General features: G+C 43.3%; 2 protein-coding genes across 26 annotated transcripts; one reads left to right on the plus strand and one right to left on the minus strand.

The window, feature by feature from the left end:
- Nucleotides 1–11,785: 11,785 nt before the first annotated feature.
- On the plus strand, nt 11,786–12,530 carry LOC115207133 (cholecystokinin-like). Of its 2 annotated transcripts, none has more exons than XM_029774120.1 (2): nt 11,786–12,182; nt 12,329–12,530. In XM_029774120.1, exons 1-2 carry the CDS (start codon nt 11,909–11,911, stop codon nt 12,397–12,399), a joined length of 345 nt encoding a protein of 114 aa, XP_029629980.1. In that variant the 5' UTR covers nt 11,786–11,908; the 3' UTR covers nt 12,400–12,530. The 2 variants fall into 2 exon arrangements, with proteins under 2 accessions (XP_029629980.1, XP_029629981.1); XM_029774121.1 differs by having other exon boundaries at nt 12,312–12,423.
- Nucleotides 12,531–12,702: 172 nt separating this feature from the next.
- LOC115208691 (trafficking kinesin-binding protein 1) lies at nt 12,703–55,132 on the minus strand. 24 transcript variants are annotated; one of them, XR_003881219.1, is made up of 19 exons: nt 54,945–55,129; nt 53,162–53,313; nt 39,459–39,801; nt 38,906–39,097; nt 22,972–23,048; nt 22,653–22,799; nt 22,242–22,339; nt 22,004–22,112; nt 21,838–21,916; nt 21,474–21,604; nt 20,782–20,856; nt 20,321–20,532; nt 19,732–19,971; nt 17,199–17,554; nt 16,717–16,923; nt 16,054–16,162; nt 15,227–15,956; nt 14,725–14,851; nt 14,241–14,483 (listed from the first exon to the last, which is right to left on the minus strand). XR_003881219.1 is itself a non-coding variant. In XM_029776964.1 (19 exons), exons 3-18 carry the CDS (start codon nt 39,517–39,519, stop codon nt 15,246–15,248), a joined length of 2,295 nt encoding a protein of 764 aa, XP_029632824.1. In that variant the 5' UTR covers nt 39,520–39,801; nt 53,162–53,313; nt 54,945–55,131; the 3' UTR covers nt 14,284–14,483; nt 15,227–15,245. The 24 variants fall into 24 exon arrangements, 21 of the variants coding, with proteins under 21 accessions (XP_029632831.1, XP_029632815.1, XP_029632814.1 ...); XM_029776964.1 differs by lacking the exon at nt 14,725–14,851 and having other exon boundaries at nt 14,284–14,483; nt 15,227–15,285; nt 15,795–15,956; nt 54,945–55,131; XM_029776962.1 differs by having other exon boundaries at nt 14,374–14,483; nt 15,795–15,956; nt 54,945–55,132.
- Between the last annotated feature and the right edge of the window lie 10,980 nt (nt 55,133–66,112).

Here is a 66,112-nt window from a genome sequence, read left to right on the forward strand (position 1 = left end):
AGGTATGCCTCATGAAGCACAGGTGCACGTAATGATGGCTGCCAGGACTGGTGGTTAGTAACCCGGCCACATCGAACGCCGGAGGGGGACTCGTGGCTCCAGGGCGACGCAGGCCAGAGGGACGGCCCTGAGAACGAGGAGCGGGCTGGTCCAGGCAGTGAAGATGGAAATCACGGATGATGTTGGGATCCAACACCGCTCCTCTTGGCCGTACTTCTCCCAGTCCACCAGGTACTGGAGCCGACCCCCACAATGTCGAGAGTCCAGTAGGGATCTGACGGCATAGGCGGAACCTCCTTCAACGTCCAGGGTGGGTGGAGGGGTGTCGGGGGAGACAGCATCAGCCAGGGGACCAGGAACCACCGGCCTGAGAATGGAGACATGAAAAGAAGGTGAGATACGGTAGTCACTGGGAAGCTGTAACCTATACGTCACCTCGTTGACCCTCCGGAGAACCTTGAACGGCCCCACAAACTGGGGGCTCAGCTTCTTGCAGGGCAGGCGGAGTGGGTGGTTCCTGGTAGAGAGCCAGACACAATCCCCAGGATGGAACACAGGAGTCTCACTGTGGTGGAGGTCTGCCTGCTCCTTCTGATGTTGGACGTCGCACTGGAGTCTCACATGAGCCTCACTCCACACTTCTGCATGCCTGAATCACTCATCCACCGCAGGAACTTCGGTCTGGCCCAGGGTCCACGGAGCCAGGGCCGGCTGAAAACCCAGAACACTCCCAGTGGTGGAGCGACGTAAGAAATTCTGGGCGTACACCGCCCATGGAAGGAAACGGGCCCACTTGCCCTGCCGGTCTTGGCAGTGACTTCTCAGGAACCTCCCCAGCTCCTGGTTCATCCTCTCCACCTGCCTGTTAGACTGAGGCCTATATCCGGAAGTGAGGCTCTCCATACCCGTGATGTGAATTGGGGACCATGGTCGGAAACGATATCCTCCGGAAGGCCATAATGCCTCAGTGACCTGGAGAGCAGTAGGGAGACCAGAGAGAGATGAAATGACAAGATTTGTCAAATATATCCACAACCACCAAAATGGTGGTGAAACCATCAGAGGGGAGATCATTGACAAAGTCAATGGATATATGAGACCAGGGACGCTGAGGCACGGTAAGGGGAAGGAGTTCCCCTGCTGGAGCATGCCGGGGGGATTTGGTTTGAGCACATACAGAACAAGAGTTGACGTAGTGATAACGTCCTGCGCCAAGGTAGGTCACCAATACTTCTCGGAGATAGATCGAGTAGTACGAGAACACCTAGATGTTCAGCTGTGTGCGCCCAGGTCAGCAGCCGATCCCTTATCCCAGTGGAAACGTAAATGCGCTCAGGAGGACAGGTAGTGGGTGTGGGCTCCCTCTCCAGAGCCTGGCGAATGTCCACATCTACGTCCCAGACCACAGGAGCTACGACTCGAGAGGAAGGGATTACGGGTGAATTTTGGACAGGACCCTCTCCAGAATTGTAGAGACGGGACAGGGCAGCGTCAGCGTGAAATCAAATCTTGTTCAGCCTCCTCGCTGTCCGTATGTACTCCAGGTTCCGATGGTCGGTGAGGATAATGAATGGGTCCTTGGCGCCCTCCAGCCAGTGTCTCCACTCCTCTAATGCCAACTTCACCGCCAGGAGCTCTCGATTGCCGACGTCGTAATTCCTCTCTGCAAGGGACAGATTTTTTAGAGTAATACGCACACGGATACAGTTTGTGGATTACCTTGTCGTTGAGACAGGACAGCCCCCACGCCCACCTATGAAGCATCCACCTCCACCACAAAGGGTATCGTGGGATCTGGGTGTTTGAGCAATGGGATGAAGTTGAAACGTCCCTTCAGTAGGCGGAATGCCTCATCAGCTGCTGGACTCCACACCAACCTATGGGGACCACCCTTGAGGAGAGAGGTGAGAGGAGCAGCGAAGGAGCTAAAGTTCCTGATGAAACAGCGGTAGAAATGAGCAAACCCCAAAAACCGTTGTACCCCTTTATGGTGGTTGGGACTGACCATGACCTGACCACATCTACCTTTTTGACATCCATCTTCACTCCTTGCGGGCTGATTTGGTTGCCTAGGAAGGAGACAGCCTCCTGAAGAAACACTTCTCAGCCTTGACAAACGGTTGGTTAGCCAAGAGGCGTTCCAGGACTACTCGGGCGTGAGCAATGTGATCCTCCAAGGTAGCCGAGTAGACCAAGATGTTGTCGATATATACAAGACCACCTGGCATCCGAGCATGTCCCGGAACACCTCGTTGACAAATGCCTGGAACACTGATGGAGCAATGGATAAGCCAAAATGGCATCACCAAATTCTCAGACATCTTGCTAAAAGCTGTCTTCCAGTCATCCCCCTCCTGGATGTGGATGAAATTGTATGCGCTCCGCAGGTCCAATTTGGTAAAGAACTGGGCCCCGTGGAGCTGTTCGATGGCTGCCGGTACCAACGGGAGACGGTAACGGGTACTTGGTGGTGAACTCATTGAGTCCTCTGTAATCAATACACAGGCGTAACCCTCCAGCCTTGTTGGACAGGAAGAAGAAGCCTTAAGACGCAGAAGTAGACGTGCGGATGAAACCTTGATGGATCGCCTCAGATGTTCTCCTCCATGGCCTTGTTTCAGCCACCGACAGAGGGTAGATGCGTCGGTGCGGGGGCGCGGAGCCTGCAAGCAGGTCGATGGCACAGTCCCAGGGGAGACATGCGGTGCGGGTTTTAGAAAATACTCCCGCAGGTCCTGGTATACCTCCGGGATGTTGGGCTGAAGGGCAACCACAGGACTCTCAACCGACGAGGAACCACAGGGGACGGGGAAGCAGGTCCTCCGGATTTCGGGTGACCAGTCTGTGATTTTCATCCTCGACCATGAGATGGTGGGTTTATGGCGTTGAAGCAAAGGGAGGCCAAGATGATCTTGTGAGCTGGTGCACTGGTGATGAAGGGAATGTTATCCTGATGGATGGACTCCATGGTGAGGGTGAGTGGTTTGGTGATGTGTGATGATCCCGGAACCTAATGGCCGATTGTCGAGGGCTTGAACCGGGAGGGGGGGAGGGAGGGAGAGAAGTGAGAGTTCTGACGCTCCTGAAGTAAGTCATCCAGACGGATGGCCATCGCGATGAGTTCGTCCAAGGAGAGGTTATTGTTTCAGCAGGCCAGTTCAGTCTGGACCTCCTCGCGCAGTCCTCTTCTGAATAGCGTACAACTGGCCAGCTCATTACATCCGCTGGATGCTGCCACTGTCCAGAAGGTGAGGGCATACTCGGCAGCAGTCTGGTCCTCCTGCCGTAGTTAGAGTAGGCACTCACCCCACTCTCTGCCCTTCGGTGGATGATCGAAGAGACCCCTGAACAGTGCAATGAACCTCTCATATTTCCTCCTCTCCTCTCTCCCAAACGGTCGTGGCCCATTCCAACACCTGCCCAGTCAGCAGAGAAATAACCTTGGCAACCTTGGACCTCTCGGGGGTGGGGGATCCCATCTGGTGCGCAAAGTAAAGGGAGCACTGTAGTAGGAAGCCAAAGCATTTAGATGGGATCCCGTCATATTTATCCGGGAGAGACAAAAGGCCTCACTGACCTGGGCAGGTTGCTGAATGGACTGGTGTGCGGGCTCGCTGGGTCGACTGGTGGCAGAGTATCCTCCACTAGTGGAAGGCAACACCTCTCGGGTATCTTTGAGACGTTGAACACTGCGAAGAACCTCTTCCATAGCTGTCCCCAGTTGAGCCAGCTGGTCATGGTGTTGACAAAATAGGTATGGGAGATGTTCTGATTTCCTGCTGCTTCCATATTGTGAGGCAGTATTCTGTAACGTAGACACTGGGTATCGAGAAGCAGGTGGTAAGTTTAAAATAGCAAAGAACATGAAACAATAGAGCATAGGAATAGAGTCTTGATATGAAACACAGAAACAACACTGCCTGGGGAAAGAACCTAAGGGAGTGCCAGATAAAGGGGAGGTAATGAGTGAGGTAATGGAGTCCAGGTGTGACTCATGATGAAGCGCAGGTGTGCACAATGATTGATGCCAGGTGCGCGTAATGACGGTTGACAGGATGGTTAGTAAACTGGCGACGTCGAACGCCGGAGGAGAGGACACAGTAAAATGGACACAGTCAAATGCAACAAATTAATATATTTTTATAAAGAAATGTCCAGATTATACATTTGTGACATCATTATTTTCAAAAAATTATATTTTTCAAGTACTTGTAAATAATGCCAGCTAGCGCACAAAGTTCTGAGAACCATATGTTTTCTTAGAGCTTGGTCAGAACGTGGTTGTGCTATGGTTATTTTACATGCAACCTGCCCATAAGGCAGGGGTTCCCAACCTTTTTTGGCCTACGACCTCATTTTGATATCAAAAAAATGTTTGCAAACCCACCATATTAAATAAGGTGACGTAATCAACGGTCAATGTTCACTTTGTAATTGGGAGATTGCTCTCTATTACAAATCAGTCTGACAGTACTTGTAAATGTATTTAAAGTTTTATGAAATGTTGTTTTTCTATCAACAAACAAAACAGATTCCACATTCACAGATGTGGCAGACATAAATAATATAATAAAATAGAATATAAAACATACAACACATTTGCAGCAGCACTATCTGTGATTATGTTAGCTATTTCCAGCTTTAGCTGAGACAACAAGCAAATAATTTGTTTTACAGCACCTTACACAACATGGATATACACACATTTCTGTCCAATTATAAATATAGTTGAGTAGTGGAGACCAGAGTCTATAGAATCTGGGCTGTCTCTTGCGTAGGTCATAAGTGGGCTTTTCAATCTGGTTAATCCACATTTTAAACGTAGGAGAAGAATTAGAAGCCCACAGTAAAATAATACATTTTTTAGCAAAGTATGTGATAGTCAAAAACAAATTTTCTCTGCCTGGATGAAGAACGAAGTCCAGCTGGGCAGTAAGAAGATAGAGACATGTGGTCATATCAAATTGTACATCTAATGTTTCCTGTGCAGCAGTATGTACAGATTGCCAAAATCTGGTACTCTCTCTACATATACATGCTTATACAGCAGGTTCCACTTTCAGAGGTACGTGTTTTACAATCAGGAGAAATGTCTGTATTCCTTCCGCCCATAACTCATCACTGATAGTCAAACAAAGGTCCTTTTCCCAGATTATTTTCAAAGGAGCAAAGGAGGAGCCCACATTCTCAGAAAGGACTCTATAGATATAGTAGATTTAGCCTTTAATGGATTGTGCCATGGCAAGAAGGGTCTCAACTTTATTCAGCTCAGCTCTAAACCTCCCATTGGAAGTGACTGAGGAAATGATGTGTCTAGTTTGAAGATAATAAAAACATCTTGGCAGATTCACTGCAGAGCTCTTGAAAGGATTTCAGTGTGGTTGTGTTCTGACGAAACGGGTCTGAAAAGGTCCTGATCCCTAGAGTATGCCAAAGAGGAAAGTTGGCATCACTCAGGGCTTTTGGTAACTCTGAAGTGAAAGCATATCAGGGAGGAAATGCCAAGGTATTTCTTACAGTCCTTCCATGCTAGTAGGGTGTTGTAAATCACAAAGGTTTGGGGTATGTTGCCCACTTCACTAAAGTTATTAATGAATATACACTAATTGAGCTTAGGTGCAAGGTGCTTAGGTGTTGTGTTGGATTTGCCCCAAACATAATGCTTTGCATTCAGAACATAAAGTACATTTCTTTGCCAATTTGTTTTTCAGTTTTACTTTAGTGCCTTGTTGCAAACAGGATGCATGTTTTGGAATATTTGTATAATGTACACACTTCCTTCTTTTCACTCTGTCATTTAGGTTAGTATTGTGGAGTAACTACACAACCATTAAACTGTACATTATTTAAAGTCACTGTTGGGCTCATGTGAAATCCCTGAGCGGTTTCCTTAGGAAGGACGCCGGTATCTTTGTAGTGACTGGGTGTATTGATACACCATCCAAAGTGTAATTAATAACTTCACCATGCTCAAAGGGATATTCAATGTCTGCTTTTTACCCATCTACCAATAGGTGCCCTTCTATGCAAGGAATTGGAAAAGCTCCCTGTGGTGGAGTCTGTTTGAAATTCACTGCTTGACTTAGGGACCTTACAGATAATTGTATGTGTGGAGTACAGAGATTAGGTAGTCATTCCAAAATGATTTTAAACACTATTATTTCACACAGAGTGAGTCCATGCAACTTATTATGTGACTTGTTAAGCACATTTTTACTCCTGAACTTATTAAGGCTTGCCATAACAAAGGGGTTGAATACTTATTGACTCAAGACATTTCAGTTTTTCACGGTTAATTCATTTGTAAAAATGTCTAAAAATATAATTCTACTTTCACATTATGGGGTATTTCTAGTAAGCCAATGACACAAAATCTAAATTGTATCAATTTTAGACTCAGGGTGTAACACAACAAAATGTGGAAAAAAATCAAGGGATGTGAATACTTTTACCTCTAAGCCACACAAGTACAAATCATTCATACACATTGGACCCACAAGGCAACATAATGAATGATTATGATGACTGGAAGTTCCACCAGTAAAATGAGAATAATGTGGTTGTGTTGGATTGGAATGATGTTCCCCCCCTTTCAGTTAGGGTAAGGCTAATTAGTTGGTTGTATAAGGTGTAGCAAGATGGCCAACTGAAGAGAGACACGTCACAGACTGGGCCAGCACCATTTGGAGGGCTGGAGATGGAAGGACCTTAACAAAATGGATGTCTTTCTAATATAGGACATCAACACTATTATGTGTTTTTTTTGTTGCTTTAATGATGATCCTTTTTATTTCCCTATATCAGTTTCTCCTTAACTCTCTCTTCCAGACCTACATCTCAAAACTGAAAGAACAACATCTCACACCGCACCTCAATTACACAGAATTTCATAACTACTTCCAACCCCGTCTTCCTAGGAATGACCCTCCATAAGCATTCTCAATGTCGTTGGTGTGCCAGAAACATTCCCTCCCTGATATGCTCTCACTCGCCTGTAGTATGCAACCCAGACTTACCAAAAGTCCTGAGTGATGCCAACTTTCATCTTTGGCATACTCTAGGGATCAGGACCTACCTGTTTCATCAGAACACAACCACACTGAAATCCTTTCAAGAGCTTTGCAGTGAATTCAATCTGCCAACATGAAACTAAGAGACTACCTTCCAGTTTTATCTATAAATTAGATGATACTTTACATTACTTTACTGTGAAGTGCACAATGAATATAACCATCAGGTCCATGTCAAACAATGAACCATCTTGACCTTTATCTCGTTTCCTATTTCCATAACAGCATATCAAATCAAATCAAATCTTATTTGTCACATACACATGGTTAGCAGATGTTAATGCGAGTGTAGCGAAATGCTTGTGCTTCTAGTTCTAACCATGCAGTAATTTCTAACAAGTAATCTAACCTAACAATTTCACAACAACTACCTTATACACACAAGTGTAAAGGAATGAATAAGACTATGTACATAAAAATATGTGAATGAGCGATGGCCGAACGGCATAGGCAAGATGCAGTAGATGGTATAGAGTACAGTATATACATATGAGATGAGTAATGTAGGGTATGTAAACATTATATAAAGTGGCATTGTTTAAAGTGGTTAGTGATACATTTATTACATACATTTTTTATTATTATTAAAGTGGCTAGAGATGAGTCAGTATGTTGGCAGCAGCCACTCAATGTTAGTGATGGCTGTTTAACAGTCTGATGGCCTTGAGATAGAAGCTGTTTTTCAGTCTCTCGGTCCCCGCTTTGATGCACATGTACTGACCTCGCCTTCTAGATGATAGCGGGGTGAACAGGCAGTGGCTCGGGTGGTTGTTGTCCTTGACAATCTTTTTGGCCTTCCTGTGACATCGGGTGGGGTAGGTGTCCTGGAGGGCAGATAGTTTGCCCCCGGTGATGCGTTGTGCAGACCTCACTACCCTCTGGAGAGCCTTACCATTGTGGGCGGAGCAGTTGCCGTACCAGGCGGTGATACAGCCCGACAGGATGCTCTCGATTGTGCCTTCTCTGTAGCTCAGTTGGTAGAGCATGGTGTTTGCAACGCTAGGGTTGTGGGTTCGATTCCCACGGGGGGCCAGCACAGAAAAAAAATGTATGAAATGTATGCATTCACTACTGTAAGTCGCTCTGGATAAGAGCGTCTGCTAAATGACTAAAATGTAAAATGTGCATCTGTAAAAGTTTGTGAGTTTTTTTGTTGACATGCCGAATTTCTTCAGCATCCTGAGGTTGAAGGAAACTTAAAACTTTCCACCTTCTCCACTACTGTCCCGTCGATGTGGATAGGGGGCTGCTCCCTCAAGTCCACGATCATCTCCTTTGTTTTGTTGACATTGAGTGTGAGGTTATTTTCCTGACACCACACTCCGAGGGCCCTCACCTCCTCCCTGTAGACCGTCTCGTCATTGTTGGTAATCAAGCCTACCACTGTAGTGTCGTCTGCAAACTTGATGACTGAGTTGGAGGCGTGCATGGCCACGCAGTCATGGGTGAACAGGGAGTACAGGAGAGGGCTGAGAACGCACCCTTGTGGGGCCCCAGTGTTGAGGATCAACGGGGTGGAGATGTTGTTACCTACCCTCACCACCTGGGGGGCGGCCCGTCAGGAAGTCCAGGACTCAGTTGCACAGGGCGGGGTCGAGACCCAGGGTCTCAAGCTTAATGACGAGTTTGGAGGGTTCTATGGTGTTAAATGCTGAGCTGTAGTCGATGAACAGCATTCTTACATAGGTATTCCTCTTGTCCAGATGGGTTAGGGCAGTGTGCAGTGTGATTGCGATTGCATCGTCTGTGGACCTATTGGGGCGGTAAGCAAATTGGAGTGGGTCTAAGGTGTCAGGTAGGGTGGAGGTGATATGATCCTTGACTCTCAAAGCACTTCATGATGACGGAAGTGAGTGCTACGGGGCGATAGTCATTTAGCTCAGTTACCTTCGCTTTCTTGGGAACAGGAACAATGGTGGCCCTCTTAAAGCATGTGGGAACAGCAGACTGGGATAGTGATTGATTGAATATGTCTGACACAGCCAGCTGGTCTGCGCATGCTCTGAGGACGCGGCTGGGGATGCCGTCTGGGCCTTGCGAGGGTTAACACGTTTAAATGTTTTACTCACGTTGGCTGCAGTGAAGGAGAGCCCACAGGTTTTGGTAGCTGGCCGTGTCAGTGGCACTGTATTGTCCTCAAAGCGAGCAAAGAAGTTGTTTAGTTTGTCTGGGAGCAAGACATCATGCTCCGTGACGGGGCTGGTTTTCCTTTTGTAGTCTGTGATTGACTGTAGACCCTGCCACATACCTCTCATGTCTGAGCCGTTGAATTTCGACACTACTTTGTCACTATACTGATGCTTAGCTTGTTTGATTGCCTTGGGAGGCAATAGCTACACTGTTTGTATTCGGTCATGTTTCCGATCACCTTGCCCTGATTAAAAGCCGTGGTTCGCGCTTTCAGTTTTGCGCGACTGCTACCATCAATCCACGGTTTCTGGTTGGGGAATGTTTTAATAGACGCTGTGGGTACAACATCACCAATGCACTTGCTAATAAACTCGCTCACCGACTCAGCGTATTCATCAATGTTATTGTCCGACGCTATGCGGAACATATCCCAGTCCACGTGATCGAAGCAATCTTGAAGCGTGGAATCCAATTGGTCGGACCAGCGTTGAACAGACCTGAGCATGGGCGCATCCTGTTTAAGTTTCTGTCTATAGGCTGGGAGCAACAAAATGGAGTCGTGGTCAGATTTTCCGAAAGGAGGGCGGGGGAGGTTTATATGCGTTGCGGAAGTTAGAATAACAATGATCCAGGGTTTTGCCAGCCCGGGTTGCACATTCGATATGCTGATAAAATTTGGGGAGCCTTGTTTTCAGATTAGCCTTGTTAAAATCCCCAGCTACAATAAATGCAGCCTCAGGATATGTGGTTTCCAGTTTACACAGAGTCAAATTAAGTTCTTTCAGGGCCATCGATGTGTCTGATTGGGGCGGGATATACACGACTGTGATTATGATCGAAGAGAATTCTCTTGGTAGATAATGCAGTCGGCATTTGATTGTAAGGAATTCTAAGTCAGGTGAACAAAAGGACTTGAGTTCCTGTATGTTGTTATGATCACACCACGTCTCGTTAATCATAAGGCATACACCCCCGCCCTTCTTCTTATCAGAGAGATGTTTGTTTCTGTTGGCGCGATGCGTGAAGAAGCCAGGTGGCTGTACCTAGTCTGATGACGTATCCCGAGTGAGCCATGTTTCCGTGAAACAAAGAACGTTACAATCTCTGATGTCTCTATGGAAAGCAACCCTTGCTCGGATTTCGTCTACCTTGTTGTCAAGAGACTGGACATTGGCGAGTAGTATGCTCGGGAGCGGTGCGCGATGTGCCCGTCTACGGAGCCTGACCAGAAGACCGCTCCATCTGCCCCTTCTGCGGCGCCGTTGTTTTGGGTCGCCGGCTGGGATCCAATCCATTGTCCTGGGTGGTGGACCAAACAGAGGATCCGCTTCGGGAAAGTCGTATTCCTGGTCGTAATGTTGGTGAGTTGACGTTGCTCTTATATCCAATAGCATATCACTTTGGCTGTGGTATCCTTACAACAATTCCAGTGTTTTTTAAATAATTCTTTAATGACAACATTCTAAATGGATATCATATCATATGACAAAAAAAAATACACAGCTTCTAAATGTTACACCAGCCTGCCCTTTGGCTCCATCTCCTGTCCAGCTCAGGCGTTTTGGTGTCGCCGGCCTAGCTGCTGCCGAACCTACTGCTGGCAAACGGCCTTCACTCATCACCTCCGGACTTGTCTCGTCATTATTACACACACCTGGTTCCAATCCCCACTCTATCACTGTATATATATACACTCCCTCTGCCATTTGTCTTTGTCGGTCATTGTAAATGTTACTTGTTTTCCTGAGAGGAATCTCTCCTACTGTTTCCCGAGTACTTTATATTTTGCACTTTGGGTTCGCCCTGTGCCTTCTTGATAATGAAGATATATTTCGAGCACAACAGCATTTGGGTTTCGTCATGCTTTGATCTATGGTGCTTAAACAAATTAAGTAGTTATAAACCTGCAACTGCATCCTGCCTACTTCTCTCAACAACAGTGACACTAAAGACTTTATTATACACAGAAGACACTTCTTTAACAAAAATCTATTAGGTAAACAACTCTAATGTTGTTCCCAGTCAAAGATGGAGGATGTACGTCATCACACACTGTCCACTTAACCCTTCCTCATCGGTTGTTTAGGTTACGCCATAACGATATCGCTGTCATAATAATTTTACAACTAGGTCTATATTAAGAACAACAGTAATGATATGGTGCCTTTGCGTTTCAAATGTGTTTCTAAGTGATGCACCACTTGCAACTTTTTCTACGGCCTTTTTAATGATTGATCCATGGTTTTTATTGCATGTCAATGCAAGTGGAAGTTAGAGTTGGTGGACCTTGGCCTTGGATACATGTGTTATGACAGGGTTGTAGACTTCTGTAACAACCACTATTGAATGTCTGAGTTATACTTTGTCTCTCATTTCCAGGTGAACGATTAGAATATTGATGCGCCCCATTCTGGCACCAAGCATCCATTACGCATGGATTTTCCATCGTCTTTTTCAATCAATCAAGGGATCCATCTTGGACATTGTTATCAGATATTGCTCTTTTACCATATTGGTTACATAGACCTTTGTGTATAAAAGACCTGACATAGACAACTGGCAATATCATTCGCACTTGCTGACTTCGTTTTGTACAGACTGTTACGTACGGTCACCTCTCACTTTCACACAAAAAATAGCTTTTTGCATTCCCTACTTTTAATAATCTAAAGCTATATTGTAAGAAAACTCTTATTCTGCGTCCAGGCATGGCAATGTGTGGATTGTTGGTGTGCGTCCTCATGGTAGCGCTAGTGGGGGTTGGTTTGACATCACCTGTATCCAAGTCGGATGGCAACACCAAACAGGGTGGGATACTGCCACAGCTACTGGCCAGGAGGGAGGCAGTGAGGAATGCTGCGGAGAACATTGCTAAGCGGGAGCAAGACACTCAAACGAGCATGGCACGGGTGGAAAGGATGTCGCACCTGTCGGAGGACCAGCGCGAGTTCATGTCCAAGCAAATCATGCAGGCCATCTCAGGTACGTGGTGGTGTCGAGTCAGGTGTGTGAGAGAGAGATGCCAACATCTACCATGGCAAATGTGAAGTGTATCGTTGTTTGCTTGAGCACTTTAAATGCACATTGAACTTTTCTGTTTGGTTCACGTAGGTTTGTATTGTTCGCAGAGATGATGAACGAGTGTCCGGACCGGGACTACCAAGGATGGGTTGACTTTGGACGGCGGAGTGCAGAGTAGAGATGTACCACAGGCCAAATGAGGAACGTCTGCCTGCACTTCCGTTACTCAGAAATCCATCCCTATTTGAAGTAGATTGTATATTTTCATTGGCTTATGTCATGAGTTTAGATTTTTATCCAAGTGTCAAAATAAACGTGTTTGCAGTATATGTCTACGGACCTTTCTTGATTTCATTTAGGACATTGGCCGGTTTCCCAGACACAGAATCTACATGAACTGTTATTTTTAGTCTAGGACAAGGCTTAATGTGTCCGGGGATATCGGCCCTTCGAGTAGAAAAAGAACACGCATGCACGTGTGGCTGATGGAAATACAATGTACTTTTTAATGTACATGTGGTACAATATATACAGACATACATCTCAGTGATCATAACATAGAATTCAGCAAAGAGTAGTCAATTTCAACATCTGAAATATATGTAGTGCTGTTTGGTTAATTTTCTTCTGAATTCAAATTGTCATAATTTGCTATCTTTTTCCCTTTTGATCTGCAGTATCCTACGCCTTTTATCTACAATTGATTGTCCAGACAGCTGAAAGAGCATCCAAAAAAGCATGCAGTCCATGATCATTTGATCATAATTTTTTTCATTCAACTCACTTTCATTATTCCTGATGACATGAATTACATTTGTACCAACAACACTTTAGTTTAAGGTCTGTTAACACAGATCCAGCACATAGACTAGTGCAGAGACCATTTACAGTCACTTTCTGTTGTCTTTGATACAGTATGGTAGACTACCTGAATGCTTTGGTGAGGTTCGACTAAATAAGTTTACAATAATTGACAGCATTTCGAAGTAAAGCATTATTTTACAATGACTTGCAGCAGGTGATGCGTGATGCCATGTAAACGCACAGTACTGCGAGAGCTAAATGAGGACTTTTGGGTAAAGAGCAGAGTAGTATACCTCAGTGAATGTCAATAATGTCACAAACGTTCAGGAAGTAAAGTCAGTGTATCAATCTCTCTACCATTCTGTAATGGGGAGTGATTGAAGTGCTTGTGGTTTTACCACAGTAAAGTCAATGTGGTTAATACCCACAAATGCTTCATTTTCTAATAGCAGCTAATATGCAAAAGGACATACTGAATTCCAGCGCATCTGTGGATGACAAACTGGTCAGTTTGGTGGTTCTTAAATAACGATATCTTTCCCCAAGTAATGAAAAGGTAATGTGATTGTATTTGATGGTAAAAATATATATTAAAAAAGCATAGGGGTCTTTAAAGAAAAACGTGTAAAACCATCCGACACCCACGAAACACAGGTATAAAAAAAGAAACGCATGTTTTTCTTTGATAAAAAAATAATAATAACTTGCGCACGTTCAAGCCAGCCAGACCGGTGATCAGGTGATTCTCCTGAGAATGATCATGATGTCACACATTGTCGTGGAGACCTAGTATATACAATACATGAGTCCATTACAAAAAGAAGAGTGACTGTAGACGTAACAGAAACTCAACTTATGGCTCTATGGTTCTCCCGAGGTTCCATTTTACGATGTATTGCTGTGGGCCCGAAACACAAAATGTCGGTACAGTGGCATAGCCAGCATGTGGATTGAAGTCAATGACGATTAAGGAGGAAGGGGAGAAGGAGTTTTCCCAGTCTTTCTCAGACTTTAGGTGGATGTCTGTATTGTCGGATTGCTTCTTTCTCCTCTTCGTGCTCGCTTCAGTCCACCACGCCTCGGGCTGCCACCTTGTGAAGTCCCAGACTCCTCAGCTTCTCTACCAGGTTGAAGCTGAAAATGTTCATTCTCCCTTCTTCCTCCATAGTGCATGTTCCTCCACCCCGCTCTTCCTCTGCCGTTGTGGGGCGTGTGTGGGGTGTGTGTGGGGTCAGTTGGTGGTATGGGTAGGGGAGGGTGGAGGCAGAGATGCCCTGCTCCTTCAGCAGCTTCAGGAGTCCCAGTGATAGAGCAGGTGCTGGGGTGGAGGTGGAGTGGTGGCCACCGCCCTGGCTAGGGTCAAAGGTCAGCACACAGTGCTGCTGATTGGAAGAGGAGGGTGACGTGGTAGTCAGATGCTCACAGCTCCCACGAGCGGACAGGCTGCGAGAGCAAAGGCTGTAAATACAGGAAAGGAGAAAAATACCAATCAGACAGGAGTTCTGTTATATATAATAAATACATAGCTAGAAGCTTAGGAGCATTAGTAGCAGTGCAGCATTAGTTAAAAGTGGTTAGTTAGTTTAGTTGCTCCCAGTGATGGATTACGCCTGTAAGGGTGGGTTAGAGATTGTGTTAGTCAGTTAGTTAGTCAGCCTGAGAACTGAAAAGAGGATTTCTGTTGGTTCATGCAGTTTACCTGGAAGAATCTGGAAGGGATCAGGAACTGTTAAGATGAGCACAGGGGCCATGGTGTCCAAGATAGCAAGCCAAGCAAGTGTGTGACATGTTGTTTACGAAGTAGATTCAAGATAATGGACCAAATCCTTAATAGAGAAGCAGGCATTAAGATGTTGGAATGGGAGACCTGTGTGTATTAAAGTTTGAGTTACATGTGCATCTTAATTTAGGATTTGACCCCAAAAATCAAATACTAAACCTCAAAGTCATTTAAATAGACACAAGAGCATCCATTTGTTTTATGTATAGAAAGTTGAAGCATTGTCGAAGCTGCGAGTGCATTCATTCACGTTACTTTGTAGTGGTGTTTGTTTAAGGCTCTAGTGTGGGGTATGATCAATAGTTTTGCTTCCGGGTGGGGTGGGGTCAGAGTTAGAAGGGGCATGGTTTAGAAAAGTTAGGGGATACATATGGGATTTTCCTGCATCATTCCCACTCTGTCCATGCTTGTTGGCTCTTACTTTGCCTAGGAAGCCCCCTTTAGAGCTGGAGAAAGTGCTTGGACCAGCGTTTCCTACCACTGAGGGGAGAGACATGGGGTAAGGAGAGACGGATTGAGTAAGGGAGGATCGAAGGACTGCTATACACACACAAAGTAGCTAGGTACTTTTGAGGAGAAAAATGGGGCAGCTAAGCTGATGTTGTTTTGAGAGTGGTGTAGTCTTTTGTAGTCATATTGTAAATACCTTTTCACGTCATTACTAATATTGGGCTTTGGTTTAATGAATTAATTAGTGATTGAATGAAAAATAAATGAATTTCACTTTATTTTATAGTTCACTACCTGGGATAATAGGCAGAATGTACCGTACACACAAAACCGATTAGTGGTGGTGCTGGAGGCAAAATGCAAAACTGGAGAAACAGGGAAAAGTCTCTGCACACTTCCATTCAGATGCAAATGTATTTTAATAGTAGCTGAGCTTTAGGTCAGTCGACCTTAAACAGTCCACTACCTGGTAATAACTTATGTTCCTTTGGATTCATTTCAAACACCATTTAGTACCATACCATTTAGTACCAGGTTACCTATTATTTCGACGTCTTTGACGAAACTTCCAGGAAGTATTCATTGTCACCATAAATACGCTCTTAGTAAATACCAGACAAAAAACATGTAACTTTCTGCACTTGACTGTATGCTGCTTTCTTGGCCAGGTCTCCTTCGGAAAAAATATCTCAACAGCCTTCCTGGTTAAATAAAACATACATAAAATAAAATGTGAAACCGGACTGTAAAATAAAGTGTAACCAATGAATAGGTGTGTGAGGGACTCGCAGATCTTACCTGGTGGAGAAGGAGGGGAGCAGGAGGGAGGGGTGGTGGCGCCGACAGTTGGTGACGGTGTGGGTGGGAGGGGTCTGGGGGAGGTTGGGGCCAGAGGATGGAGGAGTGACTGTGGGTGATGGACACACTTTACACAACTACACAAACACAACAACACACATAACTACTCACAATGGATGAGGAAAATCCCAGAGCCACCCACCACACGACATGGATGGGAGAATGTATGATATACAACGACAGTATGAGTTGGAATGACACAAACTGTTTAGGAAAATCCCAGAGCCACCCACCACACGATATGGATGGGAGAATGTATGATATACAACGACAGTATGAGTTGGAATGACACAAACGGTTTAGTAACATCACACCTACCACACAGGTGAACTTAGGGGGATATGGACCACAGTAGACATGTTATCCAAATAGAAGGTTCCAGTGTCAATGCCTGATCGTTCTCCCTTACCCAATCTGACGGACCTAAAGAGTTCCGTCGGAGGGAGAAGGGAGAATGATCAGATTTTCACACCAGACTAGAGGGACCAGAGGAATGAGTGTGTACTGTATATGTATGTGTGAGTGTTTTCACTCCCAATTGAAACCCTATCAACTGTATCTGCTAAATTCAACTAAACACTACCCTGTGGCCTCTTTTCTTACCCGTGGTGCCGTGGACTCCGGCAGCCAGGCCATGGGAGAGCTGTAATAAGTCAGGCTCGTCCTCCTCCAGGTCATTGAGGCTGTAGACGTGTTGGAGGTCGATCTCCAGCTCCCGGAAGTCTTTGGTGAGGACCCCCGGGCGAGGGTGCAGGATACCGCCCAGGTTGGGTTTGGCCAGCTGCTGCCAGTGGTGCAGGGTCACTGAGCCTGGGGTGGAGAGCAAGGGTGATATAGTTAACATTGTTGTATGTTGGGAATAACACATTTATTTATTTATGTAATAACCTGTATTTCTCTAATCATGCATATTTTTCATACTGAAAGAGTGTCTATTTTCAGCTGTAGAGTCTACATTCATAGTTTCACTTGAAATTGAGTCCATCAACCTCATCAGGCAAGTTACCGTAAAACTAACAGTTGAGTTACCGCACACCTAATATCTCAGCTAAGAACACACACAGCGTCTCCCCGTCCCTCCTCACCTTCCAGGGGCTTGACAATCTGCAGGCGGTCAGGTAGGTAGGAGCGCGAGCCCCCCGATCCGGCCGAGGAGTGCAGCGAGCTGCCATTGGAGTAGTTGGTGCCTGTCGACGCCACCGAGCTGGACACCAGGCTGTCGTTGGGCGTAAGGAACCCGCTGGAGCCCAGCTCGCCCACCTCCTCGCTGCCCCGCTGGCAGGCGGTGGCCAGGGCGCGGAGTTTGCGTTCGCGCTCCACCTCAAAGAAGGGGCGCTCTGAGGCATGGCTCTGCTGGCGGTCAGATAAACAGCGGAGAGCGGCCTCAAGGTCCTGGCCTCCAGGCATGCCCGGCATACCCAGACGCTTAGGGCCACTTACACTGAGACCAGAGAGAAATAAAGGCAGGTTAGTGATATACTGTACACTGTTGATGCACTAACACTCAGAGTAAAGGAGGTAGGATAGATTTTGAATACAAATACACTGCTGTTATTAGTACACATAGACCAGAGAAATAGAAGCTGTATGTTTGAACATGTAGGAAGGACTGAAGTCCATTAATATACTATGGAAAAGCATTTCACTGTTAGTCTACACCTGTTGTCTGCGAAGCATGTGACAAATACAAATTCATTTGATTTGAAAAGTAAATACTCTGAGTCTGTAGACTCTAACTCTCATAATGTACTTCACACATATACCCATAAATAACCATGTACACTACCGGTCAAAAGTTTTAGAACACATACTGTGGAATCATGTAGTAACCAAAAAAGTGCTAAACAAATCAAAATATATTTTATATTTGAGATTTTTCAAATAGCCACCCTTTGCCTTGGTGACAGCTTTGCACGCTCTTGACATTCTCTCAACCAGCTTCACCTGGAATGCTTTTCTAACAGTCTTGAAGGAGTTCCCACATATGCTGAGCACTTGTTGGTTGCTTTTCCTTCACTCTGCGGTCCGACTCATCCCTAACCATCTCAATATGGTTGAGGTCGGGGGATTGTGGAGGCCAGGTCATCTGATGCAGTACTCCATCACTCTCCTTTTTGGTAAAATAGCCCTTAAACAGCCTGGAGGTGTGTTGGGTCATTGTCCTGTTGAAAAACAAATGATAGTGGGACTAAGCCCAAACCAGATGGGATGGCGTATCGCTGCAGAATGTTGTGGTTGTCACACCCTGATCTGTTTCACCTGTCTTTGTGCTCGTCTCCACCCCCCTCCAGGTGTCGCCCATCTTCCCCATTATCCCCTGTGTATTTATACCTGTGTTCTCTGTGTCTGTTGCCAGTTCGTTTTGTTTGTGAAACCTACCAGAGTTTGTTTCCCTGCTCCTGCCTGTTTCTTGCTCCTGTTTTCTAGTCCTTCCTGGTTTTGACTATTCTGCCTGCCCTGACCCTGAGACTGCCTGCCGTTCTGGACCCTTTGCACCCTCTCTAGATTATTAACCCCTGCCTGCCTTCCGGTCGTTTGCCTGCCCCTTTCAGAAATAAACTTTTGTTTCTACGACACTGTCTGCATCTGGGTCATACCTGAAACGTGATAGTGGTAGCCATGCTGGTTAAGTGTGACTTGAAAGCACCCCCAATCCATAACACCTCCTCCATGCTTTACAGTGGGAAATACACATGCAGAGATTATCCGTTCACCCACACAGCGTCTCACAAAGACACGGAGGTTGGACCCAAAATCTCCAATTTCGACTCGAGACCAAAGGACAAATTACCAACGGTCTAATGTCCATTGCTCGTGTTTCTTGGCCCAAGCAAGTCTCTTCTTCTTATTGGTGTCCTTTAGTAGTGGTTTCTTTGCAGCAATTCGACCATGAAGGCCAGACACAGACTTCTATGAACAGTTGATGTTGAGATGTGTCTGTTACTTGAACTCTGTGAAGCATTTGTTTGGGCTGCAATTTCTGAGGCTGGTAACTCTAATGAACTTATCCTCTGCGTCTTCCATTCCTGTGGCGGTCCTCATGAGAGCCAGTTTCATCATAGCGCTTGATGGTTTTTGCGACTGCACTTGAAGAAACTTTCAAAGTTCTTTAGATTTTCCGTATTGACTGACCTTCATGTCTTAAAGTAATAATGGACTGTCGTGTCTCCTTGCTTATTTGAGCTATTCTTGCCATAATTTGGTCTTTTGCCAAATAGGGCTATCTTCTGTATACCCCCCTACATTTTCACAATAATACTGATTGGCTCAAACAGATTAAAGGAAAGAAATTCCACAAATTAACTTTTAAGTAGGCACACCTGTTATTTGAAATGCATTCCAGGTGACTACCTCATGAAGCTGGTTGAGAGAATGTCAAGAGTGTGCAAAGCTGTCATCAAGGCAAAGGGTGGCTATTTTAAGAATATAAAATATATTTTGATTTGTTTAACACTTTCTGGGTACTACATGATTCCATATGTGTTATTTAATAGTTTATATCTTCACTATTATTCTACAATGTAGAAAATACAAAAAATAAAGAAAAACCCTTGAATGAGTAGGTGTTCTAAAACCTTTGACCGGGAGTGTATATTTACACACTGTTGCCAGTCTCACCTGCTGTCCTCAGTGTGTGCCACCTCTGCCAGCCTCGATACGGCACTAGGTGGTTTGTCCTCCAAGGTGAAGCTGGCACTGTCTGAGCCGTAGTAGCTGGTACGGGGGGTGGAGGCACGGCTGGAGCGCAGCGACACAGGGCTGGAGCCGGGCACCTGGCCGGGGGAGTGGCACCGCGACCGCAGCCTCGACGCATGGTTCACCACCTTCACCGTCTCAAACACACGCCACGGGTGATTCCTTTGACAACCATAGATAAACCATATATATTAGTGTTGGTGACAAAGTGCCTGGTAGTAAGTCTAACATTTCAATGTTTATGCCAGTGTATTTCTGCATGAATATTCGATCTTCTTTAGTGTTAATTCTGGAAACATTTTAAACATTGTATTTGACTTATTCTATATTTTTCATCAACAGATGTGCTTTGTTATGTCATGCTGTCTTTGTTCAATCAAACATACTTGGTAACACTTCACCTCTGGCACATAACTGACATACCGGTATTGTCATTCAACTGAGCTTAACAGGTTGGAAAAAGCACATTGCCACCGGTGTTTTATGTTTTCACAGTGACATCATCACTCACTTGTACTCGGAGGGTGCGGGGACGTCCAGGCCCTTGCGGAAGGTGCCCTCTATCTCTGCTGCCAGGGAGTCCATGGGGAACACGGCTGATAGGGAGCTGTAGCGCTGCACCGTGCTGTTGGGCAGGCTCTTGTTGCGCAGGTTCTTAATGTCCTCTCTGGTCTCCCGTAGCATGTCCTCACACTCTGAGTACTTGTCCTGCAGGTAGTTTAGCTGCAGCCAGGGAGCGCCAGAGGTCAGTTAAATACACACTGCTACTGCGGTTATTTACAAGCTTGCCTTGAGGGACAGATCTACGATCATCTTAGCCTCCTCAAATCATTGCATTAACAATAAGGGGGGAAAGCCAAAAACAGACCTTAGAATAGTGTTAAAGAGCAACTTTATCCTACTAGTTATAGATAGCTCATTGGAGGGTAATGAGTTGTGGATTGTTGGGAGAGTGTGGAGGGCGTGTCTTACCTCTGATTTGAGCTGTGATTGGTTCTCCCGCGAGGCACTCAGGTGCTGGGTCAGCTCTTCGTTGTCAGTGGTGAGCTAGAGGAACAGAGTGGAGAGTTAATACCATGATCGTATCAGTGATACTGTATCCCAACTTGATACTGTAGATACCAACTTCAGTGCGCATGTAAATATTTAATGTACTCCCTTATAGAAGTGTTCGGTGTGGGTGAGTCTTGAATCTTTTGTCCTTGTGGAACCTCAAGGTATGAGTGGAGTGCCATGTCAAGTCTGTGTGTGTGTGTGTGTGTGTGTGTGTGTCCGTGCACGGCATGCTTGTGTGTGTCTGGGTATGTATTTAGGTGCATGTATGCCTTTGCCTTGTGTGTGTCTGGGTATGTATTTAGGTGCATGTATGCCTTTGCCTTGTTGTGTCTGGGTATGTATTTAGGTGCATGTATGCCTTTGCCTTGTTGTGTCTGGGTATGTATTTAGGTGCATGTATGCCTTTGCCTTGTTGTGTCTGGGTATGTATTTAGGTGCATGTATGCCTTTGCCTTGTTGTGTCTGGCTATGTATTTAGGTGCATGTATGCCTTTGCCTTGTTGTGTCTGGGTATGTATTTAGGTGCATGTATGCCTTTGCCTTGTTGTGTCTGGCTATGTATTTAGGTGCATGTATGCCTTTGCCTTGTAGTGTCTGTGATCACTCACCCTTTTGCAGCGTGCCTGCAGGTCGACTATTTGTGCGAGCAGGGAGCTGATCTCCTCCTGCTGCCTGAGAGTGTCCTCCACCTTACGGGCCAACTCATCAGACAGGTCCACCACCTGCTTATTCACAGAGGCTGGGGGAGGGAGGTAGAACAAAAAAATTGAGGGAGAGAAGGAGAAAACACGATAGAGAGAGAAAAAGAGAAAGAGAGACGGAGAGGGTTAGTATGAATACACAGTACGAACACATACGGTTTTCACTGTATTCACCCACTCACCAATTACCTCTCCCTCAGGAACACAGTAATACCGTATACATTAACAAATATGCATAGTATTACACTGTAGTCCATTATAGTATACTTACTGAGTTCCTCCACACACACCATCATCAGCTCCTGCTCTTGTTCCTCATAGTTAGCGGTCTCTGACGTCAGTTCATTGGCCTGTGGAGAAGCAACATCAATTGCATTAGCAAGTTTCCAATCCACTTCAATGACTTCAGGTATTTAGAAGTAGTCAGTGTTCCACACCTCACAGCGTAGTTTGAGGTTCTCCTCCTCCAGACCTTTGAGTTTCTGCTGTATGAAGTCATAATTGACAAAGTTACTGAGGGAGTTGGATGACTCGTTCCTCTTCATTCTGAAATCCAGGAGAGATGGAGAAGGCAGTTAGAATTGAAGTCTTACGTTTACCTGCCAAAGTTGTGTTGATATGCCTGAGGGCATGTACGATGTGTATGTGTACTCTGCAGTGTGTGTATACACTCACAGTGCGTGTGAGTCGGAGGCGTTCTCGATCTCCTCTGTGCTGGCGTACAAGTGGAGCAGGTCGTCTCTCATGGAGAGCTCATGTCGCAGCTGGGCTATCTGGTGAATGGGAACCAGGAAGCAGGGTCAGAGTACTGAACTAGGATCTATCATGTACAGTGGTCCCCATTCCTGGTCCGGGCGAGAGTTACCGGGTATGCAGGCTTTTGATCCTGCCTACCATTAATGTAACGATTCAAGTGCTACAAGGTCTAAATCAAAGTTGAACTAGCTGTGTTAATGCCGGGCTGGAACTAAAGACTACATACGCTGTATGTATTTTCTCTCGCTAAATGCTATGCTCCAGTACTACTGTATTCTGTCTGTAATAGGTGAGATAAATCAAAGTAGGGCTACAGTGATGGCTTCATACCTCTTCCTTAGCGATCTCCAGCTGTTCGTCCATTAACTCATTCCGGGCCGTTAGATCCCGATTCTGCTTGAGCAGTGATTGGCCGATCCGGGCCGCCAACTCGAGGTCCCGCTCTTTCTGCAAGACGACAGCGGTTTGTTCTTCATTCTGTGATGTAGTTACAGTCTAGTTTCTAGTAGAAGACTTGTTTATCATTCTAGCAACATGCTTATGGCTGATGACTATCGTGATTTGCTCAAATGTATAATATACTCAGGTACACATTATTCAATTTGACGAAGGGTTCACGTATGAAAACAATCCCGTTATATTTACTTACCTCTTCCAGTAGGTGGGTGACAGCCTCAATGTCATGGTAGGTCTTAGTGACCTGGCCCACTCTCTCTGAACACAGCACTGTAGGGGGGAGATGGGGAATTGAGGGAGAAAAGAAAAATACCTGTTTAATATATGGTTCACTGAAAAGAGGCCATTGGACAGTGAATGATTGGGACAGTATAGAGACAGTAACTTTCTGGTTAGAAACTTAATTGGTCACAGGAGCTAAGATAATTTCTGGCGTACACTGACCACGATATCGGGAAGTAAAACTTTGAGAGGTAAAAGCTAACTGCCCAGTGGACTAGATCATTATTGTCCCTCTCTTATCCCCTCTCTTTCTATGAATGACTCACGGTCAACAACAGTTGAAAGGAAACAGACCGGGGCGCTGACCACCACGTAGCCAGTCAGTCAGAGCTTATCCTCTTAGCCTGATCCTCATTACAGGGATAAGACACATCTCTCTCTTTCCCTCTGATATAAATATACCGCAGCACAAGCTGCTGTAGAAAACTGTAATGGGAACAGTTAACTCCCAGTAGGAAGTTAGGCTGGATATCTATGGCCGTGATTATAGTGAGGTCTGGTTATAGACAGGTCAGTTTGTTTACTGGTTTGTGAATGGACACCGCGACCCTGTTCAGGACTGATGGACGGGTGAATAGTGGTCATCCTGTTTGGAAGCTGAGTCATCATGGAGTTAACAGTTGATGCTTCGTTCGTCGTAGTATTCATTCTGGTGACCTAAAGATGTGGGACCCATGGTTTCTGTGCAAGGCCTCATCTCCATATAATCCAAAAATATGTTTCTATCCCGACCAATCAGCCGGGACTTTCAAGTTTACATTTATTTTCATCAGCATACATCCTGCAGATGTAGTCTCATGCAGGTACATACAGTAAGATACCCCTATGTTCAAATCAGCCATTCAAAATCTCCCTTTGATCAAAAGCCTGGCTGGCACCAAGGAGACGAGGTACTCATCAGTACTGTACAGTAGATTCAAATAATTAAAGTGAGGGGCAGCATTTGGCTGAAAATGGGGTGACTAACAGCATCCATGAGCCAATTATTTAATGCAATGAAATGGTCCTTGGCCAGATCTACTGTATGCCTACAGTCACTAATCCTTTGAACCATGTAAGAAAATAGTGTGTGTCCTTGTTTAGAGGTGATGGGGGTCTGCAGCGTGGAGAAAGAAAAGAGATATAGGGAGAGCAATTGAGAAGGAGAGATACAGAGAATGAAATGAAAGGAGAAAGAGAGAAAGAAAGAGAAATAACATCTTGATCTAGGATGCTGAGACCAGTCCACAGAAGCGGGTGGTGGTTGAGTTGGATCCAACGGCTTCCCGTAGCACTGGGCACGGGCACTAGCATTCTGCAGCTACATTGCCAACCTAACCCCTGCAACAGACAGAGCTGCTACTTATGCACCAAAGTAAGTGCCAATACATTGCAGTTCTTTTGTTTATCGCTGAGTCTACAATGATACTTTCCTACAGTACAGTATATCATAAAAGACAAACCCTAATTGTGTTCTTTATTAAGATGAACATTCTGTAAAATACCCTGGAATAACCTAATCTGGACAATCAGTTCGATCAGGTAGCCTACCATTTTCAATGGTAGAGCAGAGCAAGAGTGTCCAGTTTTCAATAATAAGATTACATAGCCACATGGATAACTGACCCAAAGTAAGTATAGCTTCCTAAAACACTGCTGTCCTAACTGGGATAGGCTAACTGCTAATGTTTCCATCTGGAACTACAATTAAAATAGCTTCCTCCATAGAACAAAAAGGCACATTTTCTAATATGGCTAGGCCTACTTCAATTAAAGTAACTTCCTAGAACAAAGACTAATTATAAAATCGGGTCACTGCAATTGAAATAGCTCTATCCATGTAACAATTCCTAATTGTACTATTATCAAAATAGATTCATCCATAGAGCTGAAAATCCAATGGTTATATGGTAATTTACTGGGAGTACATACTTATGCTAATGCTAAATCCCCATTTAGCTTCCCCAATAGCTTCTAAATCTTTACAAGCTTATAGACTGGACTACTTTCCAGACAAGAAAAGGGTATTTAATACAGACACACTGCAGACAGAACATTGTGTTGGACTATCAAGAAGAACTAATGCTGAATTTGTATCTAGATGTCAATTTATTTTCTTAATTTATTTTCACAGTGCCAAGCTTTATTGATTTCTTTGGAAAGAAAATTTTGTTTCAAGAATGATGACATCTGAGAGGACTATCCCTTTAAAAGCTATGCCACAGTACAGTAGTTGACTGTCTGTGAGCAATAGATACTGTACTATATTACCGTCTAAGACCACACTACCCTAGCTCACTGTACCCTAACCGAGAGGGTTCAGAGTGGATCCTGTACAGTACATAGGAGCCTACAGGATCAACAGGGATCCATAGGGATCAAACCCACAAGCTCAACTCTGTCCTCTGTCAGTCTGATTCTCGCATCACTACAGACGTTATCATAAGCCTTTCTCCCAATCTTCTTGGAACGTCCACTCTGAGGTATTAGGCTACTTATACAGGGCAGGCCATTGTATGTGCCTGGGCCAGATTGCAGAAACTTGACATCACAATACCTACGTCTTCCTGCCCTGATCCGTTTAGCTGTGTGGTGCAGGGGTCAGGGAGAAAGAGACAGCCAGTACAACAATGTCCTGCCTAGAGGGTCATTGAGGCCTACTATGAGTGCTTTAAGGCAGTATAGCAGTAAAGAGCCAGTGAATCTCAATATTGAACTTGGGTCTATAAACATTAAAACCCAATTGACTATTTGGTCTGAAATATTAGACCTCTACATAATCTATTCAATATATTAGGCCTCATCAAATATATCCTGCCTCTAGCTATACATAATTTATGATTACATCATTAGCCTAGTTAATTCCACGTAATACTAAATGACGACAAGGGAGATAACAAATCATAATTTGTGGCAGAAACTGCACCCAGGTTAAAGTTTCTGCCTGTCTGTGGTGTAGGCAGCCCTGAGGACATCATCAAATCATCAAATCCCTTGAGTGGCAGAGCCTACAGATTACAGCTGTACTGTATTTGTGTAATGGAATATTATAATCCATCCAATTTTATTTAGCCATTGTGTAACAGTCACGTAAAGTCAGAGATTTTCTAGAAATGTCTGTTCGTTTTCTGGGTCTGTGCCAGCATCTATGCCAGTGTCGCAGTGCACTGACAGAAAAGGTGCCAGGCAGCCAGCACGCTGCCCGTTCAGACAAAGGACCAAATGGAGGATGAAAAGAAAGGCATTCTCTAGCTGAAATATGCCACTTCTTAGCAACTATATATCTGTGTGTGAAACCAGGGTGCCCCTTTTATCTGCAAATCAAACCCTTGATAGTGTACAGTAATTTCTGATCTATATTGCAAAGAATCGATCTAGAATATTCTGAGGAAGAATGAATAATCTGCCGTATTCTTATTTCATATACTCAGTTTTATACTGTAGTAGTATCATTCTAGATTTTTTCTATTGTATTATTGACTGTGTGTTTGTTTATTCCATGTGTAACTCTGTGTTGTTGTTTGTGTCGCACTGCTTTGCTTTATCTTGGCCAGCTCGCAGTTGTAAATGAGAACTTGTTCTCAACTACCCTACCTGGTTAAATAAAAGGTGAAATAAAAAAATATATACACTCGGAGGCCAGTTTATTTGGTAAACCCATCTAGTATCGAGTCGGACCCCCTTTGCCTCCAGAACAGCCTGAATTCTTTGGGGCGTAGACATGTTGCTCAGTTGGTATCAAGGGACCTAACATGTGCCAGGAAAACATTCCCCACACCATTACACCACCAGCCTGTACCGTTGACACCAGGCAGGATGAGGTCATGGACTCATGCTGCTTACGCCAAATCCTGACTCAGCATGACGCAACAGGAACCCGGATTCGTCAGAACAGACAACGTTTTTCCACTCCTCAATTGTCTGGTGTTGGTGATCGTGTGCCCACTGGAGCCGCTTCTTCTTGTTTTTACCTGATAGGAGTGGAACCCGATGTGGTCGTCTGCTGCAATAGCCCATCCCCGACAAGGACCGACGAGTTCCAAGCTACTGGCTCCGATGATCATGCCACGCTCAAAGTTGCTTAGGTCACTCGTTTTGCCCATTCTAACATTCAATCGAACAGAAAGTGAATGTCTCGATGCCTGCTTTATATAGCAAGCCACGGCCACGTGACTCACTGTCCGTAGGAAAACCATTTTCGTGATTTTCGTACCAAATAAACTGGCCACTGAGTGTATAATATACTGTAACCCAGCATATGGAGTATTGCTAGAGGCACTGAGTGAAGACAATTAACTAAGGTGTGAATCTAGGGCATCATCATGATACCTGCCACATTGAAGGACCATAACAGAATAGCATGGTTGGGACCAGCTTGTCATTTCATCAATTTAGGGCATGAATTGAAAATTCTATTAAAATGCCCACTGAAACAATGGAAAATTATCCAATTTAAACATGAGGGGTTGATTCAATTTCTTAATTCAATGGAGTTAAGATATGATCGATCCCATCTTTACAAAACACTGTTCTCCTCAGGGCAATTGGACAGTACTAGAACATACCAACTGGGCAAAAACTGGATGAATCAACCTTTGTTTCCTGTCATTTCAACCCCCAAAAAATCAATATGATGACAACAACGTGTGAAATGTATTTTTTATTTCACGTTGAATTGACGTTAGTTGACAACTTAACCAAACTGACGTCTGTGCCCAGTGGGTAGCCAGTACTTCCATGTTTTTGACCTTCATACTGAGTCCTAAAAGTCCACAAACCTTTTCCAGCCAGTCTGTCTACTGCAGCCCAAAGTCAATGACACTCAAAGGCACAGAGACAATACACCACAGAAAACACTACTGCTGCTGACGGAAAACACACAAACTGCTGCTAAGAACACACACTGTGGCACAGTGACCTCCACACTATGGGGAGAACTGCAAGCTCAGTATACCTGGCAGCCCGTGTTCACTGGAGGTAAGTTATACATTTGGCATATGTGACTTCAATAACTGAAAAATAGAGACAAAGATCGGGCTTCAGATATTCATATACACACATGAAGCCAGTCAATGACCTAACCATGTGTTACTGCATGTGAATGAAATCACAGCTGAATTAACCATTCATACGACAAAGAATCCATGCATAAGCACCTTCCCAGCCATACCGTCACTCACTTAGCTTGACTGTAAGCTGCAAAGATTCTACAATATGGTAACAGCACAGCAACACTGCCAACAAGACAGATTTATGGCTGCAGAATCACACTGATCACCTGCAACTCCCTCCTTTCCCCTCTCTCAACCTCCTCCATTGCTCCCTCAATCCTTGCTCCTCTCTCAATCACTCTTTCTCTGTCCGTCTCTCATCCTCCCTTTACCCCCTCACCTTGCATCAGTTCCCTGCACAGAATCTCCTTATTGTGTGGCTTTCCTCCCTCCTCCACCTCCTCTTCTTCCTCCTCCTGGCTCCCGTGGCCGCTCTCCTTCTCTTCCTCCTCCTCCTCGGAAGCAGAGGAACTCCACACCTCCATGGTGACCGGACGGAAGCTCTCTTCCATCCCTCCTTCTGTTATATTGCGCTATTTATTCTTGTTCTTCTGCTCCCCGTTTCAGCTCTATGCCCATCCCAATAAGCCGATGCTCTGTTGCACATTCAAAACCGTGTCCTCCTCTGTGTCCCTGTGACTGTGTGGGTATGTGTTACGTGTGTGTGAGGAGACTGAGCTGTCCTTGGTGTTAATATGTAATCCCTCTGACTGGGAGGTCCATCTGTCGTCACCCTCCTGCTTATATCGACCTGGCCACACTGGGCTGTGGGAGCGCAGAAAGAGAAGGAGCGGTGTCGGAGGTAGCTTGAGACCAGAACGACACATAAAAGCTCAAATAGATCATACCCAACTTTGCCTAAGAACTATACATATAGAAATCCAAGGCTTTAATATAAAACACAATACGAATTATAATTTGGTTTAGCAAGAGAATGCACTTAGTCCCTGCACCCCCGTTAGCAGAGTGAGATGGTACGCTCCAGCCAAGGCCATGACTGCTGTCTTCCTGCACACATAATATTGGTGCAGACTGAGCCACACCCCCTTCTAGAGGGAGAGGGATACAACACTGATACTGTACACACAGACTGGGATTGTAAATGGACTGTTTCTGTTTGTGTGGAGAGAGGATAGGTGTCTGAGAGGGAAAGTGATATACGAATTGACCTCAAGCTGGGTTTTCAGCAGGGCCTCTCAATTTACTGAGCTCTTTAGTATGTTAGCACAAACCTCACATGCACAGTAAAATAATGCAAACACAATAGTGAATGTACAAACTGGAGAGATGCCCATTGTTTTCATGTTTTGCAAATAATGGTCTGTATTGAGAGTTAAAATAAATGAATCCCAAAGTACTAAAGCTGCTTATTTCACATCAACTGATACGTGGCAAAACAATATATCAGATATATGCCAGGTATGCTTTATTGACATATAACAACTTAGTATAGGGAAAAACACATCCCTGAAGTCTAGCCTTCATCACCACCAATCATCACTTCATCCACCCAGTGCCCCTCCCTGTTGCTACCCTGGCACTCAAGTGTCCTCTCCCAATCAAATATTAACCTCCCCTTCATAAATGTTTCACCTGCAGATGGTTTCTTTCAGGTTGAGTACGGCACGCAAGGGGCGGCTGGGACCCAACTTTCACTGTCTCCCCCTTGTCTTTTCCCTTCTCTTTTTACACCCCCCTATCCCGTTTCATCCCCCTACCTACATCGTTTTCCTACCAGGGTTGTGTACACAGCGTCCCAACACAACGCATTAGCCAGCCAAGACAAAATGGAGGCTGCCAGCTCCCTAAAAATACCAGCCCATCCAATACAAGTGGACTTCCTTACCCTTCCAAACCGACTTGATTAATTCAGTTAACAGAAACAGGTCGCTGCTACAATAGGATTTATTGAGTCACAGTATTAGAAAGACAATGGAAAGTTAGATTAAGCTAGGGCCAAGATGGCTAAAGAAGGCTACAGTACAGAATATACAGTGTCAGGCCCTTTGTCTCCAATAAAAAGTGCGCCAAACCAAAGCTCATTAAAACCAGTGTAGTAGTAAGGTTTGGTAACATTTCCCTCACATCATCTATGACAAACCTGACATTTTTGCAAAGGCCTGAAATAACACATACCACACAATATACTTGCAGTGAAGCCGCTCAACAACTACATCACATTAGTCATCCAACAGACTCCCATCCAGAGCGGCTCACAGAAGCAACCAGGGTCAACACCCTGCTCAAGGGCACGTCGACAGATCTCCCACAAGGTCAGAAACGAGGACCTGAACCAGCGAACCATCAGACACCGGCCCAAGCTACCAACCGCCAGGCCACCAGCCCTCCAAGATCCCCCCTCCCCCACAGTTCCCCAAGAACTGAGCCCCCCCCCCCCCCCCCCCACAGTCCCTAGCCATGGTCAGCGTGCATAAAATAGCACCGCAAGCAACCTGACAATGTTATATTGACATAAAATGATGTCAGTTATCATGACTTATGTAATATCATACTAATAACAGTGGAAGGATCAAGTAAAGTGTCACCAAGAGCTGCTACACTAATTCAAGGACAAATCCATTCTGCCTCCGCAGATATGGACAAAAACATAAGTTCCTAGTCAATATTGACACAAGAAACCACTTTGCACTGATATAACTTCCTTGCAATCAACCAATGGAACGCAGTTCACGGTTCAATATTTGACTAAGATGAAAGAACACACCCTTAGAGGTCAATGGCCAAGTAGTTTTATGGGTGCCTACGGTTTCCGTGGAAACACAGTCAGAGCAAAACAACACCATAAGCTCCATATCACTGATCAGATAGAGAGACTGAACCAGTGTAAAGTACACTATGAAGTGATCACATAGCAAGCATTGGTCAACAACGACATATGAAGAGTAGAACCAGTCACGTTCTGCTCTTTGAAGTGGTCAGCCGTCCAGTGCAACGGCAAAACACAAAGGTTGCATCTGAAATGCCACCCTACTTCCTGTCTAGTGCCCTACTTCTGAACAGAGCCCCGGGTCAAAAGTAGTGCACTACATAGGGAATAGGATGCCATTTCAGACGCACCCAGAGACTGGGTTGTTTATCATAGGGGTTAGCTCCCTGTCAGGTGTGTGTATTTACTTACATGGGCATCCACCCACATCCCTGCCAGCTCTGTTAAGACTGTAAGCTGAACTGGTGTTTCAAGCAACAGAGCCAGACACAAAGGACTACTCATTAAGACGTCTGTAACTGGAAGGAAGTTGCATCTTTTAAAAAGGGTGGCAGAGAAGGAGAGAGAGTCTTTGAGACGGGAAAAAAAGAAGCCAGGAGACAGAAGGTGCATGAAAGAACCCGGAAATAACAGAGAAAGGGAGTAGAGAAACATACTGAATCGTTATAAAAGGAGACAGCTAAAGGAGGGTAGAAAGTGAGAGAAGCAGTAAATGGGTCAACCCACAGATGGAACAGAGAGCAACAACAGGAGGGAGGGACAGATTTAGATCAGAACAGGTGTGCACCAAGGTAGATTGCCAGAAGAGGGACACCCAAATAAGAGCTGTACTGAAGTTTAGGGCACGTGCCGCGTGCTAAGAAGCTAATGTCAACACGGGACCAGGTTATAAGGCACAGCTGTGTGTCGGCTGACTGGCTGTGTACCTGTCTGTCCTGTGCTCTGCAAAGAAGACAGAGTGAAAGGAGGGTACAGCCTATCCTGCCTTATGAAGGAGTAAGCCATACGGGATGGGACATTGCAAATCTGGCACTGACTGTACCCCCAGTCCAAAGCAGCTTGAATGAAAGGAGAGTACAGCCTATCCTGCTTTATGGGGGATTATTCTCACTATCTTAATGGAATCTGGCAACCCTAGTATTCCTGGCACTGTACCGCCAGTTACGATTGGCTTGATTAAAGGAGAGTACAGTCTATCCTGTCTTACATGCAATCCTATGGGAACCAACATGGCAATGTACCCCTAGTCACGATCGGCTTGAGTGTAGGGTCAGGACAATACCAGTCTCGCGATACTCGTTAGTATCTTGGCAAGGAAACAAAACACAAAGCGGATTTAACTTCTTTAGGGAAACAGTCCTAATGTTGGAAACAAACATCATTAACCTCTTCAGGATGTCTCTCGAAAAATTACACCAAAAGGCCACAAATACACACCGTTTACACGGCAAACCCAAATCTCTGAGCTTTCAACCTGTCACCTTTCCGACACCTCTCTGGTCTAGACTATGCTCACAAACAGATCTTTAAAATATACACTACTGATGGGTTGCTAAGACGACCGAGTCCTACACAGTGACGAGAGTACGGTCAGTGTCGCCGTGATGTCGGAATAGCAGTCAGTGCTCGGGACCAAGCCCTTTGTAAAGGCTACTGTTAAAGTCAGTCCTGGACTGGAGGTGCAGAAGGAAACTGATTATAGCTAAGAGGCTAATCAGTTTAGTGGCATTTGGCATCTGCGGCCCCAAGCATCAGGGGAAGGGATGTGGCTAGAGGATTAGACACCTCCCCTAAAGTCACCAGAGGGAGGAGGGGAGGAGCAGAGGGAGGGGGAGGAGCAGAGGGAGGGGGGGAGGATCTTCTGTTAGCTCCTCTACTAAACAGACCATACCTACGTGTAGTACTGTATTGATAAATGGAGATTCTGATATAATAGTGTCCCGTTATGGTGATTATGACAGTGGAGTAGCCTTGTAATAGTCAGTAGCGTGATGATGTTGAGTGTTGGATTTGGGTAAACTGAGTGTTTGTTGTGTTAGATTGAGGGATAAAGTATGCAGGCGTCCATGTACCGAATCAATTGTTTCTTCATAGAATCAGACTATGATCTTGTGACTATGATCAATTTCACCCATATCTATCTCCAGCTCATATTTTAGCATTTACCTTTATAACATTACCCCATTAAAAACGATCACAATATTGTTGAAAAAACATTTACAAATCTCATTAGATTTGTTTTTCCACATCTACGTAGGAGAGTCAAGCGAAAACACTTTGTTGAAAGGACAATTGAAACAGATATAATTTTCAGCCAGACCTTAACTCGGAATCTGCGTCAGACTGATAGGAAGAATGTTCACCTCAGATTTAGAGTTCAAGTTAAACTAGCAGGAGTTTACCATGGTCATTATACGCAGTACTTCCTGTTGGCAACATGCTACCAACCAAACCCTTTGGACCCATACCACCCCATCCAACTCCAATCATTTAGTCACCACTACTGTGTGATTATATTACAAGGGTGTTTTCAAGTGTGACTTAAAGACGCCAGGATAAATTGGTCCAATATCAGATGTATTATTGCAGGACAAATTGCTGCATTCACATTCAATGTCTTCTCTTGTGGTACACTACTAATGCTTACACTGTGTATTGAGATACAGGGACTTGCGAAATTATTCACCCCACTTGGCATTTTTCCTATCTTATTGCCTTACAACCTGGAATTAAAATGGATTATTTGGGGGGTTTTGTTTCATTTGATTTACACAACATGCCTACCACTTTGAAGATGCAAAATATTTTTTTGTGAAACAAACAAGAAATAAGACAACAACAAAAAAAAACTTGAGCGTGCATAACTATTCACCCCCCCAAAGTCAATACTTTATAGAGCCACCTTTTGTAGCAATTACAGATGCAAGTCTCTTGGGGTATGTCTCCGTAAACTTGGCACATCTAGCCCCTGGGATTGTTGCCCATTATTCAAGGCAAAACTGCTCCAGCTCCTTCAAGTTGGATGGGTTCCGCTGGTGTACAGAAATCTTTAAGTCATACCACAGATTCTAAATTGGATTGAAGTCTGGGTTTTGACTAGGCCATTCCAAGACATTTAAATGTTTCCACTTAAACCACTCGAGTGTTGCTTTAGCAGTATGCTTAGGGTCATTGTCCTGCTGGAAGGTGAACCTCCGTCCAAGTCTCAAATCTCTGGAAGACTGAAACAGGATTCCCTCAATAATTTCCCTGTATTTAGCGCCATCCATCATTCCTTCAATTCTGACCAGTTTCCCAGTCCCTGCTGATGAAGAACATCCCCACAACATGATGCTGCCACCACCATGCTTCACTGTGGGTATGGTGTTCTCGGGGTGGTGTGAGGTGTTGGGTTTGCGCCAGACATAGCATTTTCCTTGATGGCCAAAAATATCAATTATGTCTCATCTGACCAGAGTACTTTCATCCATATCTTTGGGGAGTCTCCCACATGTCTTTTGGCGAACACCAAACATGCTTACTTATTTTTTTCTTTAAGCAATGGCTTTTTTCTGGCCACTCTTCCGTCAAGCCCAGTTCTATGGAGTTTATGGCTTAAAGTGCTCCTATGGACAGATACTCCAATCTCCGCTGTGGAGCTTTGCAGCTCCTTCAAGATTATATTTGGTCTCTTTGTTGCCTCTCTGATTAATGCCCTCCTTGCATGGTCCGTGAGTTTTGGTGGGCGGCCCCCTCTTGGCAGGTTTGTTGTGGTGCCATATTCTTAAACATTTTTAATAATGGATTTAATGGTGAGATGTTCAAAGTTTCATATATTTTTTATAACCCAACCCTGATCTGTACTTCTCCACAACTTTGTCCCTGACCTGTTTGGAGAGCTCCTTGGTCTTCATAGTGCCGCTTGCTTGGTGGTGCCCCTTGCTTAGTGGTGTTGCAGACTCTGGGGCCTTTCAGAACAGGTGTATATATACACTGAGATCATGTGACAGATCATGTGACACTTAAAGTCCACCTGTGTGCAATCTAATTAATTATGTGACTTCTGAAGGTAATTGGTTGCACTAGATCTCATTTAGGGGCTTCGTAGCAAAGGGGGTGAATACATATGCACGCACCACTTGTCCATGGTGTTATTATTTTTTTTCAATTCACTTCACCAATTTGGACTATTTTGTGTATGTTCATTACATGAAATCCAAATAAAAATCTATTTAAATTACAGGTTGTAATGAAACAAAATAAAAAAACGCCAAAGGGGGTGAATACTTTTGCAAGGCAATGTATCATATATATATACATATATATATATATACATACAAAATGTATATAGGTTCAGAAATTTTGTGAAATAACACAGTTACAAATAGAACTGGATGGACATCAATAGAGGAAGGACTAAAAACAAACAAACTATAACTATTGTAAAATAGATTGTGTCTGTAAAATGTGTATAAGATGTATAAACTGAAGGTAGAAGCCTAAGTGTTTATTAGTTTACTCCAATTGGGGGAAGGGTGGTAGGGTTTGCGGGGAATAATAAAGGTATATTCTAAAAAAAAAAAGTATGTATGTCTATAAAGGAATGTGTATGTATATATGTGTATATGTATGCATACGTGTATGGATATATATATATATATATATATATATATATATATATATATATATATATATATATATATATATATATATATATGAGATATAGATATAGATATAAGACAGAGGTACATGCAATAGCTTTGGGAGTAGGTAGCCCTGGTCCTGAATGCCGCAGGTACAGTACATCAAGTTGTGTATCTTTAAGCATCAGTTCCCGTAAGGGCTGAAAGTAGAACTCATTTCTTCCCGGTACGGGACCTCCTATATGTGCATGCATTTGAGTGTGTCCCCAAAAAATGCATGGGCCTAAAACATAGAATTAAATATAGAATCCCAAACAATTTAATATGATCTCTGTGGGCCTAGTCGTAAAGATTTGTAATTGAACTTGAAAAATGTATTACCTTTTATTGTGGCATAAACACAACCAGTCATGATGTTTTGATCTGATTGTTTGACAATGACTTCAAAGCTGGTCTGGACAAAGAAATCATAAGCCCAAGGGCTTATTTTCTTCTTTTTTTATGAGGCATACAAAGTATACAGTATGTTATGGTGTTGGGTGCATTTTCCTGGCATGGTTTAGGTCCACTTGTAGAATCTATGCAAAGGCACATTACATTTTAGTCATTTAGCAGACGCTCTTATCCAGAGCGACTTACAGTAGTGAATGCATACATTTCATACATTTTTTCTCCGTACTGGTCCCCCGTGGGAATCGAACCCACAACCCTGGCGTTGCAAACACCATGCTCTACCAACTGAGCCACACGGGACATTGACGCTGTTCTGGCAACTTGTGGTGGACCAAACCATTTTAAGACACTATGTTGGTGTTTCCTTTATTTTGGCAGTTACCTGTATGTGCTTGTGATCAAATTTAATCCACAGTTATTGTTTAGAAACTATTGATCCTCTTTGGCTAAATTATGCTCTCTGTTGTATTTTGAACATTGAGAGTGGACTCCTGTGGTTGGATAAAATAAATAATAATAATACAATTTGTTTTGCCTCTTGGGCTTCCAACGGGCTTGGGCCCAGCCCCTGACTCACACAATTGACCAGTAACATTGATTTATTATGCAGTTTATTATTTTTTTTACGTTTATTAATCAGTTAATCAATCAAGACAGGGCTCCCCAGTTACCCACGTGGGCCCCCTACCTCCTTCTCCTCCCCCCCCATTTGACGATTAGCAACGCAGCAGGAGCAGACTGTGCACACTCATTGACAGCGGGCTCCTGAGTCCTCCTGTGGTTGGCGGTTGCAGTAAAAAAAAAAAATAAATAGAGTGCATTCAGAAAATATTCAGACCCTTTGACTTTTTCCACATTTTATTACGTTACAGCCTCTTCTCTGCAGATCCTCTCAAGCTTTCAGGTTGGATGGGGAGTGTCGCTGCACAGCTATTTTCAAGTCTCTCCAGAGATGTTCGATCGAGTTCAAGACCGGGCTCTGGCTGGGCCACTCAAGGACATTCAGAGACTTGTCCCGAAGCCACTGCGTTGTCTTGGCTGTGTGCTTAGGGTCGTTGTCCTGTTGGGAGGTGAACCTTCGCCCCAGTCAGGTCCTGAGTGCTCTGGAGCAGGTTTTCATTAAGAATCTCTCTGTACTTTGCTCCGTTCCTCTTTCCCACGGTCCTGACTAGTCTCCCAGTCCCTGCCTCTTAAAAACATTCCCACAGCATGATGCTGCTACCACCATGCTTCACCGTAGGGATGGTGCCAGGTTTCCTCCAGACCAGACGCTTGGCATTCAGGCCAAAGAGTTCAATCTTGGTTTCATCAGACCAGAGAATCTTGTTTCTCATGGTCTGAGAGTCTTTGGTGCCTTTCAGCAAACTCCAAGTGGGCTGTCATGTGCCTTTTACTGAAGAGTGGCTTCCGTCTGGCCTGATTGGTGGACTGCTGCAGAGATGGTTGTCTTTCCGGAAGGTTCTCCCATCTCTACAGAGGAACTCTGGAGCTCTGTCAGAGTGACCATCGGGTTCTTGGTCAGTTCCCTGACCAAGGCCCTTCTCCCCGATTGCTCAGTTTTGCCAGGCGGCCAGCTTTAGGAATAGTCTTGGTGCTTGCAAACATCATCCATCTAAGAATGATGTTCTTAGTGACCTTCAATGCTGCAGACATTTTTTGGTACCCTTCACCAGATCTGTGCCTCGACACAATCCTGTCTCAGAGCTCTACGGGCAATTCCTTCGACCTCATAGATTGATTTTTGCTCTGACATGAACTGTCAACTGTGAGACCTTATATAGACAGGTGTATTCCTTTCCAAATCATGGCCAATCAATTGAATTTACCACATGTGGACTCCAATAAAGTTGTAGAAACATCTCAAGGATGATCAATGGAAACAGTGTGCACCTGAGCTCAATTTTGAGTCTCATAGCAAAGGGTCTGAATACTGATGTAAATAAGGTATATATGTTTTTTATGTTTTATAAATTTGCCAAAATTTCTAACAAGCTGTTTTTGCTTTGTGATTATGGGATATTGTGTGTAGATTGATGAGGAAAACATTTTTTTAATCAATTTTAGAATAACAACATTTCGAAAAAGGGAAGGGGTCTGAATACTTTCTGAATGCACTGTATATTTATTTTTTGAAATACATTTATTTTTTTTGCTACCTCTTGGGGACCCCACAGTCCTGGGCCCAGGGGCTTCAGCCCCTGTAAACCCCTGCTTCAAAGGGCTGTTTTACTAGACTAACTGTGCACGTTTATCCACTGGCAACATATTTCCAGCCTCCAAACAGTGATGAATTGAAAGAGACATCTGTTACACAAAACACCAAAAAGTATTATGACATTTGGTGATTGTCAAAAAGGCCCGAATGTAAGGGTCCACTGCTGTCCAAGTGCGTCTCGGTGTCAGCCACTCATCTCTGCCTTGGCAAAATGTCTGTGTTTTCGTCAAATCACATCGCAATTTGGAGCGTAGGCTATACCAGACATCTTCAAGTCCATCCGCGAATTGTTCTTGCCTCTGACATGCAGTAATGATAAATAATGGTGTAATATAGCCTACAGTTTTCTTGACATTTTATTTAAAAAAGGCTCATGTTTTACCGGTAAGGCGTACCCCCGGACCGTACCGCCTTACGTTCACCTCTGGTGCCCGTATTCATAAGCATCTCTCAGAGTAGGAGTGCTGATTAAGGAGCAGTTGTGCCTTTTAGCTCATAAGGAATAAGATTATATAGACAGGGGGACCTGATCCTAGATCAGCACTCCTACTCTAAAACTAAAACTCTTTATGAATTCGGGCTCCAATTTAGATCTAGGAGACCAGGTAGGTGCTTTCACTCAAGCCAGCCGCTGCACCACATGAGTCAACTCATCATTGGATTTAAGTGGTTGATTCCCTCCAAGCTAAGTTGGTGAGGTGAGTAACTAGTAAAACAGGTGCGGTACATTTGGCACTTCAGTACCAGTTGTTTTCTCCTGTGTTAGATGCCTAGCGTGGACAGAGTGGTGGACTTACAGAAGTACTTGAGCGTCTCTTCTATCTGGTCGTGTGTGAGTCCCAGGGCGACCTCCGGGGGCAGAAGAGGGGTGTGGAGCCAGTCGTCGTGGTCGTAGCCAAACATGCAGTCCGCCCGCAGAGTGTAGTTAGGCAGTCCCTCAGACAGCAGGCTCACTATCTCCACCTCACTATCGCCACCTGAACAAAGTTCTGACAGTGGAAAGGGAGGGAGGGATGGAGGTGTATGAGGGTGTGGCAGGGGAGATATGGGAGAACAAAGAGACAGCATTCATCACATTGGATTGAACGCACTGAAATCTACAAGTCTCTGCTGCCCCCCTGAGGCACTGACCGGATGACACAGTTCCCACTCACCACACTATAATGCATTACATTAAAAACATGTAATTGAACACTGTTCCTGGATGCAGGATGACAGTCCAATCTAATGTCCCCTGCAATGGTTCTAAAAGACCCATCTTCCCACTAGCTGCATGCTGTCCAACATGAAAGTGAACCCCTTATCCAATTCCCTATAACCCATCTACTACATTCATTTACTGTGACCTACCAGTGAGGGTGGACACATCATGGCTTCCCCTATCCACTCTTTCCAGGAGGTCGCACTCCATATTAAGGCCCTCATAAAGGGGCAGGGTCTCCTCATCAAGGCCCCCGGACGCCTCCCCCTGCCCCCTATAAAGGGAGAGGGTCAACAGGGGGTCCAGTGGGGAGTGTGAGGGCCAGAAGAAGAGATGAGGAGGAGAGGGAGAGGGATGAGGGTGGGACAGCTTGACTGGGGCCGGGGTGTTAAGGGTGAGGGTGGAGGACTCAGGGCTGGTCCCTGTGAGTGACTAAGGCCCCCTGGTGGATCAGGGAGAAACAGCAGGCTGATCACACATCTGGTACCAGGTCTGAGAGAGGGAGAGAGAAAAAAAAATTGTGTTGCTAGGTTTCCATTTAATTGGCGACAGATTTTCATGCGAATATTCTAAAATCCGCATAAACACACTATGCGCATTTTCCCACCAGAGATGTGTTTCCATCAAATTGACTTGTTGCAGATGAAAAGGTGTGATGACGTAATGCAGTTAAATTCCCATGTACTGAATAAAAAAATACAAGTTAAATGGGTTTCCATCGCATTTTCAACTCTATTGATGGGATTATCACAACAACAACAAGAAAATAGCGTGACATAGCGAATGTGCCAACTTTGGTATTGTCAAGTGCTCTCCAGCCAACAGCACACAGGGCGCAGACACAGTAGGCTACTGTACCTACGACAAAAGTGCAAGATTATTTTTATTTGTCAAACGGCAATCAAGCATTGATGATCATGTCACCAGAATGAGACCTTGGGTATTTATTGGAAAGGAGCATCAAGCTCATTACCTTGCACTTTCACCACCCTGTGAAGTTCATCATAATTTATTTCATCAGTAGCCTAATAAACTCCATGCGTGACTCCAAGTTACCTTTGACATTATGATTATTTTATCAATATTTGCATAAAAGCGCTTCCAACGACATTTAACAAATAATTGATTTTGCAGACCCAAAAAGATCCCACCTAGTCTAGTTTATTTGGTTTTTGGAATGTTTACTGAAACATTTTCTGTTTCCATCAGTATTGTCATTAAAAATGTTTTATCCAACATGTCATTTACTCACATAAAAAGGTTGGATGGAAACCTGGTTAGAAAGATGAATTCAAACCGATTGTCTTTAATTCATCAACATCATAGTCTTTTACGTTTTGGTACGGAATGGCATAACATTAAATGCCGTTTTACGTTTGAACATGGAATGCCATCAAATATGAATGTATCAAGAAAACTCTCATCCCTTTAATGAAATGCATTTCACTGGTTTTTCCAGGTGAGATACTGAAATGATGCTCTCATTTTCTATAACAGCCTGGTTAAAAGACATACAGATATAGGTCACGTTTAAGTTCAGAGACTTGAACCACGAATTTACAAGCATCTTTTTAAAGCCATGTACAGTGCCATGTATGCTCCAATTGTCTCACTAGGCTTGGCCTTTCCCCAGACTATTTAGGGTCAGAAAGCTAGAGTTACCCTAGCTACACACAGATCAAGTTACAACCGGAGCACAACACACCACCTTATGACATTTAAACCAACACAGTTACTAAACAAAGCTTGACGAGGCACAACACAAAGTGTTGTACATTCCAACTAGGACCGCGTGCTAAGGCTAGCTGCAACCTGTATTATAGTATTAGAGTAAATGCTAATTCATACTGTTCACAAAAGCAAAGAGAAACATGAGTGTCCCTCTTCATAAGGCATATCAATTCACCTACATGTCTGCCAGGAAATGCTGCAGGCCATCGTTCTGTAACTAAATAGCCTGGCTAGTGACGTAATTCAAAGAGAAAATGGGGGGAGGGGGGGAATTCAGGACATTCTAACAATGGACAGAAAAGTAGCCATAGTTTATTGATGGAACTCTAAATAATTGATACATCTAGTTTTATTGTCATATTGCAGTTGTTAGTGTTTGGATTAGAGGTCGACCGATTAATCGGAATGGCCGATTAATTAGGGTCGATTTCAAGTTATCGGTATTTTTGACCGCCGATTTGCAGATTATTATATTTTTTTTTGTACACCTTTATTTAACTAGGCAAGTCAGATTAAGAATACATTCTTATTTTCAATGACGGCCTAGGAATGGGGGTTAACTGCCTTGTTCAGGGAGGATTCGTTTTTGCAACCTTCCGGTTACTAGTCCAACGCTCTAACCACCTGCCTTACATTGCACTCCACGAGAAGCCTGCATGGCAGGCTGACTACCTGTTACGCGAGGGCAGCAAGAAGCCAAGGTAAGTTGCTAGCTAGCATTAAACTTATCTTATAAAAAACGATCAATCACTAGTTAACTACACACGGTTGATGATATTACTAGTTTATCTAACGTGTCCTGTGTTGCATATAATCGATGCGGTGCCTGTTAATTTCTCATTGAATAACAGCCTACTTCACCAAACGGTGTTGATTTAACAAGCGCATTTGCGAAAAAAGCACTGTCGTTGCACCAATGTACCTAACCATAAACATCAATGCCTTTCTTTAAAATCAATACACAAGTATATCTTTTTAAACCTGCATATTTAGTTAATATTGCCTGCTAACATGAAATTGTGTCACTTCTCTTGCGTTCATTGCACGCAGTCAGGGTATATGCAACAGTTTGGGCCGCCTGGCTCGTTGCGAACTAATTTGCCAGAATTTTACGTAATTATGACATAACACTGAAGGTTGTGCAATGTAACAGGAATATTTAGACTTGGGGATGCCACCGTTAGATAAAATATGGAACGGTTCCGTATTTCACTGAAAGAAAAAAACGAGATGATAGTTTCCGGATTCGACCATATTAATGACCTAAGGCTCGTATTTCTGTGTGTTTATTACATTATCATTAAGTCTATGATTTGATAGAGCAGTCTGACTCAGCGGTGGTAGGCACCAGCAGGCTCGTAAGCATTCATTCAAACAGCACTTTCCTGTGTTTGCCAGCAGCTTTTCACAATGCTTGAAGCACAGCGCTGTTTATGACTTCAAGCCTATCAACTATAATTTAATATAATTTTTGTAACGATCCAACAGGAATTCCAAAAACTTCGTAAATAACAAGGTTGCCAAAAAACAACGCATACAAAGTTGTATAGCGGCAGAGTAAGATACAGGGTAGGGAGTGGTCTATTTCATTGCGTTTTTCACTCATCACGTTTATTACGAAAAATGTCTGTCCTCACTCTGGTTGCCTACGGACAAACAGTAAGAATAAGCTACGTGGTGAGTTGATGCCTATTCAGCAGCTAGTTAGCTAGGTTTGTATGCGTTGCTACTTTGTATGCGTTGTTGGTTGGCAACCTTTTACTTTACGTTTTTTGGAACAGATTCCTGTTGGAACGTTCCACAAATTATACCCACCCCTTCAAGCCTATCAACTCCCAAGATTAGGCTGGTGTAACCGATGTGAAATGGCTAGCTAGTTAGCGGGGTGCGCGCTAATAGCGTTTCAAATGTCACTCGCTCTGAGACTTGGAGTAGTTGTTCCCCTTGCTCAGCATGGGTAACGCTGCTTCGAGGGTGACTGTTGTCGATGTGTTCCTGGTTCGAGCCCAGGTAGGAGCGAGGAGAGGGACGGAAGCTATACTGTTACACTGGCTATGCTAAAGTGCCTATAAGAACATCCAATAGTCAAAGGTATATGAAATACAAAATGGTATAGAGAGAAATAGTCCTATAATTCCTATAATAACTACAACCTAAAACTTCTTACCAAGGAATATTGAAGACTCATGTTAAAAGGAACCACCAGCTTTGATATGTTCCCATGTTCTGAGCAAGGCACTTAAACGTTAGCTTTCTTACTTGGCACATATTGCACTTTTAGTTTCTTCTCCAACACTTTGTTTTGCATTATTTAAACCAAATTGAACATGTTTCATTATTTATTTAAGGCTAAATTGACTTTATTGATGTATTATATTAAGTTAAAATAAGTGTTCATTCAGTATTGTTGTAATTGTCATTATTACAAATAAATACTATTTATATATATATATATATATATAAATGATACATGTGGAATCATGTAGTAACCAAAAGAAGTGTTAAACAAATCAAAATATGTTTTAGATTCTTCGTATATATATATATATATATTTATTTATTTTTTAATTTTTATTTTTTAGATATATTTTATTTATTTTTATTTATTTATTTATTTATTTTTTTATTTTATTTTTAAATCGGCCGATTAATCAGTATAGGTTTTTTGGGTCCTCCAATAATCGGTATCGGCATTGAAAAATCCTAATCGGTCGACCTCTAGTTTGGATACATCAGACCTAGGCAATATCAAGGTCAGTGGTAAAGGACAATGGATATCATACAATACATTAGCTATGTATTGCAGTCTGAGTCAATGACATATTATATGAGGACTATTGGGTTAACAAAGCACTGACCGTGCATGTGGATAGACAAAACATGTGGCACAAGCGTGCACACAAAAACGCACAAGCGTGCACACACACATGCACAAGCGTACAAGCGCATACACACACACACACAAGCGTATACACGCAGAAGCGCGTACACACACACACACACACAAGCGTGCACACTAGCGTGTACACACACACACACACGTGTATACACACACACACACGGCAGGTAGCCCAGTGGTTAGAGCGTTGGACTAGTAACTGAAAGGTTGCAAGATCAAATCCCTGAGCTGACAAGGTAAAAATTTGTCGTTCCCCTGAACAAGGCAGTTAGCCCACTGTTCGTAGGCCGTCATTGAAAATAAGAATTTGTTCTTAACTGACTTGCCTACATAAATAAAGGTTAAATAAATAAAAACAACTCAGCTGTGTGCAGCTCGCCATACACCCACTCAAGAGACAGATGAGAATGACAATCTCTCCTCTCCTCCGCCTCTCCAACCTCCTTAATTAACTGAGTGTATTGCTCTGGTCACTCCTGCCACATCCATCCATCCACTTACAGCTGTCAGAGGGAGCAGCAGGGTCGTATACATACTCTAGGTTGGCTTTTACTGTATCCACCCCACCACCATGATGCATAATGTCTGGTAGTAGTACTTGTGTTTTCACTAGAATGCTAAATAAGGGTGCATGGATGCAATCCAAAATATCATGTTATTATACAATTATAAATGTCTTATTCCCACGTCTTAAATGACAAATAAAAAGATAGAGGGGAATCAATTGGCATTTTGTAATGGCACTCAACTAACCTGCAGCACACAGTCTCACACACAAAACAAATGGAGCGTGCCCATGCGCACACACAAACAAAGACATGTCGTATCTTTATCTGTCATATTTACATGCTGCCAAGGCCAAGTTGGCAGGCATTGTATTGTAACATTGTGGGTCTATTATCTACCCATTGAAGCGCAGCCTTGTATCCCATTTAGAGGGGGGTCACCAGTGAGTATGGTTATTGGCCATCTCGCCGTCTCTTTCTCTGTGTGGTTGTCGTTGGGCCAGGCAGAATGCCAAGGGAAAGACCCTGTTACGCTGCCCAGTGTGCCCATTGTACAACCCTGGGCTCCACTAGGCCCTCGCTCCCCAGATCTGCCAGCAAATTAACAGTCCAGAAAATCCACAGGAACTGTGAGAAAACAATTGTCCAGTTACCTAGACAAACACACAGTGGGGTGCGGAAGACTGGACCACTAAGGACAAAGCCAAAAACGTCTGATCCCTGAGGATGTGTTCTGTACAGTATATCCATAAGGATATAATCAAACATACAGGCAATTTTTTGTGTAGCCTACACAAGTTACTCTTGAGAAATGTGGACTGCACAGCAGTATGCTACGTGGTTTAACTCAAACAAGGAAAGTTACTTCAATCTGAATTTCAAGGATCGCATCTACTTTCCTAATGTAAATGAGAAGTTAAAACGTTACCTTAATGTGTTATAGTTGCATTGGGCCGTTCATCCAAGATGAGCAGCGCCAAAGGTGAAGGATTAATAAGGCGTCTTTTCCGATTGAACTTCAATAAGTCATGTATAAGTGTAACTCTTTAACTCTAATGGATGTCCTTCTGAGTCTGACTGACCTTCCAGAGGACTCACGTTGAACTCGTCCAGGCCGGTTGGAAGAGCCGGTCTTTGGTGCTCTTTGGCCGTTCAGAAGGGGTGTGTACGTGTGTGGAGTCACACAGGAACGAGAGAGGAAGGAAGGGCAGACGAGGGTGTTACAGAAAGAAACGAGGGAGGGGGTAGAAAATAGACAGATGGTGACAGTTGAGGAGGGAGGAGGGACACTTGCAGGGTACAGTACTTAGGAAAGTGGGAAGGGAGGGGGTAGGAAAGAGGGGGCAAACTGAGATGGTGCGCGAGGGCACAGGAGGGAGGAGAGGGGCCCTTGAGAGAAGGGTACTTAGGAAAGAGGAAAGAAAGAGATGAATGGGTCACACTCCATTTAGCCTGTCACCACCAGACTGTCACCACCAGACTGTCACCACCAGCCTGTCACCACCAGCCTGTCACCACCAGACTGTCACCACCAGACTGTCACCACCAGACTGTCACCACCAGACTGTCACCACCAGCCTGTCACCACCAGACTGTCACCACCAGACTGTCACCACCAGATTGAATAACAAATCAGAATTTGCAAACCGGCTGAGAGGGAGAAGCTTGTCAAATGCAAATCTCGCCTCTAATTGGCTGAGAGGGCCAAGGACTCTGGACCCATAGTCGCCCGGGAAACAGTTTGGTCATGTGACGAAGCCCAACTGATGCCTCTGCCAGAAGGGATTTTATTCAAATGGTAAGTATCAACTTCAAGGTAGAAGCTTTTACACAAACCAGAGAAAGGCTCGGTACTAAAATGGGGCAAGATTTACAAGACCTTTTGCACTGGAGTGAAATCTGTACCTTTTCCCCCCCAGAGGGAACAGGAAAAGCTAGAACAATCAAAGTCAAACAATTTAAAACTTCCACATAACAACAAGAAAGAGGAAAGTCCACCTCTGAGATCGCTTTAGTAAATCTAAGCCAGATCACCCCCCACACAAGCTAATATACAATGCATCAGTGATGAAACTTGTTTTCTGAACCCGGACAGGGCTTCCATCCAAGAACTTCAACGTTCTTTCACTGAGAGTGTAACTGACCCCATAACTGGCCTCATTTACTTCAAGTAGTGCCACACAGTCCATTACTGTGGTGGCCAGGGAGGGCAGTGAGGGCACTATGGGATAATGAGATCAGATAGATAGGAAGGTAGATAAACTAGTGCTTGAACGATACCCACCATTTCATTATTTAATACTACCATGAGATAGTAGCCTATATAGTCTCTCCTGATAGGCTTAAATCAAGGAGCTGACCAGCCAGCATGCACACGAAATGTAGTTCTGGGTGGCGAGATTAAAACCTTCCTAATGATTGGGGTTCAGGCTAATTATAGTGGCCTCCTTTTGGACTGATGCTCCCGTATGGCCGTGTCTAGACTTGACACTTAATGCAGTGTTTCTATTCTGACTATGGAATTCTGATCATGGAATTCCAAACACATCATGCATCTACACTTAAATGTGTCCACATTGTGTCCGGATTCCCTTTCCCCGCACTATATTAAAATGCCAGCATGCATTCTGCAAACGGTAGCATAGGCTAAATATGATAACACAACAACTAGCAAAACTAAAGGGATTGAAAACAGGATAGCATAACTTTAGCCAAAAGAAAAATCGTTTTTCTAGCTATTAACTAGCTGGCTAGCATTTGAGGCCAGCAAACATGCTCCTCACACACTAGGAACGTATTTCCTCCAGCGTTATAATGAAAAGGTGCCTCTCAGTACCAAAACACACGTTTTCTGGAGACTTATGGGCGGAGTGCTGATGACGTCACCCACTGTGTACACTTTTGGTATCCTGATTGCATCCATACTGAGGAGAAACCCGCACACAATGCATCCCAGACCACAGTGCGACTTTTAATGCGTCTAGACCCGTAATTTTCAATACGATCTTCGTATTCTGATTGCAGAAGCCGCATGTAAGTGTTGAGTGTAGACACGGCCATAGAAGTGCCCCCCAAAATAGAACAGGTAACATTAGTTCCTACTAGGTAGGCCTTCAAACTAAAATTGCTGGAAAGATACCGAAAACCCACCAAACCTCTGAGAAAAGAGAATAATTAGTCAACACACTATACTAATAAAAAGCAGAAAATTAACTGTTAAAATAGTCAATGGCCTATGACCCAGAAGGAGTAAAAGGCCTTAGTAAGTAATTAAATACTATACACATCTCTGGAGCCAAGCAGCCAGACAACATGGGTTGAGGTGGGTGAGGAGTATGCAGAGACATTTCAACTGATGAGATGACCTTAGCCACTGTCTCATGGTCAGAGATAAGCTGCTGTGTTGTATCAGTTGAGTATCGAGACAGTGTTCACTCCCCAAACAATAAACACTGCCTACGAGACCTTCTGCACACTTACCATGGCTGAACTGCCTTCAATACAAACCTGATTCATCAAGTCACAAGGCAATTACGACTAAATTATATCTCAATTTAAAAGGTAGACTCAGCGAAATGACGTCGCCGCGAGCAGCACCGCAGATATTGAGATATATTGAGATAAGTGAGATGCAAGACTTCGCTCTCACACGGTCACACACAGTATCTGCACATGTGCACGGGATCGCGTCATGCTGTTAAAGCGTGGTAGACAGGCCACCAAAACAGCAGAGAAGTTGAGCCTCACACTTCAACGCTCTCAGTTGTTGCGGAAATTGGCCCACTGTGCCGTTTACTTTCTGCATCGAAGTCATATCGCTGAATCTACCTTTAAAGTAAGCGGAGTTTCCTGATTCCAATACAAAAAAACGAATTCAAGCTTCTCAGAGGACGAGGAACGTGATATATATATATGTTCTAAATTCCTCTCAATTCCCTCAAAGCCTAATATTTTCCCGAGTCAGCAGCCGCCGTGGCTGCAAGAAGCTTCCCCTGCTATCGCTAACCAGATTAAAACCGCTGACAAAGTCAACGGCCCTGTAAACAGACTGCCGTGACATATAGTCCCGTGTGGTTCAGTTGGTAGCGCATGGCGTTTGCAACACCAGGGTTGTGGGTTCGATTCCCACGGGGGACCGGTACGAACAAGTATGAAAAAGTATGCACTCACAACTATAAGTCGCTCTGGATGAGAGCGTCTGCTAAATAACTAAAAATGTTTAACACATTCTCTTTTTTGAAGACAAACTGACACACACCATCCCATCCAACATGACATCACATCTATCACACCCTGTCTACATAGGTCTTCTAACAGACGCTTAGCTCTCATCCCTATAAAGCAACGTCCCCCAAACTAGAGGTCTACCGATTCAAATCGGCATGGCCGATTAATTAGGGCCGATTTCAAGTTTTCATAACAATCAGTAATCCGCATTTTTGAACGCTGATTATGGCCGATTACATTGCAATCCACGAGGAGACTGCGTTGGCAGGCTGACCACCTGTTACGCCAGTGCAGCAAGGAGCCAAGGTAAGTTGCTAGCTAGCATTAAACTTAACTTATAAAAAACAATCAATCTTAACATAATCACTAGTTAACTACACATGGTTGATGATATTACTAGGTTAACTAGCTTGTCCTGTGTTGCATATAATCAATGCAGTGCCTGTTAATGCATCATCGAATCACAGCCTACTTCAACTTCGATAAACAGGTGATGATTTAACAAAAGCACATTTGCGAAAAAAGCACAATCGTTGCACCAATGTACCTAACCATAAACATCAATGCCTTTCTTAAAATCAATACACAAGTATATATTTTTTTAAACCTGCATATTTACTTAAAAGAAATTCATATTAGCAGGCCATATTAACTAGGGAAATTGTGTCCCTTCTCTTGCGTTCAGCGCAAGCAGAGTTAGGGTATATGCAGCAGTTTGGGCCGCCTGGCTTGTTGTGAACTGTGTGAAGACCATTTCTTCCTAACAAAGACCGTAATTAATTTGCCAGAATTTTACGTAATTATGACATAACATTGAAGGTTGTACAATGTAACAGGAATATTTAGACTTATGGATGCCACCCGTTCTATAAAATACGGAACGGTTCCGTATTTCACTGAAAGAATAAACTTTTTGTTATTGAAATGATAGTTTCCAGATTTAACCATATTAATGACCTAAAGCTCGTATTTCTGTGTGTTTATTATATTATAATAAAGTCTATGATTTGATATTTGATAGAGCAGTCTGACTGAGCAGTGGTAGGCAGCATCAGGCTTGTAAGCATTGATTCAAACAGCACTTTCCTGCGTTTGCCAGCAGCTTTTCACAATGCTTGAAGCACAGCGCTGTTTATGACTTCAAGTCTATCAATTCCAGAGATTAGGCTGGCAATACTATAGTGCCTATAAGAACATCCAATAGTCAAAGATATATGAAATACAAATGGTATAGAGAGAAATAGTCCTATAATTCCTATAATAACTACAACCTAAAACTTCTTAACTAGGAATATTGAAGACTCATGTTAAAAGGAACCACCAGCTTTCATATGTTCTCATGTTCTGAGCAAGGAACTTAAATGTTAGCTTTTTTTACATGGCACATATTGCACTTTCTTCTCCAACACTTTGTTTTTGCATTATTTAAACCAAATTGAACATGTTTCATTATTTATTTGAGACTAAATTGATTTTATTTATGTATTATATTAAGTGTTCATTCAGTATTGTTTTAATTGTCATTATTACAAATATATACATATAAAAATTAAAAAATGTAACAAAAAAAATCGTCTGATTAATCTGCATCTGCTTTTTTTGGTCCTCCAATAATCGGTATCGGAGTTGAAAAATCATAATCGGTCGACCCCAAACACTGCAATCTCCATTAACTCAAACTGGGAGCACTGTTCGGTTAACCATTAACTTCCTCATTGTACTATTTCCCATAAAGACCCAGTCTATCAACCACCTCACTGATAAAGGTGTGGCGTCTCTTAAATGTATATTGTTTTAACTCTGGTACGGGAATAGAGGGGGAAAGGAGTAGGACAAAGCATTTGAAGATCATTGTTTGTGCATTTCCACTGTGACATTTCAGTTATTCTCATAGTTCTGCCTATCTAACAATACGCACTGTTTGGATACTTTGAAAATGACTCGTGATGTCTATATGCCATCTGTTGTTATGCCCGTTTGTCTCTTTTAGATCATATGGGTGGTACAGACGAAACCAAAGTCTGGACAAACGTTGAAGCCTCTGTATCTACAGAGATGAAGCCGCAGATACTATTGACATGATCATAAGAGCAGGGCCTTGATCAGGTACAAACCGAGGCAAAATGCAAATCACCAAGCCTGTCATGAGTCATGACAAAAGGCAGGATATGAGGTGAGAGATAACGCTCCACATGAGGAATGAATGAGGAAACACTTGGTATAGTATGAGAGAAAGACAAAACAGGAGAGTGGATGAGAGAGAGAGAGAGAAATAGTAAGAAAGCTAGAGAGAGATACTACACAGACCTCTTCTATCCAGAAGATTTGTTCCAAGCTAATGAATAAAACTATGATACAGAGGCAGGAACAGGGCATGGGAAAGTGGACAAAGAAAGAGGGGGGGGGGAGAGACAGAGAGACTAGGATACAGAGCCACAAAAAAGAGCCAGAGGGGGGGGGGGGGGGGGGGAGACAACAGCACTGTATCAGGAGAACCTTTACTCGGACAGAGACCGGTTATTTATACAACCCACTAGTCACCCAGACAACTGGAGCAGCTATATCTGGACTCCAACTACGGTGTGAATAGAAAGTGGCCTTAAATACCTAAACCTAAATAACAACACACTCTCGGTCTCGGCTGAATCTCTGTGTAGACCAGAGGTCACTAGCCCTGCTGCTACAGAGGTCACTAGCCCTGCTGCTACAGAGCTAATACACTAAAGGGTGTGCAGGCTTTTTGTTCCAGCCCAGCTCTAACATACCCGCTGACGTGACCGGACCAATCTACTACTCGTAAAGACCTTGATCAGTTGAATTAGTTGACTTAAGTGTTGGGCTGCAACAAAAGCCTGCACACCCTGTAGCGAGAGACAAGAGTCTGTGAACACAAGCTACAAGTGATGAGAGGTTGAAGGATTGAGAGTCGCACACTGTCATCGCTATGTCTGTCAAGTTGTAATTCTCATCAATGTAATGTCATTCACAACTCGACATTAAGAAGACAAGTAGGACCATTCAAGCTTAACAGAGTGGCATTCTACCTCTAATACGCTAACAGACAGAGAGTTGCTATTGTATCCATATGGTTGCATTTGAAGAGAGTACACTGACGGTTTGGGTAGTTGGGAACGCCAATGCACACACTATATCCTTTATCATGCACACATTTGGTCTGCGCTAGTGTGAACTGCTGCAGTTACGACGTGGCTAAAATAGACTTTCACACAACATGCAATCAGACTCATGCTAACTTGACTCTGCACAAATACCTTGGAGGACTACACCGTGTTACATTCTCTCGACGGTTTTAGTAGGAAGACGGTATTACAAACTGAAACCACTGTGCCAGCTCACAAGGCAGTTGTCACAGGTCAATAATCAACCTAAAGTGGCCCCACACAAATACAAATTAATGTGTTGCGCACGCACGCGCGCGCACACACACACACACTACCTCGTGTTCTGCAATGGCTGCCAACGACATCTGCTCTGTCTGGCCCAAAGCTCCTTCAGTTGTTTGTCAGTCATACCACGCCAGGTAAACTATAAATCCTTTCAGACATTTGCCCTCTCACACACCAGACACATATTTCCTTATACTTCTAAATGTTGAATATTTTCCATATAGGCCACCCAAGTCAAGAGAACAGGTGGCATGCATTGGTACAGACACAACATTAGCTAACTCATGCCATTATAATAACATAGCCACAACCTTAGGATAGATAAACCATACTATCATAATAACATCTAAACAGTTGATAAAGTACAACCCCAGCATCAGTTAGTGAAATATCATATCTTGGTATATGTTAACCCCATCTTGCAAGTACTGTGGTTCAACAGGCCTTACAGTCCTTCTGAAGGCTTTTTGACTGGCTCTTACACCACCTAGCTAAGGCCAACCATACACACATGACAACACAACACATCAGCTATGAAGCGAACCTCAGCCTCTATGATCTTCGAATTTACAGACCTCTTTACTGTGCTTCTGGTCAATGTTTGCAATGTTTTCATTAGACTGAAAGCACACTGAAACACACACACAGACGTCTCTATCACACATCTCTATCACACACACATCTATCACACACACACACATCTATCACACACACACACATCTATCACACACACACACACACACACAGATCAACCACACACACATCACACATCTCTATCACACACACACAACACACATCTCTATCACACACACATCTCTATCACACACACAACACACATCTCTATCACACATCTCTAGTTTCCAGTCAATTAGTTTAGTCTGCCCCAAATGTATTGACATTACAAAGTTGCAGGGAGGGGAGAAGAATAAACACAGAAGTCCTCTGTGCCGGCTCTCTCAGGGATAATGAACGCAAACCGAGTCAGAGGCTAACTACAGCAGCATAGACACAGAGACGGTATGCTAATAATGCTAATAACATTAGGTTATTCGATTTATTGACTAACTGAGTATATCACTTACTGTTGTAAATGACAGTTACTTCCTGTGCTGCTAGGAGTATCCTTGCATTGATTGGACGCAGGTACAGTTGGTAGGACAGTCTCTCCTCCAGAGTGAGTGAGCCCGAGTCAAATCCAATGACCTCTACAGCTGCTGCTTCTCTTGTCAGCTACCTTAGGGAGAGAGAGAGAGTGAGGGAGGGAGGGAAGGCGGGAGGAGGTAGGGTTATAATGGCGAGTTGGGGAGGGACAGAAAGAGAGGGTGTGTGTGACAGACAAAGTGTGTGTGTGTGTGTGTGTGTGAGAATGAGAGTGGAAGACAGTCTGTGAGTCAGCACTTGTACACCCTGTCATATCGCAGCTGCAGGCAAGGAATTCCCTCTCCCCTCTCTCTGTCTGTCACACTGTCTGCCTCAGTCTGGTGCTCTGATTAGACCCATTCATTTGCGTCAGTCAAATCAGACATCTCACTTTCTGCTTTACACACGGCTGTCCACTAGCCAAATCAAATGCCTTACTCATGCACTAGTTTATTACGCTACAGTTCAACATTTATTACCTACAGCTATTATAATGAATCTGTTTTTCTAAAGTAGAAGATAACTGGTTAACAAATCAATAATGCTCAAATATGATCATAATCAAACCAGTGACGTGCAGCCAACCAAGATAAACTTAGCTCATGTTGTTTAGTCCCAAAATGCTCTCTAAATCTGGATTATAGGTTTTAGAAACAATTGTCCATTGTAGTTTGACAATTAAACTATCTGGAAAACTAGGACACTTCGGCTACATGCTGATGGCATATGGTGGGCCAACATCCGACAATGGGCAATAAAGGAATGAACTGAATATGAAAGGCATGAATACATCATAGATCTGTGGTTAGAGGCATAGACTTATTTGGCATAGACTCTAAACCATTTGGCTGGTCATGAACTGTTAGGCTATTTATGGAAAAGTATCACAACTTAGAAAAGGCATGTTCTAAGTGATAAGGGCTGCCATAAAAGGACATTTCTATTTAGTCATGAAAAATGGTGGTGATAGCGCCACCTCCTGCTGTGTCTCCGAGCTAATATAACAGGATGCAGTCAAGACAGCCTAGGCTACACTGATTATGACGTTCAAAGAGTGAGGTGACATTGCAAAACGTTGCAAAAATGGTGTCGCAAACAGAAACAATGTTGAAAACAGAAACATGGCAAGTCCTGGTTTGTAGACTATCCTATTCAATATTTATCTGCCCTCTGCCTATATACCGTTGTGATTTGTCGTCCACTATGACTCAATTGCATGTAAACTAAAGATTGACATGTTTGGGGTCAAAAGGAAATGTTAATTATCGACTTGAAATGTCGGCAACCGGATGGGTGCGATTAATTTGTCAATTAGGCCTAACAAAGATTAGATAATGTTGTCGTGATACGATCCAACCTGCCTCAGCCAATTTTCCAGTTGACTAGTTAACGTTACATCTCTCTTCATCTTTTCTGCTGATAATTAATTCACTATGCTGCAACTGAAAAGGGGTGACAGTCGTGTACAATGAGTTAATGTATCCTACTTCTTTGCGATAAGTGTTTCGTTTGAGGACATTTTCAGAGAGCACAGGCGTTTTACATTTCCACCGACAACAAAAGGGCAGGGATCCTACCATTTGATCCCACCCTATGTGAGCGAGCCTATGGAAACTTCGCTTCATCAAGTTGGTCACCCTTTGCTTTGTTTAGAAGATAATTACCAAAATGCAACTATCAACAGATAATACTGTGACATACGAAGACAAGTTTATAGAGACTTACGCATTTGCTTTTGTCCAAGTTCTTCAAGGTCGTTGTCGGCAAACTTGACAGGAACTTTTCCTCCGGACTTCGGGCTGTCAAAGCGCTGGGTCCGTCTGTATTTGGTCATCTTGGAAGCGAAGCATTATGGAACATGTAGTTTCACGGGGAACCTCCTTGCTTAGCTAGAATACTTTGAACCAGTGGCCCTCAGGAACAGTAACAGACATGATGAACACCTCAACAATTTCGCATTCATGCGCAAATATGAAAAATATTTAGTCAAATTGTATGTATTACAAATGTCAATATGTTCAGAATGTGTATCACATGTAAATATAAGATGTACACAGACCTTGTTGTTTGATTTCAACAGACAAAACATTGTTATAGAAAAGCAACACAGCTGAGGACAGTGTCATACCACCTAAAAAATTCCAGGGGAAGTTCCCTGGGTACATCATAAAAGTAACTGCCCTGCAGTTTGCAGCCCAGCCATGTGCAAATTAGAGGCAGTCCAAACCAGCGGTCACATGAAAAGTATTTTAGTCATGTCCTGCTGCTCCATGGATCATTGTGATGATACTATATCTGACATATCAGGCATTCATCTAGTAGGTTAAAGGAGGCAGTCAACCTCCAGGGGCGGTTCTGGGGGGGGGCAGTGTGACAACAATTTTGGACCCCCTTGTGGCCCCTCTAACAGTACAACTGGCCCCAGCTTGGCCCCCCCCCCCCAGTTTAAATGGTCTAGAACCACCACTGTCAACCTCAAGGCAGCAGATTACGAGCATGGAAATCATTAATAAGCTTGGCCTACTTCTTATATTACATTTTGAGGCTGTTTATTGACTTTCTTAGATATTATTTATGGTTATATTCATACTTATTTTTTGAAAGATAAAATTGGATGGATGTAATAATATTCAAGGGTGCAAATGGGTACAGATACACAGTACTGTGCAAAAGTTTTAGCCAGGTGTGAAAAAATGCTGTAAAGTAAGAATTTTTCAAAAATAGGCATATTTATAGATTATAGGGTAGCCTAGGGGTTAGAGAGTTGGGCCAGTAACCGAAAGGTTGCTAGTTTGAATCCCTGAGCTGACAAGGTAAAAATCTGTCATTCTGCCCCTGAACAAGGCACTTAACCCACTCATCATTGTAAATAAGAATTTGTTGTTCTTAACTGACTTGCCTAGTTAAATAAAGATGAAATTAACTAAATGCAAAGTGAGTGAACAGTAGAAAAATCTAAATCAAATCCATATTTGGTGTGACCACTGTTTGCCTTCAAAACAGCATCAATTCTTGTAGGTACACTTGCACAAAGTCAGGGATTGTGTAGGCATATAGTCAGGTGAATGATTATACCACACAGGTGCTAATGATCATCAATTCAATATGTAGGTTGAAACACAATCATTAACTGAAGCAGAAACATGGGTGTAGGAGGAATAAAACTGGGTGAGGATCAGCTTACAAGGTGAGGTTGCTGAAGAGAGTTTACTGTCAAAAGTCATACACCATGGCAAGACTGAGCACAGCAACAAGACACAAGGTTGTATTCAACCCCTTGGCATTTTTCCTATTTTGTTTCCTTACAACCTGGAATTGAAATAGACTATTTGGGGGGTTTTATCATTTGATTTACACAGCATGCCTACCACTTTGAAGATGCAACATATTTTTTATTGTGAAACAAACAAGAAATAAGACAAAAAAACAGAAAACTTGAGCGTGCATAACTATTCACCCCCCCAAAGTCAATACTTTCTAGAGCCACTTTTTGCAGCATTTACAGCTGCAAGTCTCTTGGGATATGTCTCTATAAGCTTGACACATCTAGCCACTGGGATTTTTGCACATTCTTCAAGGCAAAACTGCTCCAGCTCCTGCTTGTGTACAGCAATCTTTAAGTCATACCACAGATTCTCAATTGGATTGAGGTCTGGGCTTTGACTAGACCATTCCAAGACATTTAAACATTTCCCCTTAAACCACTTGAGTGTTGCTTTAGCAGTATGCTTAGGGTCATTGTCCTGCTAGAAGGTGAACCTCTGTCCCAGTCTCAAATCTGGAAGACTGAAACAGGTTTCCCTCAAGAATTTCCCTGTATTTAGCGCCATCCATCATTCCTTCAATTCTAACCAGCTTCCCAGTCCCTGCCGATGAAAAATATCCCCACATGATGCTGCCAGCACCATGCTTCACTGTGGGGGTGGTGTTCTCGGGGTGATGTGAGGTGTTGGGTTTGTGCCAGACATAGCTTTTTCCTTGATGGCCAAAAAGCTCAATTTTAGTCTCATCTGACCAGAGTACCTCCTTCCATATGTTTGGGGAGTCTCCCACATGCCTTTTGGCGAACACCAAACGTGTTTGCTTATTTTTTTCTTTAAGCAATGGCCTCTCTTGGGTAAAGCCCAGTTCTGTGGCGTGTATGGCTTAAAGTGCTCCTATGGACAGATACTCCCATCTCCGCTGTGGAGCTTTGCAGCTCCTTCAGGGTTATCTTTGGTCTCTTTGTTGCCTCTCTGATTAATGCCTTCCTTGCCTGGTCTGTGAGTTTTGGTGGGAGGCCCTCCCTTGGCAGGATTGTTGTGGTGCCATATTCTTTACATTTTTTAATAATGGATTTAATGGTGCTCCGTGGGATGTTCAAAGTTTCTGATATTTTTTTATAACCCAACCCTTATCTGTACTTCTCCACAACTTTGTCCCTGACCTGTTTGGAGAGCTCCTTGGTCTTCATGGTGCCGCTTGCTTGTGGTGCCCCTTGCTTAGTGGTGTTTCAGACTCTGGGGCCTTTCAGAACAGGTGTATGCAGTTGAAGTCGGAAGTTTACATACACCTTAACCAAATACATTTAAACTCAGTTTTTCACAATTCCTGACATTTAATTTTATCAAAAATTCACCACTTGATTTTAAGATGTTGCTTCAATATATCCACATAATTTTCCTTCCTCGTGATGCCATCTATTTTGTGAAGTGCACCAGTCCCTCCTCCACCCCTGTGCTTCACGGTTGGGATGGTGTTCTTTGGCTTGCAAGCCTCCCCCTTTTTCATCCAAACATAACAATGGTCATTATGGCCAAACAATTCTATTTTTGTTTGATCAGACCAGAAGACATTTCTCCAAAATGTACAATTTTTGTCCCCATGTACAGTTGCAAACCGTAGTCTGGCTTTTTTTATGGCAGTTTTGGAGCACTGGCTTCTTCCTTGCTGAGCGGCCTTTCAGGTTATGTCGATATAGGACTCGATTTACTGTGGATATAGATACTTTTGTACCTTTTTCCTCCAGCATCTTCACAAGGTCCTTTGATGTTGTTCTGGGATTGATTTGCACTTTTCGCACCAAAGTACGTTCATCTCTAGGAGACAGAACGCATCTCCTTCCTGAGCGGTGTGACAGCTGTGTGGTCCAATGGTTTTTATACTTGCGTACTATTGTTTGTACAGATGAACGTAGTACCTTCAGGCGTTTGAGGTCTTGGCTGATTTCTTTTGATTTTCACATAATGTCAAGCAAAGAGGCACTGAGTTTAAAGGTAGGCCTTGAAATACATCCACAGGTACTCCTCCAATTGACTCAAATTATGTCAATTAGCCTATCAGAAGCTTCTAAAGCCATGACATCATTTTCTGGAATTTTCCAAGCTGTTTGAAGGCACAGTCAACTTATTGTATGTAAACTTCTGACTCACTGGAATTGTGATACAGTAAATTATAAGTGAAATAATCTGTCTGTAAACAATTGTTGGAAAAATTACTTGTGTCATACACAAAGTAGATGTCCTAACCGACTCGCCAAAACTATAGTTTGTTAACAAGAAATTTGTGGAGTGGTTGAAAAACGAGTTTTAATGTATGTACATTTCTATCTTCAACTGTATATACTGAGATCATATGACAGATCATGTGACACTTAAATAAAGTCCACCTGTGTGCAATCTAACTAAATATGTGACTTCTGAAGGGAATTGGTTGCACCAGACATTTAGGGGCTTCATAACAAAGGGGGTGAATACATATGCACGCATCACTTTTACGTTTTCTTTTAAACAAGTTATTTTTTTCATTTCACTTCACCAATTTGGACTATTTTGTGTATGTCCATGACATGAAATCCCCCAAAAAATCTATTTAAATTACGGTTTGTAATGCAACAAAATAGGAAAAACGTCAAGAGGGTGAATATTTTGCAAGGCATTGTATTCTGCATCAGCAAGGTCTCTCCCAGACAGAAATGTCAAGGCAGACAGGAGTTTCCAGATGTGCTATCCAAGCTCTTTTGAAGAAGCACAAAGAAACGGCCAACGTTGAGGACTGTAGACGCAGTGGTCGGCCAAGGAGACTTACTGCAGCAGATGAAAGAAACATCATGCTTACTTCTCTTCACAATCAGAAGATGTCCAGCAGTGCCATCAGCTCAGAATTGGCAGAGAACAGTGGGACCCTGGTACACCCATCTACTGTCAGGAGAAGTCTGGTCAGAAGTGGCCTTCATGGAAGACTTGCGGCCAAAAAGCCATACCTCGACATGGACACAAGGCCAAGAATGTCACATGTATTGCCGTGTTGAAGGGAGGACCAATACGCAGCAGGAATGTGGATGCTCATCTTTTAATTAGATATAAGGAAGCATACACAGAAAACAAGAACAACGAAGGCCAGTTTCACAGGCTAAAGCAACAATACTTAGCAGTGCAAAATGTAACTACCCACAAATGACAAACCAAACACACACCTACTTATAGGACTCCCAATCAGAGGCAACTAGAAACACCTGCCTCCAATTGAGAGTCCAGCGCCCAAACCTACACATAGAAAAACTAACCTAGAACATACTAATTCAGAAACATACACCCAAAACCCAGGAACACATAAATAACACACCCCTCTAAACCACACACAAAAAAAAACCATACAAAACAAACATACCTCTGCCACGCCCTGACCAAATATAATACAAATAATACCTAAATTCTGGTCAGGACGTGACAAAGAAACTCAACTATGCACAAAAACACAGGAACTGGGGTGCAGAAAAATGGCAGCAGGTGCTCTGGACTGATGAGTAAAAATGTTAAATATTTGGCTGTAGCAGAAGGCAGTTTGTTCGCCGAAGGGCTGGAGAGCAGTACACAAATGAGTGTCTACAGGCAACAGTGAAGCATGGTGGAGGTTCCTTGCAAGTTTGGGGCTGCATTTCTGCAAATGGAGTTGGGGGTTTGGTCAGAATGAATGGCCTCCTCAATGCTGAAAAGTACAGGTAACTTATCCATCATGAAATACCATCAGGGAGGCATCTGATTGGCCGCAAATGTATTCTGCAGTATGACAACGACCCCAAACATACAGCGAAAATCATTAAGAACTATCTTCAGTGTAAAGAAGAACAAGGAGTCCTGGAAGTGATGGTGTGGCCCCCACAGAGCCCTGATCTCAACATCATCAAGTCTGTCTGGGATTACATGAAGAGAGAGAAGCACCTGAGCCTGCCTAAATCCACAGAAGAACTGTGGTTAGTTTTCCAAGATGTTTGGGCCAACCTACCTGCTGAGTTCCTTCAGAAATTGTGTGCAAGTGTGCCTAGAAGAATGGATGCTGTTTTGAAGGCAAAGGGTGGTCACAGCAAATATTGATTTGATGTAGATTTGTCTTCTGTTCACTCACTTTGCATTTTGTTAATTGATAAATATAATCTATTAATATGTCTATTCTTGAAAGCATTCTTACTTTACAGCATTTTTCACACCTGCCTAAAACTTCTGCACAGTACTGTATATGGTGAGAAAATTGTAAAAGACCAATTTGCTGTGAAATTGTACCACTCCTCCCAAAACAGCAGGAACTCTCATGGGCTTGATGTCTCTGCCATTCTAAAGAGTGGCTTCATCTCTCTCCTACTCTATATCTAGATTCTCCCACACTCCTTAAGATGCCTACACTGGGTTGGAGCAGCAAATGCTGGCTATTTTAACCCTCAGAGAGAACCACCAAACCACTTTGGGAATGCATCCATCTGACCCTGAACAACACATACACACACACACCATTGGAGGCTGCTGAGGGGAGGACGCCTTATAATAATGGCTGGAATGGAGTCAATGGATTGGTATGAACCATGTGGAAACCACGTGTTTGTCGTGTTTGATACCATTCCATTGACTCCATTCCAGCCATTATTATGAGTCGTCCTCCCCTCAGCAGCATCCAGTGACATACACACACACACATGGTGGTGCTGATATATGGGGTAAAGCAGTATTTGAATGTGTAGTGTTGTGTGTTTTGATGCGTAGGCTACTGTCTACCTCTAGTGGCTAAAGTCATGTACAGAAATGTACACTAATAGCACAAAGCAATGCATTGACTTTCAAAATAATGTGTTAAATTAAATATTTGTACATGAAAAACCTGTTAAATATAAATTGATGGATGAAAAAATTGGATTATCAGTTTGAAATACCTACAGTTTATTTTGAATGTAATAATATATACATATACACACTGTGTGTACAAAACATTGAGAACACTTTCCTATTATTGAGTTGCACACCCCCTTTTGCCCTCAGAACACCCTCAATTCGTCAGGGCACAAGGCGTCGAAAGCGTTCCACAGGGATGCTGGCCCATGTTGACTCCAATGCTTCCCACATTTGTTTCAAGTTGGACTGGATGTCCTTTGGGTGGTGGATTATTCTTGATACACACGGGAAACTGTTAGTTACCATTAGTTACAGTGAAAAACCCAGCAGCATTGCAGTTCTTGACACAAACCAGTGCACTTGGCACCTACTACCATACCCCGTTCAAAGGCACTTCGATTTTTTGTCTTGCCCATTTACCCTCTGAATGGCACACATACATAATCCATATCTATATTGTCTCAAGGCTTAAAGATCCTTCTTTAACCTGTCTCCTCGCCTTCATCAACACTGATTGAAGTGGATTTAACAAGTGATCATAGCTTTCACCTGGATAGTCTATGTCATGGAAAGAGCAGGTGTCCTAAATGTTTTGTATATATATATATATATATATATATACAGTTGAAGTCGGAAGTTTACATACACCTTAGCCAAATACATTTAAACTCAGTTTTTCATAATTCCTCACATTGAATCCTAGTAAACATTCCCTGTCTTAGGTCAGTTAGAATCACCACTTTATTTTAAGAATGTGAAATGTCAGAATAATAGTAGAGAGAAGGATTTATTTCAGCTTTTATTTCTTTCATCACATTTCCAGTGGGTCAGAAGTTTACATACACTCAATTAGTGTTTGGTAGCATTGCCATTAAATTGTTAAACCCCCACAACATGACGCTGCAACCACTGTGCTTCACGGTTGGGATGGGGTTCTTTGGCTTGCAAGCCTCCCCCTTTTTCCTCCAAACATAACAATGGTCATTATGGCCAAACAATTCTATTTTTGTTTCATCAGACCAGTGGACATTTCTCCAAAAATTACGATCTTTGTCCCCATGTGCAGTTACAAACCGTAGTCTGGCTTTTTTATGGCGGTTTTGGAGCAGTGACTTCTTCCTTGCTGAGCGGCCTTTCAGTTTATGTCGATATAGGACTCGTTTTCCTGTGATATAGATACTTTTGTACCTGTTTCCTCCAGCATCTTCACAAGGTCCTTTGATGTTGTTCTGGGATTGATTTGCACTTTTTGCACCAAAGTACGTTCATCTCTAGGAGACAGAACGCGTCTCCTTCCTGAGCGATATGACGGCTGCGTGGTCCCATGGTGTATATACTTGCGTACTATTGTTTGTACAGATGAACATGGTACCTTCAGGCGTTTGGAAATTTCTCCCAAGGATGAAAGTCGCTCTGGATAAGAGCGTCTGCTAAATGACGTAAATGTAAATGATGAACCAGACTTGTGTAGGTCTGCAATTTTTTTTTCTGAGGTCTTGCCTGATTTCTTTTGATTTTCCCATGATATCAAGCAAAGAAGCATTGAGTTTGAAGGTATGCCTTAAAATACATCCACTGTTACACCTCCAATTGACTCAAATGATGTCAATTAGCCTATCAGAAGCTTCTAAAGCCATGACATCATTGTCTGGAATTTTTCAAGCTGTTGACTCCAACCTAAGTGTATGTAAACTTCCGACTTGAACTGTTTAAATACAGTATGTAATATGCCATTTAGCAGATGCTTTTATCCAAAGTGACAGTCATGCGTGCATACATTTTACGTATGGTTGGCACTGGGATCGAACCCACTACCCTGGCGTTACAAGCACCATGCTCTACCTGTAACAGCCGTTGAAAGGATGGGACCAAGGTGCAGGGGAGTATGTATTCATCTTGACTTTTAATAGAAAAAATGAACACTTTACAAAATAAACAAAAACTACTAGCAACAGTTCTGTCATGTTATCAAGAACTAAACAGGAAAATAACTACCCACAAACCCCAACGGAAAAACAGGCTACCTAAGTATGGCTCCCAATCAGCGACAACGATGTACAGCTGTCCCTGATTGAGAGCCATACCAGGCCAAAACAAAGAAATACAAAAACATAGAAAAAAGGACATAGAATGCCCACCCAAATCACACCCTGACCAAACCTAAATAGAGACATAAAAAGGCTCTCTCAGGTCAGGGCGTGACACTACCAACTGAGTTACAAAGGACATTATAGATATTATCACAAATACTCTGTCATAGCTGTTGCATGCTAAACAATCCACTTTATAGATAATATTATTATCCATATTAATCCATCAAAAAAGCATTGGTACTTGAACCTCTCTACACTATAATCACTCGAACACGTTTTAATGTAGCAGAGTAGTCTAATTCTGTCTTGTGGTGTGAGATCTTATATAGCTTCCCACTGTCCATTCTTCCACATTAAACACAAGACTACAGTGTCTCACATTGGGGAAACAGCCATTAATAATTTACAACACTCTCCGTCAATCCAGCCAGTGAGCCGATGGGGCTGGTCCGGTCCCGGACAGGCGGCCTCATCCTCTCCCAAGGACAATGGGGCCATTTCCTGTCGGGTGTAAAAGCAGAGACAGTGAAGTATTGTGAGGCAGGACATCATTTCAGCCAGCCATGACCTTGGAGTGAAAGACTGACTCAGTCATATACACTGAGATTCATTGGTCCATTTGCTTTGAGGTCGGAGAGGGCTGATTGGTCACTGGCACCCAAATGCAGTCATCAGAATGTTCAGATGACCCCTATGTAGAAAGTTCAGAGCAGCTACAAGCCTTACTACAAGCCAATGAATACATCTGTGATATCGCGTAGAAGGAGGCATTGTGGTGTGTGTGTGTGTGTGTGTGTGTGTGTGTGTGTGTGTGTGTGTGTGTGTGTGTGTGTGCACGCAAGAAAGAGAGAGAGAGATAGATAGATAGAAAGGACAGAGGAATAGGGTGTGTTATGCATGCCCATACAAGAATGGATGGATGTTCTGTTTTTGATTCTGGAGAAAATCTTTTGAAACTCTACCTCAATGGTCCCACCTTAACAAAGAGTCAATACCCGTCTTTGAAGGCCCCTAAATAGGTGGCAAGACCGAGTCAATGAGTCAGAAACCCACATGAACCCCACACTATAATTCCTCCAGGCTAATGTTCAAGGACAAGGCATGCAGTGTTTAAACAATAGGACCATTCATCTCACTGAAAATCCTATGGCCACTTATCCACAATATCCATTAATCTCTAAAGAAAGCTTAGCAGAGTTAATGATATAGAATTGATTTAAAACAATTTTTTTATTGTAATACACAATTGTAATCATGTTACACCACTTCAGAAGAAATGTAAAGTGAGTTATTGTGATATGAACAATCATGTGATCTCTTGAGCCAAAGTCTAAGTGTTGATTCACGAATGGACCAGTCAAACCATATCTCAACTTTGGGAGAAATTGCAGGTTCCCTGACCAATAAGTTATTGATACATTCTTCCTAATAGGTTTGCATGTTAGGTTCTAATAGGTTCACTTAAAATGACAATTTACTAAGAGTAGACCAGGCAACACAATCACAAAGTACATAAGTTTATGATGAGAAGTGTCAATTAGCCTGTCAACCACACACATGCTTGGTCTGTCAACCACACACATGCTTTTACACCCAGACGCATGGCCTATATAATCAGCAGCACAGACCCAATATGCCGTGCCACTGGCCCTGGCCCCTGTCTCATCCAGTCTAGGGGGATAGAATATGGCTGTCACAATGGACAGCTAGCTGCTAGCCTGACAACAATACACCCTGAGGCAGGATATGGACTGACCTATTTCAGTCTGTCATACAGCATGCGAGAGAGAAACACTTTCCACATGCTCACTTTCTCTCTGTCACTTTCCTCACGTAACCTCATTCTCTATCCTTTCTAGACTCCTAACACCATGCAGGGTGTCACTTTGAATTTTCATCCACAAGTTACTAAAACTCTCTCTGTGCCCACTGAGAAAGGTTTTTCGAAAAGACGAATGAGAGTGTGAATGTGGGTTAAAATTATGGATCCAGATTTATCTTGTTTTTTGAGTCTGTGTCTTGCACTTTCTCCTTCTCCCTCTAGCATGACCTTAGATGGGTGTCTAGGGGAAACAACACCCCATCGTCACGGTCTTGGATGGTGTTTGTGTGATTTTCCTCACAGAAAAAGCAGACAACAAAAACAAAGCAAAAGTGCCAGGTTACATTAAATCCATGGTGAAAGTCACAGACGTTTGTGGTTTGTATGAGTGTATTTGTGTGGGCTGTCTCCAAGTTGAAAGTCAGACGTTTGTGGTTTGTATGAGTGTATTTGTGTGCAGTAGTGTAAAGTACTTAAGCAAAAATACTTTAAAGTACTACTTAAGTAGCTTTTTGGGCTATCTGTACTTTACTTTACTATTTATATTTCTGACAACTTTTACTTTATCTTCATTACATTCTTAAAGAAAATAATGTACTTTTTACTCCATACATTTTCCCTGACACCCAAAAGTACTCGGAACATTTTTGAATACTTAGCACAACAGGGAGATTGTCAAATTCATGCACTTTTCAAGGGAACATCCCTAGTCATCCCTACTGCCTCTGATCTGAAGGACTCACTACACACATGTGCCTTGTTTGTAAATTATGTCTGAGTGTTGGAATGTGCCCCGGCTATCCGTAAGTAAATAAAAAACAAGAAAATGGTGGCGTCTGG

The sequence above is a fragment of the Salmo trutta genome, chromosome 14 (assembly GCF_901001165.1).
Source record: "Salmo trutta chromosome 14, fSalTru1.1, whole genome shotgun sequence".
In the NCBI taxonomy this organism is placed as follows: Eukaryota; Metazoa; Chordata; class Actinopteri; order Salmoniformes; family Salmonidae; genus Salmo; species Salmo trutta.

Excerpts from the sequence above, each read along its gene's own strand:
- LOC115207133 (XM_029774120.1), top strand. The coding sequence starts at position 11,909 with ATGGCAATGTGTGGATTGTTGGTGTGCGTCCTCATGGTAGCGCTAGTG. Across the intron at positions 12,183-12,328 it reads AATCATGCAGGCCATCTCAG|AGATGATGAACGAGTGTCCG; the intron begins GTACGTGGTGGT and ends TATTGTTCGCAG.
- LOC115208691 (XM_029776955.1), bottom strand. The coding sequence starts at position 39,519 with ATGGAGTGCGACCTCCTGGAAAGAGTGGATAGGGGAAGCCATGATGTG. Across the intron at positions 39,098-39,458 it reads TGATGTGTCCACCCTCACTG|AACTTTGTTCAGGTGGCGAT; the intron begins GTAGGTCACAGT and ends TTCCACTGTCAG. Across the intron at positions 21,605-21,837 it reads GGTGTGTGTGGAGGAACTCA|CCTCTGTGAATAAGCAGGTG; the intron begins GTAAGTATACTA and ends TCCCTCCCCCAG.